At 37.1% G+C, this 66,763-nt stretch overlaps 1 protein-coding gene across 1 annotated transcript; it reads right to left on the reverse strand.

Moving 5' to 3' along the window:
* Positions 1-1,717: 1,717 nt before the first annotated feature.
* Positions 1,718-53,499, reverse strand: LOC119878704 (rap guanine nucleotide exchange factor 6-like; the record flags this gene model as incomplete). The annotated part of the gene is made up of 5 exons (XM_038589292.1): positions 53,343-53,499; positions 25,299-25,369; positions 24,049-24,105; positions 19,580-19,663; positions 1,718-1,820 (listed from the first exon to the last, which is right to left on the reverse strand). Coding segments are annotated over exons 1-5 (384 nt in total), but the record flags the coding sequence as incomplete, so codon positions are not given.
* Between the last annotated feature and the right edge of the window lie 13,264 nt (positions 53,500-66,763).

Consider the following 66,763-nt stretch of genomic DNA (forward strand, 5'->3'; position numbering starts at 1 on the left):
TATATAGTTAAGTTATAAGGATCATACATTTGTAACATCTCAACAAATTATATGTATTTAAAATATGTGTATTTGTGCATGCTAATCCTCTAGCTAGCAGCACTTTCTACAACGTTAAAGGCAAGGAATTCTTAAACTACTCTGTTCAACTAAATACTGAATATGGAAATCAAGTTTCTTACCCTTACAGAAAGAAGGTAACAAGCAAAGAATAAAGACCAGAATAAACTCTGGGTTTTAAACACAGATACAAAGAAATAAATACAGACACATGTATATACATGTGTCTGGGTACATATACACTCACAGTGTTTTTTCTAGCTCTGTTCACAGACAGACTCTTTAAGCAAAAAGGCACCGGGAGCAATGAAAAACACTGGCAGCCTTATCTTGGCTTTAAATTCTATACCCCACTGAACAAGCAGATCTTCTTAGAGACTGGTCTGGGCAGAAAAACAGCCCTCCCTTTAACTTACAGGGAAAATTAACTTAATAATTTATAAGTGATTAATCTCTCTGTAATTTAATAACACTGAATACTTAACAGTGAATACTTAAAATGGTTGATAGTAAATTTTATGTTGTGTATTTTAATGCGATAAAACTAAGCAAACAAAAAAAAAGTATATGAGAACACTGAGGTAAAAAGCACTATTCTTTCCTGATAAAGCAGAAGAAATACAAATTATGTGAACTGACAAATAAATGAGAAAATCGGTACTGCCTGAGGCAGTTTTCTTGATGTGTCTCTAATATTTATTTAAAAGATAAAGAGTTCTGAGGCCTTATATATGCTACTTATACCAACACTTGAAAAAAATAAACATAATGCACAGTCCAAGCCTTGAATAATCTTCAATTTAATTAACATTCACTGAATACTCACTAGTGCAGGCAGCACTCTGCAATACAATGGAAGACACAAAGCGGGTAAGATATAATTTTTGCCTTTTAGGAGCTAAAAATTCATTTGTTTATGAAATTTAGGACACTGAGTGCATGATAATGTAGATGATCCAGTTTGGGGAAGAGGTAACAAGAAACTAGGAAGATGTGAAGTTTGAACTCTGACATTAAAATGCTTCGTTAAGAACGCAACTTCACTTCTTAAAAATTTAAAATCAAATCATATGACATGATCATCTACAGGAAATGCTAGCAGTACAATGAGTCCATTCAATATAATTCTTTTCTAGTAAGGTCATCTCAGAACAAGGTAAATCAAAGTTGTGTTCTTGGTTCTTTTAATGCTAAAAAACAAAGTGAGATTTTCTAATGTTTTATCAACTACCTGGATTTCTTAGGAATAAGAATTATTCCTTAATTATACTCTTAAAGTAATAATATTAAGATCTAAACCATTTCTTACTTGGATATAACTGTGTTGTCTCTTTTTCTCTAGCTTTCTCCCTCATGTCCAGAGCACAGAATATGGATATTCAAAGATTATTAACTAAATTAAGCAGGAAAAGAGAAAACACTTGAAAGGTCAGGGTTCCTTTATAAGGCCTTCATTTAAAATTTCTAGTTAGAAGTAGTAAAAGAAACTATCAAATTTGGAACATGGTAAATATAATTGTATAATTTTTCAAATCCTCTCAAGAATCAGAAAAAATTTAAAGTAGATAAAACCATATCAAATTTGATATATAGGTCTGATGCTACCCAATATGTTAAGTCACAGTAATGGAACCTCCTTAAGTGTTTAAAATCTTACTACATTTAAAGTTGAAATTGAAGCATTTCTTACCACAATCATTTCTGAAGGCTCTAATACAAGACAATCACATCCTCTTTTTCCTCCAAACTGCTTACCAAAACTATAAAAACAAAAGAACAATTTCTTTAGCAAAGATTATAGATAAAATATATCAATATAGGAAAAATAAAAAAGAACCCCCTCCCCAAACCCTAAATGTTAAACCAAGAAATAATTCTATCATTTATGTTAATTAAGATTTTCTTAAAAACAACCCAAAATACCTTTCCTCTTATTTGCCCTAACAGAAATGATCAACACAATTCTTTGCGAAAAATCTTTTAAAAATACATGCTTTTAGTCTCTAAAATTATAAAAGATATTGCCTAGTCTCAAATTTTGAATTTGGTATATAATGTTGAACTAGTGTAAAAACATCTAATAAAAAATGAAGCTACAACTATAGAATATTTTATGAAAATAAACTATTATATTTTGGAAGCGGTAATCAACAAAAGATAAAAGAACTTAAAGGAAAAACATAAGGTCTTCATTTTAAAAGAGAAACAAAATGTTTTAAAAGGGATTGGGGTAGAATACTCGCTAATTATATATTAGACAAAATTTTAACATACTTTATTTGCAAACCACACTTAAAAGAAAATTATAAAAGCAATCTAAAATATTACATCAATGAAAATGAAGTACCATGGCCAATATCTAAAATATTACTATAAACTAATCAAATTGAAGAAACTTCACTAATCAAGCAAAATATAAAGTACCAAAAAGTAAACATAAGGAAATACAAGTCATTTAAAAAACACTATGCAATTTTATAGACTGGAAAAAGTGAATGAATAAAGTAAGTGACCTATTATCTACTTTTATGAGAAAGTTTCGTATTTTAAAAATGTCAATTCTTCACAAAGTATAATGTTACATACAAATATTAGTTCATAACAAGATCCTAAGGTGCCTCCTTAGTGCAGAAGGCAGTATGTTAGTCTTTTAACAAAATTTTAATGTCTACATATAATAAATTACTTCTGAAGATGAAAAAAAAATCACTTTTCTTTTTTCTTAAGCAGTACAACTATTTTCCCCCAAAACTCTTGACAGCATCTAATGCATAAAAAATTAAAGTAAATTTGTTTAAATTTCTTTCACTGAAGATAGAGTAACAGATACTAGATTTATTCTCTTAGCTAAAAAAGCAAGAAAATCAAAATACATAAACAGCACAGTTACAAGACACTGGAAAACAGGAAGGACAGGGCTGTGATCACTAAGAGAGAAAATAAAAAAACTAGGATGACCCCCCCTCCCCACACAGTATTCCATTTTACCACCTACAGGAAATCTCTAGGCCATTTAGGTACATACCCTAGATCAGAATTACCAGATTTCCTTCTCTATGTCTAGTATGTTCAAAAGTTTTATCATGAACAGGTTTTGGATTTTTTCAAATGTTTTGTTTTCTTTTTTTACTGCAATATGGTTTTTGTCCATTATTTTACTTATACACTATACTGTATTAGTTGATTTACAAATGTTTAAACCTTCTTGCATTCTCAAGATAACCCCAACTTATTCAGTTTCTAATACTTTATTAATATATACCTGGATTGAGTTTGCTGTAATCTTGTTAACAACTGCTGCATGTATGTTCATGAGAGATAAAAACGTGTGATTTGCTTTTCTTGTGATGTTTTTGTCTGTATTAGTGTTCGGTTAATATTGGATTCAGAATAGGTTGTAAGTGCTCCTCCTTTCTCCATTTTCCCAAAGAGTTTGCTCAGGATAAGTAGCAATGCTTTCAAATACTTGAAAACACTTAATAGTAATGCCATCTGGGCCTAGCTTTTCTTTGTGGTAATAAATATCATTATCAATTTAATTTCTTTACTTTTTATAAATACATTCAAAGTTTTTCAGTCTACTTATGGTAATGTATGTTTTTGTAAGATCTGCCCAATTTGTTATAAAGTGGCTCATAAAATTTTCAAATGCTTTTAATTTTTGTATTAATATCTCTTCTTTCATAACTGATTTTGGTAATATGTGTTTTCTCTTTTTTTAATATTTATTTATTTATTTATTATTTATTTATTTATTTATTTATTTATTTATTTATTTATTTCTGAGAGACACAGAAAGAGGCAGAGACATAGGCAGAGGGAAAGAATCAGGCTCCTTGCAGGGAGCCTGATGTGGGACTTGATCCCCGGACTAAAGGATCATGCCGAGCCAAAGGCAGACACTCAACCTCTGAGGCACCCAGTGTCCATGTTTTCTTTTTTTAAATGGTCAGTCTATCCCAAACATTATTAGTGTTGCTGACCTTTTCCAAGAACAAATTTTTCATTTCTCCGATTATTTTCTATTGTTTTTCTGGTTTTTCTTTCATTGATTTCCACTCAAACTTCACTTCTATTTCAAATTTACTGTGCTATTCTTATTAATATGAAAACTCAAGGTGACTGAATTGAGACCATTCTTCTTTTCTCATGAAGGTGCTATAAATACTTAGCGTTGTAAATTTCCCTCTAAATTCCCCTTTTAGGGGAACCTCCGTATTTGTTACATATTCATTTTCATTCATTTCAAAACATTTTCTAATTTCTGCTGTCAACTCTTCCTTGACCTACGGTCATTTACAAAAGTGTTGTTTAAATTCTCACATTTATTCCTGGAACTGATTTATAATTTAATTCCAATATAATTCAGAGAATAAACCCTGAGTAATTTCAACCTTTTTAAATTTACTGAAACTTGTTTCACAGCCTAGAATATGCTCTATCCTGGAGAATCATCTATAAGCCAGAAAAAAAAATGTATAAGATCAAAGTGGTAGTAGTACTTCTTAAGCTATTTATCTTTACTAATTTTTCAATCTAGTGGTTCTACCAATTATAGACAGTTTTGAAATCTCCAGCCATAAGAGTTCAATTTCTATTCATCTTTCCAATTCTGTCAGTTTTTACTTCTAGTATTTTAGGGTTCTATCATAGTTAAAACTGTTTTAGGTTCCTAATAGATTCATCCTTTTAGAACTATGAAAATTTACTCTTAGTCTCCAGTAACATTTTGGGTTTTATAGGAGATTTTGATTGATCAGGCTTCCCAATACACAGATATTTAAACACCAATTCTAAAGTTTATATGGACAGGCAAAAAGATCTAGAATAGCTAACACATCAAAGGACAAGAACTAAGTAAGAAGACTGACACTAACTGACTTTAAAATGTACCACACAGGTTCAGGAAACAGGACACTGTGATGCTGACTAAAAAAATAAACATAGGTATCAATAAAACAGAACACAGAGCCCAGAATTAGAGTCCCATGAATATGTTCAACTGATTTTGACAAAGAAGCAAAAATAACACAATGCAGCAAAGACAGTTCTCTTCAACAAGTAGTGCTGGACAACTACATGTCAAAAAATGAATCTAGGACACCTGCGTGACTCAGCGGTTGAGCGCCTCCCTTTGGCCCAGAGCATGATCTGGAGTACCGGGATTGAGTCCCACATCGGGCTCCCTGCATAGAACCTGCTTCTCTCTCTGCCTGTGTCTTTGCCTCTCTCTGTGTCTCTCATGAATAAATACATAAAATCTTAAAAAAAAAAAAAAAAAGAATCTAGATACAGATCTTATATCACATCTTCACTAAAATGAACTATATACCTAAATGTAAAACATAAAACCATTCGACTCCTAAAAAATACAGGGAAAATCTAAATGATTCTAGGAATGGCAGTGACCTTTTAGCTAAAACATCAAAGGCATGATACATGAAAGTGGTACGTTGAACTTCACTGCAATTGAAAACTCCTCTACAAAAGACAAAGTCAAGAGAATGAGAAGATAAGCCGCAGACCAAGAAAATATTTGCAAACAGTCCTTCTGAGAAAGGTTTGTTATCTAAGACAGAAAGACACAAAGAATTCTTAAAACTCAACAAGAAAACAATTAGAAAATGGGCCCAAGACCTTAACAGCCCACAAAAGAAGATACAAAGATGACAAGCACATGAAAAGCTCAACATCAGAAGTCATCAGGGAAATGCAAATTAAAGTAACGAGACATCACTACACCCTATAGGAATGGCTAACATCCAGTACTGACAAGACCAAACGCTTAATATGGTTGTGGAATAAAAGAAACTCTCATTCATTGCTGTAGGGAAATGAAATGGAACACTTTGGTAGAGTTTGGCAATTTCTTACAAAACTAAAAATACTCTTATATGGCCTAGTAATCATGTTACTTGGTATTTAACCAAAGGAGCTGAAAACGTTATGTCTACACTAACACATGCACATGGATGTTCATATCAGCTATTCAAGAGTCAACGGTAAATTTTTACAACTAATAATAAGACAAACATAAAATCGAAAATAGACAAAAGCACTGAGCAGATAATTCAACAAAGTATAGGAATGCCTAATAAGCACACGGAGAGATACACAAAGGGACCAGTCACTACTAATAAGCCTAATAAGCACACGGAGAGATACACAAAGGGACCAGTCACTACTGAAATGCACATTAAAATCACACTAAGATGCTATTAAGCACACACTGAAACTGTAATAATCAAATACCGTCAACAGCAAGTGATAGACTACGGAGAAACTAGATCCATTATACAATGCTTGTCAGAATGTAAAACAGTATATCCTCTTTTAAACAATTTTGTCCTTTTCAAAAGCTAAGCTAATTTTGTATGCTTGTTATACAACAGAACAATTCCACTATATTTGGATATCTACAAATGTAAACACATGGTCCATATAAAGACTTGTGAGCGAATCTTGTTAACGTCATTACTTATAAAAACTCCAAAACTGGAACAATAAATAATTTCTAATTTTTCAAAATTTTCATCTTTTGGTAAATGGCTAGACAAAATGTGGTATCTTTCTAGAATCCAGTACAATTTAATACTTAAAAAAAAAAAAATGAGTGTGTTACAACTGGCATGTGCCCAAACATGGATACATCTTAAAAACGTTACTCTGACAAAAGCCAAAAACCAAAAGCCATTACTTCTAAATAATGCAAAAAGTAGATAGTGACAGAAAGCAGATCATGTTAACTGCAAAAGAGCATGAGGGAACTTTTTCAGGCAATGAAAGTCATCTGTAACCGTGATGCACCAATGTATACATTTACTATAAATTATTCAACTGTGAAGTTAAGATGGGTGAATTTTATGGTATGCAAATTATACTCCAATAAAGCTATTTTAAGAAAACTGTCTAAGAAACAGAAGAAAATCTTTACAAACTTGGAGTAGGGAAAGATTTGTTGGAACATATAAGTACTACAAATAAATCCTTAGAACTTTTTAACAATTAAAGAAGTCACTACTGAAAACTGGAAAGGCAAGAAACAGTTCAGGAAACGTATTTGGAACAACAGATACAAAAGTATCTATCTTATAGTGAATTTTATGCATGATTGATAAATAACTCATTTAACTCAAAAGAGAAAACCTCTAAAGGATTGAACCAACTTTTCACAAAGGAAGATTCATGAAAGGTTAATAACTACATGCAAAAAAGCTGACAGCATTATCACAAAATGTAAAGTAACACCACAGTGAGGTCCATTTTATACAGATCCATTTTATACAGACCAGAATAGCTAAAATCAAAGACTAACCACATCAAGCACTGAAGAGGATACTGAGCAATGTGAATTCTACAAACTGGTGGTGGCATTATAAATGGCACAAAATTCGACAAAATATTTGGCAGTTCTTTTTAGAAGTTAAGCATGACTACCGTGCAGCTCAGCCACTGAACTCTAGGTATTTACTGGGAAAAAAAAAAAACCACAAGTCCATATAAAGACTTATACAGAAAAGATTGTAAGTACTTTATTTGTTAGAGAAAAAAATTAGAACCAATCTTAATTTCTTTCAAAAGTAGAATGTATAAACACACTGTGCTATATACATACAATGGGATACTAATGAGCAATTTTACAAAATGAATCATCAGTATACACAGCAACATGAAGGCATCTCTAAAACATTATGCTAAGTGAAATATTTTAAAAAACAAAAACTGTACAACATATTGTTCCATTTATGTAAAATAGTAGTAAATGATATCTATATACCAGAAAGTACAACAGTGGTTGGCTGATGATGAGGATGCAATAAAGTGTAGATAAAAACTGACAACTAGGTAAATGTCATCTATAAAAAATTTAGATCTATGAATATACTTGGTGAAAAAGTGAATGCTTCTACCTTCCCATCCCAAAATCCCCTTCTAGACAGAACAATAAAGGATGTCTGCTCTCAGTACTTCTCTTCAACACTGTCCTTTCTTCCAGGGGAGTAAGCAGAAAAGGGGGGGAGGGTATGTTTTAATTAGAAAAAAGAAAAACCATCAAATCAGTAGACAACAGATAGAAAATCCTACAGAATCTGTAAGACAGCTATTGGAATTAACATGTGAAGTTAGTAGGTTACAAGATATAAAATCAACACATACAACACCTTAATACTGAAGACTACAGAAGACTGCTGAGAGAATATTACACAAAAATTGTTGACCTAAATAAACTGAGTGATGTACCTTGTTCATGGTCTATAAGAATCAACCGTTAAGATATCAATACTACTCAAAATGGTGTAACAGATTTCAGTGCATTTCCAATCAAATCCCAGGCTTTTCTCTTTTTGTAATTAATAAACTGATTCTAAAATTTGTCTGAAATTGTAAAGAACTATAATAACCCAAACAATTTGACAAAGCCAGGAGGACTCAGACATTTTGTGATTTATCATAAAGCTAAAGTCATCAGGATAATGTAAGCAGTGGTACTTACACAGAAAAATACATCAATAGAAAAAAAAAATCAATGAAATAAATTAACTAGTTGGGAAATATACCCAAAATGGTCAATACAACTTCAACAAAGATGCAAAGGTAATTCAAGAGAAAGGATAGTTTTGTCAACAAATGGTGCTAGAGCATTGAATATCCACAGGTAAAAAGATAAATTAGATCCACATACCATGCTGTGTAAGAACAACCAGCTAGCTACAAATAGATCACAGACCTAAATATATCATAGCAAAATCTGAAAACTATACAGGTTCTGGAAGAAATTATAGAAAAAATTATTTGTGACATTGGGTTAAACCAAAGATTTCCTACATACAACAAAAGTACAGTCCTTAAAGAAAAAAAACCTGATAAACGGAACTTCATCAAAATCAAGTTCTTCTGTTCTCTGAAAAGCAAATTAATAGATGGAAAACAATCCACAGACTGGAAAATATTTGTCAGGTATACATCTGTTGAAGGAACTGTGTAGGGCATGAAGAACTTCTGGAATTAAAAATAAGAAATCATACAACTTTACCATCCTGCCCAAATAGGCAAATGATTCAGAGACACTTCATAAAAGCCATGTTACTGACAGGTAACTATAATGAAAAGATGCTCACCCTCACATAATTATTAGTGAAATGGCAAATTTAAACTATAATCAGCTACTATCACATACCCATGAGAGTATGGAACTTAAAAAGATTGACCTTGAGGATGCCAGGTGGATCAGTCAGTTCGGTTAAGAATCAGATTCTTGATTTCAGTTTAGGTCATCATCTCACAGTCAGGGGATCAAACTCGGGAGACTGCCCTCCTCACTCAGCAGGGAGTCTGCCTCAGATTCTCTCTTCTCCTCTACCCTCTGCCCTTCCCTACCCCCACCTCCCCCTCATATGCTCTTTCTCTCTCTCTCAAAAAAAAAAAAAAAAAAAAGACTGACCTTACCAAGTGTTTGTGGAGGATGTGAGGAAAACGTAGTGGAACAACTAGCATCTCATATACTGCTGGTGGGAATGTAAAATGACAACTTTGGAAACAGCATGGCACTTAAAAGGTTAAATATTCCTCTGCCACATAACCAAGCTATTCCCAAAATAAATATACATATATACTTACATATCCAAAATAAAGTATGTGTCCACATGAAGACTTAAATCCATTATCTTCCCATTATTTTACTCAGAAGGTATGAAACCATATGTCCATCTAAAGACTTGTACACAAATGCTGATAGCATCACAAGTCAAAAAATAATCAAAAACAGGAAATAACCCAAACCTCCATCAGTAGGTAAATTGCAAACAAAGAATGGGGATAGCCATACAAAGAATACCGCAATAAAAAGCAAGTGAAACATATGAAATATAAATGGATCAGGATAATGTGATGCAAAAAGAAATCCTGCCATTTCATGGATGAAGATGGATGAACTTGAGGGCATTATGTTGAATGAAATAAACCATACACAGAAAGACAAATACTATATGGTATCACATGCAGAGTCCCAAAACCTTTTTTTAAAAACCCGATTTCATAGAAACATTGACTAAAATGGCGGTTGCCAGGTACTCAGGGGTAAAGGAATTACAGTGATTAAGGTCAAGGGGAACCAATTTTCAGATGCAACAAGAGTAAGTTCTGGTGATCTAATGTACAGGATAGTGTCTAAACAAAAAAAAAAGAAATGAAATATTGATACATTCTACAACAGGGATAAACCTTAGTAATTTTAACAAGATTTAACAAGTGTGAGAAGCGAGCCAAGAAAAGACTATATATATTTTGTGCTTCACCTTAAATAAAACTTTAGAAAATGTCATCTACGGTGATGCTCCCCCCGCAAAAAAAATTAATCCCTGGGGACCAATGGAGGGAGCAAGGATGGATGAAGGAGAATGTTTACAAAAGGGCATGAGCAATTTTGGGGGGGTGATGGATATGTTCATTACCTTTATTAGAGCAATGGTTTTACAGGTGTACACTCACACCAAAATTTATCAAACTGTGTATTTTAGAGTAAGTGCAGTGTGCTCTACATCAATTATACCTTAATAAAGTTACTTTTAAAATAATTAAGAATGTGAAAACGCAAGCCAAAATGAGACACAGTATGTGCAAAAAACCTGTCACTTTCGTATCATGGAATGTATTAAAAGATTCCCACAAAAAAAAAAAAAAAAAAAATCAAGACAAACAGCTCAACTTTAAACAGGCCAAAAAAAATTTACAGATACTTCGTGAAAGAATATGGAAATAGCAACCAATAAACACAAGAAAAGCACTCAATTTCATTAAGCAGGAAAATTAAAATGAAACCACTTCACAGTGACAGAATAGCTAAACTAAAAGACGATAATCACATGTTGGTGACTGGGTAGGAAGAGAAACAGAACTTTTATATGTTGCTGTTGGGAGTTTAAAATGGTACAACGCTGTGGAATGCAGTTTAGTAGTTTCTTGTAAATAGTTTCTCTATTAAACTTTCAAGACACACTATAAGCTACTGTAATTACCACAGTGTGGTATTCAAGCAGGGACAAACAAAATCTAACTGAACAGATTAGGAGCCCAGAAATAAGCACAATATGTGGATATTTGTTTTTAAAAAAAATGTGGGCTGAATGAGAATGAGAAAAGGATATATAGGAAAACCATATGGAAAACTGAGTATGATAGTGTTGCAGTCAGCAATATAGGATACAGGCACATCCTGTGAACCAACAATTCTCTGCTACATAAATGCATGCCCATGCGCATCTGAATGTACAAGAATGTTCACAGATGCTTTACTTCTAAGAGCCCTCCACTACATAAACAATGTAATACTATATGTAAGAATTTATTAACTCTAACTACATGGATGAATTTCAATGAACAGCGGGCCAAAGAAGCTATACACAAAAGAACAGTGTATGATTACACTCATATCAAGTTAAAAAGTAAAAAACAAAAAAAAAACAAACTATAGTGTTAAGGTGTGGATACAGTCCCAGCTAAAAGTCTACAGATATTAAAGACTAATTAAATTTTTTTAAATGTTATTTTTGGTGGGAATGGGGGAAAGTAGAAAAGCTGATTTGAGAAAAAACCGTAGGCTGCCTCCATAGTACTGACAATGTCCAACTTCTTGATCTGGGTAGCAATCACAGAACTTTGCCATCTACAGTAACCTCAACTGATTTGCAAATTTAGGTCATCTGCACTGTTGCCATTTTGTTTTCAAAAATAAAAGAGTTCAAACCAAGGAACAATGTTCCTCTTTTGGTCAAAAATACAAGGAAAAAAATTTTCACATATGTATTAAAAAAAAAATCACACAAAGACCTTAATAAAAGTGGTTAGCTATCTATGCAGATGGGTTAAAGGGTGGGGATGACAATAAAAGTGGGAATGGTAATATTTAAAGCACCATTTGTAATACCATTTTGACTTTGGATGGTACAAATTTACTTGTCAAAAGATTATTTTAAAAGTACATCTTCAGGGTAGCCCGGGTAGCTCAGCGGTTTAGCTCTGCCTTCGGCCCAGGGCGTGATCCTGGAGACCGGGGATCGAGTTCCACGTTGGGCTCCCGGCATAGAGCGGCTTCTCCCTCTGCCTGTCGTTTTCTCTCTCTCTCTCATGAATAATAAATTTTTTTTTTTTTTAAAAAAGTACATCTTCAGAAAAAGAACAATGCTATTTACAGGGCTATTTAAAGATGATAACCTTACCAACCCAAGACTAGCAGAGTGCCCGACACATGCAGGCACTATATGTTTACTAGACCAATTAATACCTCAGTACTATGAGATATTCTAACTTCAATGTCTGTTTCCTTCTTCAATCTGTAGAATCCATTTTCACAAACTGACTCTCCAAGTTTTCTTTACTTGTCAAAACAACCGTGGGCCCTTTCCAAACAAAGCAGTCATCCCAAAGTAAATCAGTCTTTTTTTGTCTTGATGCTACTGTCTTGTAAAGATGATAATCAATACTTATTTGCGCCATAAATGAATATTTGTTTTGTTTTTTCATAAATGAATATTTGAATGAATAATGAAACACTTATATTTTATTTGAAAAATCACACCAATAAAGTCCTTGCTTGTTGAGCTATAATCAGATTTTACTGTGGCAACAAAAAAGTGAAGTCATACCAGAAAAAAACTAAATTCTTTCAGAAGACATTGAAATTTCAGATTTCATTAATTACTTATCTACCTATAGTAAAATGTAAAAAAACTTGTATTGATAAATTACATATAAGGAGCACTTAGTGGCTCAGTCAGTTAAGTGTTTGCCTTCAGCTCAGGTCATGATCCCAGCGTCCTGGAATCAAGCCCTGCAGCAGACTCCCTGGTCAGTGAAGAGCCTGCTTCTTCTCCTCTCCCTCTTCTGCTCCCCCTGCTTATGCTGTCAAATAAATAACAAAATCTTTAAAATAAATAAACAAACTCAAATGGCCTGCTCTCCGTGAAGTTTCCTGGAGTTTCATACTTTGAGGTTGTGACAAGATATCCCCTCCAAGAGGACATACAAGTTCCTGCACTTTGTGCCACCTACCACAAAGAGAGAGGCACAATGCTTGGTTAGTTTTTTTGTATTCTAGAGGTAAACATACATTAAGTGTGCTACTTTGACCCATATTCAAAATCACCCACAAGGGCTAGCAAATCCAAAATGGAGTATAAGCCACTGTGCCATCTGGGTCTTATGAACCAGCATATCCAATGGTACCCCCCTGTGTCTGCTACAAATACAGATGCTCTGTAGAGCATCTCCCAAGCACTAATATGAGAATGACAGTGATGTCTATAATTTCTCTTACATTTATGCCATCTTCTGCAAATATTTATCATACTTTTGAGAAACAAGTTATGCCTTGCGAGTGGGGCCTTCATAGATGCTGAATGCCAAACTACAGGACACCAGGCGACAATACCGCATGAACTCCCTATTATGAACTGCTGTAATTAGCCACAACTGTTGAGCAGGGGCAGTAGCAATCTATTATCAAATAATATGTATGTAAGAGACTGAGTTTACCCAGGAGCAAACAGGTAGATCAGACTCCTTCAACATCAACTCCTCTTGCAGCATTTCCTCTACTCAATCCATGCCTATGCCTACCTGGGGAGCTCCTTATGACCAGTTAACTCAGGAAGAACAACCTTGAGCCTGTTTCAATCAGTGAGTCTGCACACATTGGTACCACTCAAAAGTGGACAGCCCACAAGTCACTCAGGGGTGACAGTGAAAGAAGATGGTAGTAAAGGAAAATCCTCCTATGGAACAGAACTTCAAACAGTACATTCAGATGTCCACTGTGTCTGGATTGAGAGATGGCCAAAATTATTGACTGAAACAGATTCATGGGCAGTTACTAATGGTGTGGTTGAATGGCCAGGGATCTGGAAGGAACAGGATTGGAAGACTGGTAACAAGAAGTCTGGGAAGAGGTATGTGGAAGGACTTCTTTCAGAATGGGCACAGACTCTAAAGATGTCTGTGTCTCCTATGAATGTCTAAAGGGCATGCACTGTGAAGTAGATTTTTAATAAAATCAAGTGAACAAAATGGCATGCTCTATGGAAGTCAATCAAACTCCTTTCCAGCTACACCAGTGCTTGTTCAATGAGACAATGAATCAAGTAGCCATAGTGGCAGAGACGGAGAACATGCAGGGGTTCAACTGCTAATGTTATTGCTGGGAAGCTAATCTGTGAACCTTAGAGATCAACACTGAGTCTCTGATATGGCACCACTCCTTGGGGGGACCAGTCAGCCACCCTGGAGGCAGATTACTTGCAATGGATTTTTTCTGTCATGAAGGAGACAGATATTTGTCCTCACTGGAATAAATATGTATTCTGGAAATGATTTGCCTTCTATGTCCATGCTTCTGCCAGCACTACTATCCATGGGCTCACTATATGCCTAATCTACCATCTTGGCACTCTAGACAACATTATTTTTTATCAAGGCACTCATTTCACAGCAGACTAAATACAGAACTGGTTTCTGTCTTCCCCAACAGCCAGAATACATAGGCCTGACATTCAAGGGCATGGAAATAAGAGTGGCTTTTTTCACTGTTACACCTAGTAAGTTGTTCACAGATTTTTCACTTCCCAGCCAAAAAACTTCTCCTGGTTTGAGACTTAGTGCCCGACAGAATATTGCTTCTACCAGGAAACACAATGATTCCACTGAATTAAATACTTTCACCTGGCCGCTGAACCAAAACGCAGGGAAAGGGGTTACTGTAATGGCCTGAGTGACTAATTACAATCACAGGGGTAATTGAATTGCTGCACAAAATGGGGACCAGAATGACATCTGAAGCCCAGGAGAATTTCTTAGGCTTCTTGTTTTACTTCCATGTCCACTACTTAAAATCAACGGAGAGGGATCCCTAGGTGGCTCAGCAGTTTGGCACCTGCCTTTGGCCCAGGCGTGATCCTGGAGTCCCGGGATCGAGTCCCACGTCGGGCTTACTGCATGGAGCCTGCTTCTCCCTCTGCCTGTGTCTCTGCCTCTCTCTCTATCTCTTATGAATAAATAAAATCTTAAAAAAATAAAATCAATGGAAAACTGCCACCACCACAACCACCACCACTACAACAGGCCAGGACATTTAAGGACCTCTCAGAAATAAAATTTTTGTTCATATCATCATGAAAGGACTCAGAACAGATCAAAATCTGGCTTAGTGCAAAGTACCGAATGGGTAGTAGAAGAAGGAAGTCAGAGGTACCAACTACAACAGCCTTGTGGTCATTTACAGAAACAAGGAATATAAGAACTTTCATATTTTCCCTTTGCTTACTGTATATGTCTGTATTTGTGTGTAAATACTAGTCATTTTCTTCTTCTTCTCTCTTCCCTGTATTTATTTCATAGATCTTTTGTTTGAAGTAAACTTTAAAAGGTTGTCTTTAGTTAGCAAAATATTCAGAAGCACTGTGATCAAGTTGTAATTCATATAGCTAGTGACGACTATTAGAACTGTGCATCTTCTTATTCTGGGGAGAGGGTAAGAAATTCTTCACTTGTACAAAGGACAGCTATCTCTTGTAAGGCGGAAACAATTTTGTTGTGGGATGAAGTTCAAACATGTTTAGAAGCATTCATATGGAAGCTAAGTAGCCAAGGGAGTAGACTATGCCAATTACTGACTGCCTTTCAATTGCAAATATATTGTTTCTCTTAAAAAAAAAAAAAAAAAGATTTATTTAATTTAAAGAGCATGTGTCTGTGCACATGCAAGTGTGGGGAGGGGAGAGGGAGAGAGAGACTCCCAAGCAGACTCTCCTGTGATCTCAGAGTCCCATTCAGGCTCCATGTCATAACCCTGAGATCATGACCTGAGTTGAAAACAAGAGTCAGAAGCTTAATCAACTGAGCCACACAGGCATCACTATTCACTCTCAGTTTCAAAATCTACTTTGTAATTAAGGATCTAGATTCAATGTTCGCCTTCTGCCTGCTGAAAATGTTAAAGCTTTGTCAGTAGAGGGTGCTAGTAGAACAATGAAATTGAAAAATCATCTTGGGGGGGGTGAAGAAAGGAGGAAGCATGTGCATTTGTGGGGGAGGGGGGGCAAAGGTAGGTCGTGTCCTCAGCCTCAGGGCTCAGCCACACCCAGTAGGGGGAGGGGAGGTTCAGTCCTGGTCAGCAGTTCCCTTCCTGCTAGCCTTGACTCTGACTGTGTACCAGCTCTGGCCCAAGGCAACAAAGTTAATTTCTCCACTATCTACTGGGCTACAGCGGGCACATTTCCAACAAGATCTAAAAACCAGTTTTGGGGATAGGGCCCCTCTTTAGGTTTGTTCTTTCCCTGGATATTCTCCCTTAGCTCTTTTATCTTTCTCAATGCCTAATTTCTTAAAATAACAATTTTTTTTAAAATTAAACTGTCCCTGTTCAAATTACTGTGTGGTTTCTATCTTAAAGGGTGTAAGTATGTTTTTCTAAAGATTTTATTTACTTGTTATTTATGGAGACAGTGAGCACAAGAGGGGGTAGGGGCAGGAAGAACAGAAAAGCAGACTTCCCCAATGAGCAGAGAGCCCTCCATGGGGCTCAATTCCAGGATCCCAAGATCATGACCTGAGCCTAATGCAGATGCTTAACTGACTGAACCACCTAGGTGCCCCAGTAAGGGGAATAAATATTTTTAATTTAGAGAAACAGACTATATTTTTATGAACTACAATACTATATCACTCCTTCTATACTTAGTAGTGTTCATTTTCTGTTGGGATCATAATGATCATATCCCAATGCCATTATACTATAATAATTAATATTAACAGACACCCAAAATTATTTAATATATGCTAAGCATTATTCTAAGTTTATTTGAAGTGATTAAGTCTAACAATCATCTTACAATGACCTATTACAAATATATGCCGAATGTAAAATGTAAATGCTCTACTCAGAATTGCTCTTTAAGTTTTAAATTTTCACTTTTTAAGTAATCTCTACACCCAACATGGGGCTGGAGATCAAGAGTTGCATGCTCAACCAACGGAGCCAACCAGGTGTCCCAAAACTTTTCTTTAAATAATGAGGGGATCCCTGGGTGGCTCAGCAGTTTGGCGCCTGCCTTTGGCCCAGGGCGTGATCCTAGAGTCCTGGGATTGAGTCCCACTTCAGGCTACTGCATGGAGCCTGCTTCTCCCTCTGCCTGTGTCTCTGCCTCTATCTCTCTCTGTGTCTCTCATGTATAAATAAATAAAATCTTTAAAGATAAATACATAAAGATATAAAACTCATACATTTCTATTATTTAAAAATTAAGCTTCACTGTCTCGATCACTAAATAGTGATGAATTATTATGGCTGATTAATGGCTAGAGAAAGTCTTAAGTGTTGACCATCCATCACAGCAGACAAGAATGAGAAAATATTTAAAAGAATAATACTAATATTTCTAAAATTTTACTATACTCTTTCATTCCAACTTACTGTTTCAGTGGCTAACTTACTATGAATCCATTAATGTGGACTTTAGAAAAACAGAGAGAGGGATCCCTGGGTGGCGCAGCGGTTTGGCGCCTGCCTTTGGCCCAGGGCGCGATCCCGGAAACCCGGGATCGAGTCCCACATCGGGCTCCTGGTGCGTGGAGCCTGCTTCTCCCTCTGCCTGTGTCTCTGCCTCTCTCTCTGTGACTATCATAAATAAAAAAAAAAAAAAAAAAAAAAATTAAAAAAAAAAAGAAAAAAACAGAGAGAAAAAACAAGAGCCAAAAGGCTTACAACCAAGAACTACTATGTATTTTATTTGTAAAAATAGGAGACATGTTTTATTCTACTAGTCAAGAAGCACAGATTTTTTTTTAATATTCATTTATTTGAGAGAGTGAGAGAGAGAGAAAAAGAACAGGACCAAGGAGAAGGGCAAAGGCAGAGGGAGAGGCAGAGTCCCTGCTCAGTGGGAGCCTGACAACCTGGGGCTTGATCTCAGAACTCTAGGATCATGACCTGAGCCAAAGGCAGAAGCTTAACCACCTGAGCCACCCAGGTGCAAGAAGCACAGACTTCTTCTTTTTTAAAGATTGTATTTATTTATTCATGAGAGACAACAGAGAGAGAGAGACAGAAACATAGGCAAGAAGGAAAAGCTTGGGCAGCTTGGGTGGCTCAGCGGTTTAGTGCCGTCTTCAGCCCAGGGCGTGATCCTGGAGACCCGGGATCGAGTCCCACATCGGGCTCCCTGCATGGAGCCTGCTTCTCCCTCCGCCTGTGTCTCTGCCTCTCTCTCTCTCTGTCTGTATGTCTCTCATGAATAAATAAATAAAATATTAAAAAAAGATTGTCATTGTTTAAAAAAAAAAAAAAAAGAAGGAAAAGCTCTTCCTCATCAAGGAAGAGCCTGATGCGGGGTGATCATGACCTGAGCCAAAGGCAGACACTCAAAACACTGAGTCACCCAGGTGCCCTGAAGCACAGACTTCTTAATCAAAGGCCAACCATAGAGAGTTTCAGGACCCCAAATAGGATTTTAAAAATGTCATCAAAAATGAGATGCCCATACCATCTACCAAGACTATAACTGGATATTTAAATTTAGCAGTTTTGTTAACTAATAGCTGCAATTAAAAGCCCTACTTTAAAAGTCTAAAAATCTCAACATTATTGGAAAAAGTTGGTAAAAAATTACATTTTTATGTCACCAAATTTTAATATGAGGCCCCCAAAATCTTAAGAATTAGAGAACAACAACAACAAAAAAAAGAATTAGAGAACAAATTCTCAAAGAATGCTACATCTGACCATTTTTCCAACCACTCTTCTTGTTTTACAAAATAATTATGATGGTGATAATTAACAATTACTTATAACAGCCAGGCACTGGTCTAAGAGTTTTTTATATATATATTAACTCTTTTATTCCTCAAAACTAGTCTATGAAATAGATTCTATTAGTGTCCCCATTTCACAAATGGGGAATTTAAATAAGTTGCCCAAGAAAGAGTAGAATACAGACATGAACTCATGCAGTCTGGCTCTCAACTGTTAAGGTTTACAGACTTTTGTTGAGAGCTTTGAGTGGTAGATTGCTAAAACCTTACAGAGATATTTCAAGTAGGTACTATTATACTCATTTTACAATTAAATTTTGTACAAAATCATATAAATAGTTAAGTGAGAAATCAGGACTTTGATCTAGTTTACCTTACTCTAAAAACCATTTTCTTATATTAAAATACATCACCCTCTCTATAACCGCTATTAATAGCAACACACCCAGAAACCATCAGATAAAATCCCATATAAAACTAAAGATCAAATAAAAGATACTATGTCATGACGTAAACTTAAAGATTACACCCTCAGAAATATGAAATATCATCTCTATCCTATTTCCAGTAATACCAGCAAACAAACACATTTATAAAATATATCACCTACTGAGAGAAAATATACATCCTACAGAAAAAAGTTTAACATAAGAGAGAAGATAAATAGTTGTAATTTTAACTTTGCCTGCCACATACTCTAAGGCAGTAAATGTAAACGTACCTGCATGGAGGCAAGACCATGGAGTCTTTCATAAGCACAGATCCAGAAAGCAGAATATACCAACATCTGGCAACAGTTTCTGAACTGTTAAATAAATTAATGAGTAAATCAATGTAAGCATTCACATGTATAGGACTCAAAATAAAAAATATGTAACATGATTCAATATAAAATATGTAACATGAAATATATTCTAATATCATAAATCATTAAAGATCAATGTTATTTTAGGATATATTGACTGCTGCCAAAGGTTTTTACAGACCATGTTCCCATGAGAAAATTGTAATCACCACTTTAAGATACAGACTTCAAAAGTATATGGTTATTAGCTCAATTTCATTAATTATATCATTAGCTTCACATTCTTCATTTTTGTGTAGTGGATCGTAACATTTGATGAAGACGGCAACTTAAATATTGTACTACATCTACATATCATAAAATCCTATTTTGATAACTTTTATATGTATTACAGATATTATTCAGAAATCACAAGTTCATCTATGTTCTATCTTCACTGACAACTATAATGTTAATTATGATCTATTTATTTCTTTTAAATTTTATTCTGACATAAAATGCCTACCAAATATTTCCTTTTTATGTGTTTGAAAAATAAAAGGATACCAGATGACTTAATCTATTAGCATTTGCAGTGAGTTAAATCTCTACTGGAAACCCAGAATCTTGTTAGTTGTTAGTATATAAACTGATCTTTCTCACAAATATTTTTATTTACTGAACCCAAGGCTTTAATTAATTCCAGTATGTAAAGGGTTCTAGTAATATAAAACAAATCATTTCTGTGACCTGGAGAACTTTTTATCTATCTAGCTGTTTATCTGACATGTCAACTTGAATATCTAACAGAGAACTCAAACTCAACAAATTCACAGTCTACCTATCATTTCCTTCAAGTTTGTATCTTTTCCAGTATTCTCTGTTTTCATTGAATACCACCACCATTGATCCAGAAACCTAGGCTTCTAAAACATTCCACCATAGCACCCAGGGTAAGCTTTCTAGGTCAATCCTATTATTCACCATGAAAAGGAAAAATTGTCAACTTTCCAGTAGGTACTTTATTTATTCATTTTTTAAAAAAAGATTTTATTTATCTATTTGAAAGAGGGAGCGTGCATGAGCAGGGGGAAGGAAAGGGGGAGAAGTAGACTCCCCATCAAGCAGGGAGTCCAACATGAGTCTGGATCCCAGGACCCTGAGATCATGACCTGAGCCAAAGTCAAAAGTCAGCCAGTTACCCAACTGAGCCACCCAAGTGCCTCTCCAATAGGTACTTTGAAGTTTTTTAAATTTCTTCAAATCTTCATTGAAGGAATATGTAAATGGCTGCACATCTACTTAAGGTTCTTTGTTTAGAAATCCGACTTTCTTATTTTTGTGAAATATAACTTAAAAGGAGGAATAAAATCAAAGAAACAATTTGCAAAAAATTAAGACAGAAGAAAGTTGTAATTGGATGTCACCACAAGCCTCCAATTTTTATCCTACTCAGCTGAAGTGGTCACAAAGTTGTCAGTATTCTAAGTGTAGGAAAAATTCTGAAGTTCACTTTCACCACAAAAAGAACCATGCCAGTCCATGAATAAGAAACTGTTCAGACCTTGAAAAAAAAAAAAAAATCTCCCTCAGAGCATGGTTTGGCAACACATCTGGCTACGTAAACCCAAGGAAGGTAAAATGCTTTCGTGTGGGCCATTCTATCTTTCTCTGGGTAAACACCTCTAGCCCAGAGAAGAAAAGCAAACTTAATCTTGTGATATCTTATTCATTCAAAAGCTTCAGATGCTCCTAAGACCAAAAAAAAAAATCTTAAGATAGCCTCCACCTGCTTCTCCAGATTCCTCTCCTGCTGTTTCCTCTTCTTTCCTCATGGTGCTTGAACACATGGGTTTACTTTCCCTTTTTCTACCATGCTGCTTCACAGTTCAGATCAACTATACATACTCTTTTCTCTGCCTCCCCCAATCTCTTGAACCTAAATTCTCCAGTTAACTTCCACGTTCTTTTTAAAGAATGTAACTCTTAATATTTTTAAAATAGTTTATTGAGGTATAATTTAAATATCATAAATGCACCCATTGTAAGCACACAATTCAGTTTTCATGAAATTTAAAAGAACTGTGCAAAGATCACCACAGTCCAGTTTTAGAACACTTCTTTCTGTTCCTAACCAATAACATGCTCTGTCTCTATAAATGTGGCTTTCCTGGACAGCTCATATAAATGGGATCATATAATATATGGTGTTTTTTTCTTGCCTCTTCCTGTTAGCATGTTTTTGAGGTTTAGCCATGCTGCATATACATTAATAGTTTATTCCTTTTATTGCCATATAGTATTCCACTATACAGATATGTGACATTTTATCTATCCATTCATTGAATATTTTGACTGTTTCTGGTTTTAGGCTGGAAATACAAATAGCGCTACTAAGAACATCTATGTATAGTCTCTGTATGCACATGTTTTCATTTCTCTAATGATGTAAAAGTGGAATTACTGGGTCACGTGGCAAAACTGTTTAACTTTTTGATAAAGTACCACTGTTTCCTATAGTAACTCTGACATTTAACATCTGCACCACCAACACATGAGGATTCCAGGTGTTACCATATTGGTGCCAATACTTGCTACTGTCTACATTTTTACTGTGCCTATTCTAATGGCTATAAAGTAACATCTCATTAATTTTTATATGTATCAATTTTGTATAGAGTAAGGTAAAGATCTAAATTAACTTTCTGCAAGTATATAGTCAATTAACCCAGCATCATTTGCTGAAAAAACTATGCTGTCCTCCCTGAAATGCTTTAGCACCCTCAACATAAATCAATTGTTCACTGGTGGTTCCTTTTTAATCCTCAATTGTGTTATACCCATACTATAGCTGGAAGTCATTTGAAAAAAAAAAAAAAAAACTGTTCATAAATACAAGGGTTTACTTCTAGGCTCTCAATTCTGTTCCAATGATCTATTTATCTATTCTTTTCCTTGATAGCACTTAAATGTTTAGCTTTTAATTAATTTTCTCTAGTCCATTCAACAATAAGCTTGATGAAGGTACTACCAAGGTAAGCATAATGTATACCAAACATTTAATAATAAATTAATGGATCAACAAATGAATGAAGATAGCTACTAAAATCCTTATGAATCCAGTTTAATGCTTTAAAAAAACGATGAATGTATTGGGCTGGTAATGAAACATAAAAGTCAATACCATCCCAACTACCAGGCAATCTATATAATAAAAGAGGGCACCGCTGCCAAAATTTTTAGAAAAAACACAGGTTAAAGTATTTTCATCATCTTTAGAAAGGCAAAGACTTTGCTTTTTAAAGAGGACATGAAAAGCACTAATCACAAGAGAAAAATTGAGAGCTAGAAATTTCTCATCTCCAAAGGATGCCTTTAATAGAGTGTAAAGGCAAGCCACAAAGCAGAAGATACATGCAATGTAAGTATCCCAACAAAGGACATGGATACAGAATTCACAGTAACATTTCTACTAATTGACAGAAATACTATACAAAATTCAATTAAAAAATGGTTAAAAACAAATCTGATTTCATAAAAGTTATCCAAATAGCCTACAAAAACATGAAAATCATTCAGCATCATCAATAAGCAGGGAAATGCAAAATAAAATCACAGTGAGATAACAAAATGAAAATGTAAGACAGATTCTAATGTCAGACTCTCCTCAATCTGATCACATGCATTTCCAATAGGGCACAAAACAGGGCAGCCTGGGTGGCTCAGCGGTTTAATGCCACCTTCAGCTCAGGTCGTGGTCCTGGGGTCCCGGGACTGAGTCCCACATCGGGCTCCCTGCATGGAGCCTGCTTCTCCCTCTGCCTGTGTCTCTGCCTCTCTCTCTCTGTCTCTCATGAATAAATAGAAGTCTTTAAAAATAAATAAAGGGCACAAAACACATGAACAAAATGTTCACAGAAACTTTATTATTCACAATAGGAAAAAAATGAAAATAACCCTAGTCTCTATCAACAGTGGAAAGGATAAGTGAATTTTGCTATTTTCACACATACAGTAAAACAGTGAAAAAGAATTAATGCAAAACATGGAAGAACCTTAGACATTTATCAAGTAAAAAGAAAAAGCCTGACCAAATAAATTTTTATCTATGTGGAGTTCAAAAAGAGGTAAAACTAATCTATGGTGATGGAAGTAAGAACTGGATTACCTTCCCAAAAGAGATGACTAGAGCCTCAAGAGAGCTGTTATGTTCTATATGTTCAGCTGGGTAACAGTTACTAATACATACTATTTTATTCATTAAACTTTTTGTGTACTATTTCAGTTTATGAGTATATTTCAATCTGCTCTAAAGATATTCCTTCCAAATAAAATGAATTTCAATGCTAAATGTCAAAATTTAAACATTTAAGCTATTAGTTTAAGCTAATTAAGGAAATACTTACCAAAAAAGAATTTGATTACCACTGTATCTCTCATAGCGTGCTCTTGCAGACATTAATCTAACATAGTAAAAAAAAAAAAAAAAAAAAGTCAAAAATGTAAAGCTCTTATCTTCAATTTTGTTTTAAAAATACTGTTATAATTACTTCAACAGAAAATCTACCACTAGCTTCACTGAACTCTAAGAGTTTAGAAATACATGTATCAAATGCAGTTATTCTTAAAAAATCAACTAAATAATATTAAGAGGCAACAAACACAATACTTTTATGTATATTCTATAACCTGCCAATTCACACAGAGCAATGTTCCTTTCCTGTTATGGAAAAATATACATTTGTCTGATTCACTAGTGAATCCTTCTGCTAAGAAATTACTGGCAGAGGCATACACACACACACACACACACACACACACACACACACACCCCAAAGTCTGTTGAATATATATATGTTTGCATTTAAAAGATGCTTTTAGTATTACTAAATGCTCTAGCTTTCAGCTTTCTTCTTCTTCCAGACATTTGCTGATATCTGAATTATGTTACACAGAAAACAGAAAATAATTGACTCTAATAATCATATTTGAGCAACCTGGTCTGGTCCCTAACCAGAAACTTAAAGATCAGAAAAAGTAATGGATGAACTGGTCATGGAACGAGCACACACTTTTAATTAAAACATTATGCAAAGCTACAACAGTAAGTGCTTCATAACACTGAAAAGTGTTTTTATAAATGTAATTACAATGACATAAGGTAGCTCATTTTACAGAAAGAAAACTCATTTTACAGAATAGGAAAATGGGGTTTGGAAAGCTTTATGGGTCTTGTTCACAAGAAGCTCATATCAAATCAAGAGTCGTAAAACTAGCACTTTAACATTACATTATACCTTGCCCATCTTAAGCATCTGACATCATAAATATTGAAAAGAATTACAGAAAGTAAATAGTTTTTTTTCCACTGGCTAGACAATACTGAATACTGTGCTTTGCTTCCTATATTCTCATGTAACCCTCGAAACAGTGTAACAAAGATAATCACATTGTCTCTATTCTATGGAAGATAAAATTGCAACTTAGATGTTAAGTTTTGCTCAAGGCCCTACAACTAAGGAAAACTATGATGTGAAAATGGGAAGTCCTATGCTTATCCTACAATAAGCCCCCAAATGATTTGGCCCTGCAATTATCTATCCAAACTTATTTGCAAGTCCATCACACAAGCTCTTAAACAGAGCATCACACTTACCTAAGCTGATGCTCCCTGAGATTTGATAGTATTTCCATCCCATGAAGATAAGAATAAATAGTATTTAAATCCTAAAGAACAGAAAAAAATTAGATTATTATTCAAATGTATTTTTCAAAATAGCACCTCAAATTTTTACTTTAAGCCAACAATTGTTTTATGGCAGAGCTATTAACTATGGAAGACTAATAAAATATCTGAATTAAAAGAAATCTGAAAACGTAGAGAAGAGCTACCTCCACTCATATAGGAATTCCTCTTCAGGATGGCAGATGGCCTCTACTCAAGCAACGCCAGAAATAAAAAACTTATTATTTCATATGAAAATCTATTTCATTTCTGAACAGATATAACTCTTCTTCCTTAGTGACATTCAGCTATTCAATAAGGACTATCATATCATCTTAAGTTTTTTAATTATTATTTTCTCCAGATTATATAGTCTCAGTATTTGCACGTTGCAGACCTTTAATAGCATCCTGGCTGACCTATTTTGGACATAACCCAATTTGTCAATATTCCTCTAAAAATATGACTTTCTAAAAAAATCTCTTTCTAAAGAAACCCAGAGTGATATTAATCAACCACTAAACAAAAAAAGCCCAGTGGGACAATCCTATTATTCACTTTGGAAAGAGGTAGGGAACTTTTCTCTAGCTCTCATTCAGATAACTAGGTCTTAAAAATCCCAGTATGATATAGTATAACCTAAGCCTACAGGAGTGGCAGAGTAAAAGGGAGAATGCAGGAGTAGTCCAAATTCCTGACAGAATAGTCTACTTTACCACTTATGTAGAATGCTAGTACACAAGCTTACATTATCTATATAAAAGATACCTCCTTATTCTAAGAGAACAATGCTTTTATACCAGGACAAACAGCTCCCAAACACTGTCCTCCTGCTTTCATATCCAATTGGCCAAGATAATTATCAGAGGACAGAAAAAAAGACACCTAAGACAACTCGTTTTAACAGAAAAAATAGAAAATATGGAGCCACTAGAAAAAACAGCAAAAAAAAAAAAAAAAAAAAAAAAAGGAAAAACAGCAATAATCTGTGATTCCAAAAATTACAACTACCAATTAACCATGATAGATTCAATGACCACACCATCTTTGCTAAACCCATAGGAAAATGGGAATGAAAAAGATTTTTCTATATACATATACAAAGAATAAACTAAAAGAGGAAAACGTAACAAATGAGAATGGTCTATAAAATTTTTGAAGACAGCAGATGTAGTAGTGATGTGAAAAATTAGTATTTCCTAAGATGGCTACAATGGTATTTCTTACCCTATATGCTCTTTTTCAATAGAACCTTACCACTCTGCTATCAAAAACTGGAATATTATGTGCCTTCCCCAAGAACCTGGTTGGTTCTGTGATTTGTTCTGATCAAAAGAGTGTGGCAGAAGTAAGGATGTGTAACTTCTAAGATTCAAGTACCCTGAGACCACCAATGTCATGAGGAAGCCCACTAGGCTCATGGAGAGAGAAAGACCACGTGGGTCAGCACCAAGGCATCAGATACATAAGTGACCTCTTCTAAGACAAGCAGATGAATGGAACTCAAGAGACTGATCTTCGTTGAGGTTCTGTGGAGCAAAAGAATCAATCTCCCAAGCAAAACCTTCTGGATTAAAGTAATAAACAAAAGTTCCTGGGGATCCCTGGGTAGCTCGGCGGTTTGGCACCTGCCTTTGGCCCAGGGCGCAATCCTGGAGTCCCGGGATCAAGTCCCACGTCGGGCTCCCTCATGGAGCCTGCTTCTCCCTCTGCCTGTGTCTCTGCCTCTTCTCTCTCTCTCTCTCTCTCATGAATAAATAAATAAAAAATCTTAAAAAAAAAAAAAGTTCTTGCCAAACTCTGGCTCATAGTGAGCCTGCAAACCCATCCTATAGTCCCTCTCAAATTCCTGAATATATTATAATTAGAATGTATACACTTTTAGAATAACCCCCACAATGGGTCCATGACCTATGTGGTAAAAGCTGTAATAGTGGAAAAAGCCAAGTGGAAACCTCTGAAATTAACCATTCCCCAGGATAAGACAGTAAATAAAAGATAATATTGCTTCCAGAGAAGCAAAGGACAGCAAAGACTAGTGCCACCAGTAAAGACAATATTCAGGGCTGAGGGTCTCCATTTTATATTGTCCTCAGAAAGCAAATATATCCTAAAAAACAACTGCAGACTGCCACAGACTTAAATTCCAATCCAACAGTCTCAACATAACACGGTTGCTGGAACTGATTAAGCCTCAGGTATTGATTTGGTGAATATATTTTTTCTATTTCCATTACAAAAGGTCATTGGAAAAGTTTCCATTCACACAGGACAATATTAACTTACAGTTTCTCCATAGCGCTATTTTAACTCTCTACCATAAAACAACATGAAAACATCTAGACTTTCTGACCCATTATATAGATAATTTCTTGCTGAATGGACAGGATGAACAAGAGAATGTCCAAGAGAAGGCTGGGACCCCAGATGGCAATACAATCATACTTTGGAATGTGAGCAATAAAACTATATGAGGAATCAAAGACTCATCACTTTCATGTTTTTAGGGGTACAGTCATCAGGGGCATTTCAGGACTTCGCCTGTTGACAAATTACTGGGACTTCAACCTTAGGTCAAGACAGAGTAAGGAGGATTGGAGTTACCTTCCACCATAAGCAACTAAAAAATAAATGTATGAAATAAGGTTTTTCATGAGCTAGGACATCAGGAAACAAAAACAGTTTAACAACGCCTGAAAGAGGAGAAACAATGAAGTGATTTACATGATGATACTTTACTGCCTGACAGTACCTGTAGTTGAGGAGAAGGAGCTGGCAGTTTAGGGAATATAAAGTGGCTAGAGTTTGCAGAACACGAGAGGGCATGTTACACAGAGATAAAAAGTATGTTCTGGAGACCAACATACGGTGTCCCTCAAGTCTTAGGTTGAATATTGATCATCCTGTCATGCAAGGGGGAAAAATCAGACAAAGTCAGGGAAAAGAACAACTGTAAAGATTTAAAGTAGAAAGTCCTCAACCAGGGATGAGTTTTTGGCCCCTAGATAACAAAAGCAGCATCTGAAGACATTTTGGGTTGTCAAAATTTAGCATGCAAGTTGGGAGTGGTGCTACTAGCATTAGGTGACTAGAAGCCAGAGATGCTGGTAAAAATCCTCCAACACATGGGACAAGGACCCAGGATAAAGGATTACCAGAGCCAAAATGTCAAGAGTGCAGAGGTTTAAATACCCTGGGAAGGAGGGAACAATACATAAAACTCATAGAAGGACAGTAAGGCTTCCTATTTCCATCAGAAAGAGCAGAAAATCTTGTAATTCACAGTGCAGTTAGTGGAGTACTCAGAAGGCTCTGAACTCAGTACTGGGGCAAAATTAAACCTAGATTAAACTCTACTCTGGCACTATGTAATACAGCTCAAAAAAAGGCCCAAAAAGGATCATATAATTTCCACATCTCTTAACTATGTCCTAGAACAAAGCTGAGTAATATTTACAGGAAATATGAAAACACCCAGGACACATAAAGGTAAAAATCACATTCTCTGTTGTTCAATCAAACATTACCAGACATGCAAAGGAGGAGGAAAAAATGACACACAAAGAGGAGAAAAATCAATTAAAACCAACTCAGTAATTACACAGATAATAGAATTAGTAGAAGGAAACATTTAAAAACGTACTAGAATTATATTCCATATATTCAGGAAGATACAGAAGGGATTAAGCATGTAAGAAGGAACATTAAAAAAATTTCAGAGATGAAAACAATATTTGAGGGTGGAATACACTGGATGGGATGAATAGCAGTCCAGACTTTGCAGATGAGATTATAAACTTGAAGACAGAAGAATAGAAAGCAAAAACAAAAGGATGGAAAAACTTTGAACAGAGCACTAGTGAGTTGTGAAACAACTTCAAGCAGCCTAACAGAAGTGTCACTAGAGTCAACTCAAAGGAAAGGGAGAACAACGGGAAGAGAATGGAGTTACGGAAAATATTCCTTATTTGATAAAAACTATCAACCTGGGATCCCTGGGTGGCGCAGCGGTTTGGCGCCTGCCTTTGGCCCAGGGCGCAATCCTGGAGACCTGGGATCGAATCCCACATTGGGCTCCCGGTGCATGGAGCTGCTTCTCCCTCTGCCTATGTCTTTGCCTCTCTCTCTCTCTCTCTCTCTGTGACTAACATAAATAAATAAATAAATAAATAAATAAATAAATAAATAAATAAACCAAAAAAAAAAAAAAAAAAAACTATCACCCTACACATCTAGAGATGTTTAAACAAACCCCAAGGACAAGAAATCCCAATGCTGGGCTCTGCACTTAGCATGGATGCTACTTGGGGATTCTCTGTCTCCCTTCTCCCTTTACCACCTGCCCCTTCCCCTGCTCCTGAGCACTCATGGCTCTAAATAAATAAAAATCTTTTTAAAAAAATTTAAAAAATCAATGACCTCTACCTCTGAAACCAATAATACATTATATGTAATTTAATTTAAATAAAATTCTAAAAAATAAAGCCTTAACAACGATGACAAGAACATACTGTGGGTTTAAACTATACATACAAGTGTATCTCAATCACAGCACAAAGGACAGGACGTAAAAATGGAATAAACTGTTGTAAGGTTCTTACAATACACGTGAAATAGTATAATCTCACTTGAAGAGAGACTGAGATAAATGTAAGACATATATTTAAACCTTAATAAACCTCATAGCTGTAGATTTTCTTGTATTCTCTCTTTATATTTATATTTATATATTTTATATCTCAACAATATTAATTCTTTCCCAGTCTGGGTCTTTTTCTTTTTTTTAATAGGTGTGTCCATACACACATACCTGCTAGGGCCCCCGCCCTTTACCTTAAAGAGTCATCATAACCTGGCCAAACACCTACAAAATGTCTATCCCAAGGAATGTGCAATTTACTTCTGAAATGAAGCTAACTTTGTTTTAGTGGCAAAACAAGTTAGAACTCTCATAATTTGACCTGCCAAATGAAGATAGGCTAGTGTCAAAAAGCACCAGAATTTTCGGAGATTTTCAACTGAATTTATGTCATATAATTTGTTTTTTGTTTTTTAAAGATTATATTTACTTATTCATGAGAGACACAAAGAGAGGCAGAGGGAGAGGAAGAGACAGGAGAAATAGGCTCCATGCAAGGAGCCCGATATGGGACTCAATCCTGGGACTCCGGGATCATGCCCTGAGCCAAAAGCAGACGCTTAACTGGCTGAGCCAACCAGGCATCCCATAATTTCTGTTCTTAAATCAGAAGACCTTTTGGGAACAAGATCGATGAATGCCATTAATAGCTGACAAAGAAATTAGGAAGTCACTTCTCAATTTTAAACTATGCAGGAATTCACAAATTTTGAAATATATGTGCGGTTCTCAGTTCTCTGCTTAAAGACAGGCTGACAAAATTTAACAATTTTAGATTCTAAAAGCCCTTCTTCAAATAGCTTGGAAGTTTTCACTGTTAGTTGCCTTCAATCTTATTCAGAGGGGACAATTGGCCAAATGAACATGCAGTTCTCCAATAGCATCTATAAATGCTGGTTGCGTGGACTCAATAGAAATATTAGTAGTATTCCTATTGAGGGTGGCAAACTTTTTCTATAAAGGATGAGACAAATTCCAGGCTTTGTCATATGTTTTTTGTCACAACTATTTAAATTTTGCCTTTGTAGCATGAAAACAACCATATAAATGTAGGTAAATGAATGGGTGTGGACGAATTCATCAATAAAATCTTAGTTACAGAATAGTTGGTAGGCTAATTTGGTCCCCAGGCATACTTTGCCAACTACTAAAATGCATACGATCAAAAATACCTAACAAGGAAGTCAATCCATGAATGAACTCCTCTTTGGAAAATACTTCAGCTTATGAATTTTGGTAGAAGCTGAAAACACCAGATTCTCATTCTTCTAACCTCACATAAAACTAGAGCATTGGCAAATAATCTAAGTGCTACTAATCAGACATACATGTCCCAAATTTAGAATACAGTGATATCCACAAGCAGAACTGCACAGAATCCATGCTGGCGGTTAGTGGTAGCAGCCGGGTCAATCAACACATGCAGTATACAGCTTATTGAATCCAAGTAGTGGACTGCTTCTGGTAGCAGTATGACATGGTTGCCTAGCCCCAAGTCTACTTCTCCAATAGTCCCAGCAATTCTGTAGCTATCCAGTATCATTTTATTCCTTTTCTTTAAAGTAGACAGAACTGGGTTCTCTTGCATTTAAGTTTACAACCCTGATAGACGCTTAGACTGGCACCATCAGCCTCACTTGGGAACTTGGTAAAATGCAAATTCTCAGGCCCCCATTTTAGACTTAGTGAATCAGAATCTCTGGTATAGGCCCCAGCAATTTGTGGTTTAATCAGGACTACAAATGGTTCTGATGTAAACTAAAATTTGACAACCACTGGTTTGACAGGTAGGATGCATGCCATTCTGTGTTATTTGGCTGATAACCTATTAATGAGAAAGGGACTTAAGCACGGAGATGTCTAGTAAATCCTACTCCCTATGATGCACCTGGTTTGAGGGTCGTAAGATGCTAAGCACTCATAAAACAATAGAAAGATGCTCCCAAAACAAAGGATGGTTGTAGTACCAAGCTAGTTAATTTTCCCACATGATGTGTGGTTATGGTATTTTGTTTAAATGGGATAGCAAGCAGTTGCTGACTGTGTAAAGTTGGGCTTAGGGGTTTCTTGTAGGTTTTTTTTTTTAATAAAATAAATTTTATTGGTGTTCAATTTACCAACATACAGAATAACACCCAGTGCTCATCCCGTCAAGTGTCCCCCTCAGTGCCCGTCACCCACTCACCCCCCACCCCCCGCCCTCCTCCCCTTCCACCACCCCCAGTTCGTTTCCCAGATTAGGAGTCTTTATGTTCTGTCTCCCTTTCTGATATTTCCCACACATTTCTTCTCCCTTCCCTATATTCCCTTTCACTATTATTTATATTCCCCAAATGAATGAGAACATAAATGTTTGTCCTTCTCCGATGACTTACTTCACTCAGCATAATACCCTCCAGTTCCATCCACGTTGAAGCAAATGGTGGGTATTTGTCGTTTCTAATGGCTGAGGAATATTCCATTGTATACATAAACCACATCTTCTTTATCCATTCATCTTTCGATACACCGAGGCTCCTTCCACAGTTTGGCTATTGTGGACATTGCTGCTATAAACATCGGGGTGCAGGTGCCCCGGCGTTTCATTGCATCTGAATCTTTGGGGTAAATCCCCAACAGTGCAATTGCTGGGTCGTAGGGCAGGTCTATTTTAACTCTTTGAGGAACCTCCACAACAGTTTTCCAGAGTGGCTGCACCAGTTCACATTCCCACCAACAGTGCAAGAGGGTTCCCTTTTCTCCCGAATCCTCTCCAACATTTGTGGTTTCCTGCCTTGTTAATTTTCCCCATTCTTACTGGTGTGAGGTGGTATCTCATTGTGGTTTTGATTTGTATTTCCCTGATGGCAAGTGATGCAGAGAATTTTCTCATGTGCATATTGGCCATGTCTATGTCTTCCTCTGTGAGATTTCTCTTCATGTCTTTTGCCATTTCATGGTTGGATTGTTTGTTTCTTGGTGTTGAGTTTAAGAAGTTCTTCATAGATCTTGGAAACTAGCCCTTTTTCTGATACGTCATTTGCAAATATCTTCTCCCATTCTGTAGGTTGTCTTTTAGTTTTGTTGACTGTATCCTTTGCCTGTGCAAAAGCTTCTTATCTTGATGAAGTCCCAATAGTTCATTTTGCTTTTGTTTCCTTGCCTTCGTGGATGTATCTTGCGAGAGTTACTGTGGCCAGTTCAAAAAGGGTGTTGCCTGTGTTCTCCTCTAGGATTTTGATGGAATCTTGTCTCACATTTAGATCTTTCATCCATTTTGATTTATCTTTGTGTATGGTGAAAGAGAATGCTCTAGTTTCATTCTTCTGCATGTGGATGTCCAATTTTCCCAGCACCATTTATTGAAGAGACTGTCTTTCTTCCAATGGATAGTCTTTCCTCCTTTATCGAATATTAGTTGGTCATAAAGTTCAGGGTCCACTTCTGGGTTCTCTATTCGTTCCATTGATCTATGTGTCTGTTTTTTGTGCCAGTACCACACTGTCTTGATGACCACAGCTTTGTAGTACAACCTGAAATCTGGCATTGTGGATGCCCCAAGCTATGGTTTTCTTTTTAACATTCCCCTGGCTATTCGGGTCTTTTTCTGATTCCACACAAATCTTAAAATAATTTGTTCTAACTCTCTGAAGAAAGTCCATGGTATTTTGATAGGGATTGCATTAAATGTGTAAATTGCCCTGGGTAACATTGACATTTTTCACAATATTAATTCTGCCAATCCATGAGCATGGAATATTTTTCCATCTCTCTGTGTCTTCCTCAATTTCTTTCAGAAGTGTTTCTATAGTTTGAGGGTATAGATCCTTTACCTCTTTGGTTAGGTTTATTCCTAGGTATCTTATGCTTTGGGTGCAATTGTAAATGGGATTGACTCCTTAATTTCTCTTTCTTCAGTCTCATTGTTAGTGTATAGAAAGGCACTGATTTCTGGGCATTGATTTTGTATCCTGCCACGCTACCAATTGCTGTATGAGTTCTAGCAATCTTGGGGTGGAGGCTTTTGGGTTTTCTATGTAGAGTATCATGTCATCGGCGAAGAGGGAGAGTTTGACTTCTTCTTTGCCAATTTGAATGCCTTTAATGTCTTTTTGTTGTCTGATTGCTGAGGCTAGGACTTCCAGTACTATGTTGAACAGTGGTGAGAGTGGACATCCCTGTCTTGTTCCTGATCTTAGGGGAAAGGCTCCCAGTGCTTCCCCATTGAGAATGATATTTGCTGTGGGCTTTTCGTAGATGGCTTTTAAGATGTCGAGGAATGTTCCCTCTATCCCTACACTCTGAAGAGTTTTGATCAGGAATGGATGCTGTATTTTGTCAAATGCTTTCTCTGCATCTAATGAGAGGATCATATGGTTCTTGGTTTTTCTCTTGCTGATATGATGAATCACATTGATTGTTTTACGAGTGTTGAACCAGCCTTGTGTCCCGGGATAAATCCTACTTGGTCATGGTGAATAATTTTCTTAATGTACTGTTGGATCCTATTGGCTAGTATCTTGTTGAGAATTTTTGCATCCATGTTCATCAGGGATATTGGTCTGTAATTCTCCTTTTTGGTGGGGTCTTTGTCTGGTTTTGGAATTAAGGTGATGCTGGCCTCATAGAACGAATTTGGAAGTACTCCATCTCTTTCTATCTTTCCAAACAGCTTTAGGAGAATAGGTATGGTTTCTTCTTTAAACGTTTGATAGAATTCCCCTGGGAAGCCATCTGGCCCTGGACTCTTGTGTCTTGGGAGGTTTTTGATGACTGCTTCAATTTCCTCCCTGGTTATTGGCCTGTTCAGGTTTTCTATTTCTTCCTGTTCCAGTTTTGGTAGTTTGTGGCTTTCCAGGAATGCGTCCATTTCTTCTAGATTGCCTAATTTATTGGCGTATAGCTGTTCATAATATGTTTTTAAAATCGTTTGTATTTCCTTGGTGTTGGTAGTGATCTCTCCTTTCTCATTCATGATTTTATTAGAGTCTTCTCTCTCTTCTTTTTAATAAGGCTGGCTAATGGTTTATCTATCTTATTAATTCTTTCAAAGAACCAACTCCTGGTTCTGTTGATCTGTTCCACAGTTCTTCTGGTCTCGATTTCGTTGAGTTCTGCTCGAATCTTTATTAACTCCTTCTTCTGCTGGGTGGGTCATCTGCTGTTTTTTCTCTAGCTCCTTTATGTGTAAGGTTAGCTTTTGTATTTGAGTTCTTTCCAGTTTTTGAATGGATGCTTGTATTGCGATGTATTTCCCCCTTAGGACTGCTTTTGCTGCATCCCAAAGATTTTGAACGGTTGTATCTTCATTCTCATTAGTTTCCATGAATCTTTTTAATTCTTCCTTAATTTCCTGGTTGACCCTTTCATCTTTTAGCAGGATGGTCCTTAACCTCCACGTGTTTGAGGTCCTTCCAAACTTCTTGTTGTGATTTAGTTCTAATTTCAAGGCATTATGGTCTGAGAATATGCAGGGGACATCCCAATCTTTTGGTATCGGTTCAGACCCGATTTGTGACCCAGTATGTGGTCTATTCTGGAGAAAGTTCCATGTGCACTTGAGAAGAATGTGTATTCAGTTGAGTTTGGATGTAAAGTTCTGTAGATATCTGTGAAATCCATCTGGTCCAGTGTATCATTTAAAGCTCTCGTTTCTTTGGAGATGTTGTGCTTAGAAGACCTATCGAGTAGAAAGAGCTAGATTGAAGTCACCAAGTGTATTATTATCTAAGTATTTCTTCACTTTGGTTATTAATTGATTTATATTTGGCAGCTCCCACATTCGGGGCATATATATTGAGGATTGTTAAGTCCTCTTGTTGGATAGATCCTTTAAGTATGAGATAGTGTCCCTCTTCATCTCTCACTACAGTCTTCGGGGTAAATTTTAGTTTATCTGATATAAGGATGGCTACCCCTGCTTTCTTTTGAGGACCATTTGAATGGTAAATGGTTCTCCAACCTTTTATTTTCAGGCTGTAGGTGTCCTTCTGTCTAAAATGAGTCACAGCAAATAGATGGGTCCTGCTTTTTTATCCAGTCTGAAACCCTGCGCCTTTTGATGGGGTCATTAAGCCCGTTCACGTTCAGAGTTACTATTGAAGATATGAGTTTAGTGTCATCATGATATCTATTCAGTCCTTGTTTTTGTGGATTGTTCCACTGAACTTCTTCTTAAAGGGGAATTTTAAGAGTCCCCCTTAAAATTTCTTGCAGAGCTGGTTTGGAGGTCACATATTCTTTCAGTTCCAGCCTGTCTTGGAAGCTCTTTATCTCTCCTTCCATTTTGAATGAGAACCTTGCTGGATAAAGTATTCTTGGTTGCATGTTCTTCTCATTTAGGACCCTGAATATATCCTGCCAGCCCTTTCTGGCCTGCCAGGTCTCTGTGGAGAGGTCTGCTGTTACCCTAATACTCCTCCCCATAAAAGTCAGGGATTTCTTGTCTCTTGCTGCTTTAAGGATCTTCTCTTTATCTTTTGAATTTGCAAGCTTCACTATTAAATGTCGAGGTGTTGAACGGTTTTTATTGATTTTAGGGGGGATCTCTGTATTTCCTGGATGTGAATGCCTGTTTCCCTTCCCAGATTAGGAAAGTTTTCAGCTAGATTTTTCAAATACATATTCTGGCCCTCTGTCCCTTTCGGCGCCCTCGGGAACCCCAATTAAACGTAGGTTTTTCTTCTCTCAGGCTGTCGTTTATTTCCCTTAATCTGTCTTCATGGTCTTTTAATTGTCTCTTTTTTCCTCAGTTTCCCTCTTTGCCCAACTTGTCTTCTATGTCACTCACTCGTTCTTCCACCTCGTTAACCCTCGTCGTTAGGACTTCTAGTTTGGATTGCATCTCATTCAATTGATTTTTAATTTCTGCCTGATTGGATCTAAATTCTGCAGTCATGAAGTCTCTTGAGTCCTTTATGCTTTTTTCTAGAGCCACCAGTAGCTGTATAATAGTGCTTCTGAATTGGCTTTCTGACATTGAATTGTAATCCAGATTTTGTAACTCTGTGGGAGAGAGGACTGTTTCTGATTCTTTCTTTTGAGGTGAGGTTTTCCTTCTAGTCATTTTGCTCAGTGCAGAGTGGCCAAAAAAGTTGTATTGGGAAAAGGAGAAAAAGAGAGAGAAGGAAAGAAAGAGAAAAAAAAAAAAGGAAAAAAAGAAAGAGAAGAAAAGAAAAAAGGTGAAAAAAAGGGTGGGGGAAGCAATCAGAAATCAAAAAAAAAAAAAAAAACACGGGGGTATCTTCTGATTCTGTATACTTTAAGTCCCTTGACTTCCCCTGGAACTTGTCCGTCTAGCTGGTCTTCTGGGGGAGGGGCCTGTTGTGCTGATTTTCAGGTGTTAGCACTTGGGGGAGCTGCTCTGCCCCTGCTTGGTGCAGGGCTCAGTGGGGGTTGTTTACCCCGTGAGGCCCCAGGAGGAACAACCCAGCCCAGTGGGCGCAGCTCTGGAACCTGGATTCAGCTCCCGCAGGAACTCCCTCTGCAGGGCCTGGAGGCTCCGGGCGGGGCCGCTGATCTGCTCAGCTCGGGCAGGAGCGTCCTTGCTGTCCTGGGCCCTCCCGGCCTCTGCCTGTCCCGGGGGAGGCCGGATCCTGGGCTGTGTCCCGGCGCCCTGTGCTCCGGCCTGCGCTGTGGATTCGCGCTCCCGGCGCGCAGCCCCCTCCGCGGCCTCCCCGCCCGAGCCCCTCCGAGCTGCTCCCGCCGCCAGCCCCCTCCGCGGAGCCGCCGCCCGAGCCCCTCCGAGCTGCTCCGGGTCCCGCCGTGCGGCTGCAGCCCTTAGGGAGCTCGGCACACTCTCCCGGGGCTGTCTGTTACTGTCCCGGGAGCCCGAGGGCATCCCCGCCCTCCTGGGTCCTGCTCCAACTCCCTGCGAGCCCCTTTCCGCCCGGGAAGGTTGGTGCAGCTCCTGCTCTCCGGGACGGGGCTCTCCTGTCCTGGGGCACTCGCCCCGGCCTCAGCCCGGCTCCTCGCGGGGCCCCTCCCCCTTGGAGGCCTTTGTTTTTTCTTTTTTTTCCCCGTCTTCCTACCTTGATAGAAGCGAACTCTTCTCACTGTAGCATTCCAGCTGTTCTCTCTTTAAATCTCAGGCCGAATTCATAGATTTTCAGGATAATTTGAATTTATCTAGGCAATCTGGTGGGGACAGTGATTTGGGGCCCCTACTCTTCCCCGCCATCTTGCCCCTCCTCCTCTTGTAGGTTTTTTTAAGTAGGCACCATGCCCAATGTGGGGCTCAAACTCACAACTCTGAGACCAAGAGTTGAATCCTCTACTCACTAGCTAGGCACCCTGGTTTCTTGTAGTTTTGTACCAACTATCTTTGAGATAGGCTTGAGGTATTATTATTATTAGGCTTAGTGCACCCAAGATCAATAATAGCTATTATAGAAAGCCAAAAGAAACAAACAACAACAACAACAAAAACTTGACAGAGACAGGCCAGAAGTCTTCTAGATAATTCTTGGTAGTAAAAAATTTAAATACTAGATTCAAGGAGGTATAATCAATTACAGTGTGCACTTGAAAGCTGCTCTATTAAGCCTCAATGAGGGAAGTCATGATGAAGATGGTAAAACTAGAAGTCATGACATTCCAGATCAGCAACACCAGAATGAGCCACCTGTTCTGTAACTACAACATACTGCAGAAATTAACCAGAACTATTTAAAAAAAATACTCTGGATTAAGGAATAAAATAATTTTTTTTGCTTTAGATAAGCAAAAAAATGGTGAGGAATGGTGATGACTCAGCTTCCTAAAACAGATCAACAATACCATCTCAGCCAGTCATGTCAGTAAAGATGGGCAAGCTGAGGTGTTAACACTGTCATCCTACAACAAAGCAGTTTTTTTATATCTTTCAAACACTCCAAACCTAATACATCCACTGTAGATACATCCTGTTGGTTTTCAATTTCATTTTTAAATTAAAATATTAAATTTTTATTTGCAGCTCTGTATGAGGAATTAACAACCCTTTTAAGTATACATTCTCATTAAGTATGCCTTCTTCAATGTTGTGCCAAGCAGTGTGCTACTCCTGGAGTATCCCATCTTTCCGTTCTACTGATGGCCATTCTACACAGGCTTACAAATCCAACCAAACTTGGAAAACACGACTGGAATACTTAAAGGATATTTTTCAGTTTCTTCAACTCTAAAACTAGTGAATTTCTTATCCTATGATTCACTCATTATATGCAACTTTCAATATAGCATTAATTACCTAAAACACCCATTAACGAAGATATTTTACGCAGTATCTTTTTTTCCCCCGGAAAGCAAGTACATTCCTAGATTTTTAACAATGAAAATCTCCCAGGTGGATCCTAAAAGCACTATAGATTCAATTCCAAATTATAGATAGATCGATCGATCCTGCAGCTACAGGTCTATACATAAAAACTTATAGTGAAGAATCCTCTACAAATCAACGTTAGGCTGAAGATAGAATAAAAGTGTAGTTAAAAAGCTGGGAATCTAGAGACAGCCTCAGGTTCAAATTATGCCTCTATCAGTTACTAACCATGTAATCTTGGATTATTTGCTTAATGTTTATTATCAGAGGAACAAATAAACTACCTCCCTTTAAACATAAAATGTTAAGTGTGTAGTACAGAGACTATCACATGGTAAATAAGTAACATGTTAGTACTGCATGTTTAATATATACACATGCATTATAAAATTACAAAACAAGGATTAAATTACACTCACACTACTAATGCTATTTTGAATGTTTCTGACAATGGCTACAAGTTAACAATACCATACATTAAACACAGAATTTTATTCCACTGGTTTTCTCATGCATGAGGGGTAAATATATTCTGCAAAATGGCAGTAAAGAGCCTCACAATATTTACCACACCTGGAGCCCAACCCCCAGTTTCTAAATACTATTTCCTACTAATAGAACAAGGGTTCCTTGGATAAGTATCTGATTTTAACTAGGGCAAGGAAAGTATAAGCCTAAAACATCTTTTTGTACCAGAAAATAAGAAATTAAAGACCAATGGGAAAAAATAAATAAATAAATAAAGACCAATGGGGTCATGTCAAAAGGACATAGGAGATGACTTTGAAAGGACTCCAATGGCTAAATTTGGAGTCATCTGATAATCAAAAGGAATAATGAAAATATTAAAAATACAAAAATAATCCTTGAAAGAACAGTCATTTTTTTAAAAAAGAGGAGGAGGAGGAGGAGGAGGAGGACAGGGAAGATGGGAAAGTTATTCCCAGAGTCCTGGGATCAAGCTCTGCATGGAGTCCTGTATTGGGCTCCCTGCTCAGCCGGGAGTTGGCTGCTTCTCCCTCCGCTTGTACTTGCTCTCTCAAATAATAAAATCTTTAAAAAAAAAAAAAAGCTATGTTTATGAAAGTAAGAAAAAGGCAAAAGAACTGTTCCCTATTAAAGACGACTAGGGGCACCTGGGTGGGTTAGTCAGAAAAGCATGTGACCCTCAATCTCAGGATCATGGGGCTTGAAATAAACCTAAAAATATATAATTAAGAAATGAAGACTAAAGAGTCTTAACAACCAAATGTAATGTACCCTGACTGGATCCTATATTGTGAAATATAACAAATATAGGAGACATTTAAAAAATACGGTGAGTGGTAAATTGTTATCAGGTCTGCAGTTTACTTTCAAATGGTTTAGCAAAATAAAGTATATGCTAGAGAGACGGACATAAGATAAAAATGGCAAAATATCGCATCGAGGTAAGAGTATGTAATAAAGGACCAAAAAAAAAAAAAAAGGATATTATTCTTCCCATGTTTCTGTAGTTTTGAATTTCTCAAAACAGAAAGATGGGAATGCATGACTGTTTTCTGTTTACTCCACAGGGTGACAGAAATTTCTAGCTTTCCTGAAATTTCAAGTCTCATTCAATGATCTCCATTCTTTTTTTCATTATCTTTTCCTATATATCCCCAATCATCACCATATGTTAACCTGTGTCCATGACACACTGCTCACAGGAATGTTCTCTGGAAAAGCTCATCTCATTCTATCAGTGAATTAGAATTTAGTCTTATCTCACTATACATTTGGGTATACCTTTTTTTTTTTTTAAGATTTTATTTATTTATTCATGAGGGACACACACTGAGAGGCAGAGACATGGGCAGAGGGAGAAACAGGCTCCCTGTGGGGAGCCTAATACATGCCTCATCCCAGGACCCTGGGATCACAACCCAAGCCTACAAGCAGAGGCTCAATCACTGAACCACCCAGGTGCCCCTGGGTATATGTTTCTATAGTAAACTAGAACTTTTTAATTGTAGATTAAAAATAATTACTTGAACATTAAATTTTATCAATAAAAACTCTAACATTAAAAAGTTATAACCTGAGATTTTTAGAGATGAAACTCCCAAATGTTATGCTGAAACACTGGAACTCCAAAAATTAGTCTGTGAAATAATGCATCAAAAGATCAAGCATCTAATTACTTCTAAGTTCAAAGTTTAGGCTGAACTTCACCTTTCTGATCCTACAAGGTATTACACAGTCATCCAAGATACGCTAATTTCAAGTTTCACATGCACTTTTAATCAATCTTTCTCTCTGTAATTTTTTATAATACTTGCTGATACATTCATCACTCATTCACTCCTCTGTCCTAGAACTCCCTTCCCCTCTCCCTTCTGTAATATGGTTCTCATTCCGATAGAAAACATTTAGTAACAACTACATGCACAGAATGTGAAATTAGAATACCTAGCTTTGAATCTTGACTCCACGGTTTTCTAGTTGTGTGAACTTAGACAAGTTAGTCTGTGATTCTGTTTCCCTATGTGTAAAATGGGCATGACACCTTCTTTCAGTGTTTTTGGAAATGTGTATAAAGGTTTGTTTTTTTTAAACAGTGACAGGCGTCCAATAAGCATCATAGTATATAAATCTTAGCCATTCTTATGGCCATTATTACTTTTCTGCTCGAGATGCTCCTGAGTCTCCTTTACAGGCTTTGCCTTTCTCCCTTAAACATTTATAAATGTCGTCCTGTGACATCCACCCTTTCTTCACTAGAGACACTCTACCATTTGTAAAATCCTCTACATCCATAGTTTCAACTACCATATACATGCTAATGACACTCATGTTTGTATTTCTAGTCTAGAGCTCTCTAGTAAAACTTACAACAACCGGGATCCCTGGGTGGCACAGCGGTTTGGTGCCTGCCTTTGGCCCAGGGCGATCCTGGGGACCCGGGATTGAATCCCATGTCGGGCTCCCGGTGCATGGAGCCTGCTTCTCCCTCTGCCTGTGTCTCTGCCTCTCTCTCTCACTGTGTGCCTATCATAAAAAACAAAAACAAAAAAAACAAAACAAAACTTACAACAACCTACATGTTCTAGAGCATAATGAACACTTTCACCTGGGAGATCCATCAGCATCTCCAGTGCAATAAATTGCAAAGCTAAACTCATTATTTATACTCCTGGCTGTGTCTTCCTCCTAGGTTCCCTGATTTACGTGATACACTCTTCTTCAATGGTTCTGGCCAGAAAATTATCAATTCTATTTCATAAATATCTCTGTTCAACATCCCACCTGTAGCAATTTAGGGATTTATTATTTCTCACTGGTAACAGAAAACAGCCTTCCTGCATCTAAGTCTGACCTGTAATCCATTCTTCATAGTCCTGCCAGAGTTATCTTTCCAAAAATCAAACATAAACTCAACAAAGAGAAAACAGTCCTTCACGATCCAGATCCTGGCCATGTCTCCAGCGTCATCTCTTGTACTACTCATCTGCCCAGGCAACATGCATGTTCATGCTAAGCTCATCTTGTGGCTTTGACAAATACTGTTTCCTTTTCAGGAAACACCCACTATCCTTTCTTTACCTAATATTTACATATTGTAATCTATACTCAAGTCAGGATTCCCTTTTCTAAAACAGCATGAATGACACCTGCCTACTCTTTACTCATCTCTCCCAAGAGAGGGGGCCTCATTTTACAGCTATTACAGTACTTTAGCAGGCTGTATTTTAACTGTGTATTTGCCAATCTCCTTCCATAAAGAACAAACTTTAATCTTTTATCCCTGGCACTTAGAAATGGTACATAAAAAATTTTACCACACAAATATACAATAGGCACTCTTTCTCAAAAAAATATATGTATTCAAATCTGTCTCATTAAGGAGCTTATTATAAATACTCCAAACTCCAGCTGGCAGTTGTGACACAACTCTTTGTAAAATACAAAAACAAAAACAAAAAACCTTCTGTGATGAAGCCTTTTCATATTAGCTGAATGCTTTTAAAAGGCAAAAATGGAATATACTACCAACCTTTGAAAACAATAAGTTATAAAATAGAATGCTGTAAGAAATCACTGACACAGATATCAAGCAACACCTGTTTTCATCCTACATAAACTTGACAATTCTAAATTTCCATTACACTGATATTTTCCATTAAATCTACACAGCACCTTAAAGTACTACAGATAGCACAGGCAAGATAAAACAAGGGGAATTTACTCAGGAAAATAATAGATATCGATACAGATGACAAAAGTTCAAAACTTAAAATATGGCCTAAACTTCACTGTTCTGATGCAGACAAAGCAGTAGGGTGCTACTGGACTGAGGAAGTTACCAATGAATCATGTGACCTCGAACATGCCATCGTATCTCTCAGGAGTGCAGTTCCTTTATCTATACACAACTCTTGTCACTAGCTCTTGACCTCACCAGATAAAGTATTTCTAGAAGTGCTAAATATACATTCACAAATACATGCTGGCAGTGCTAAGTGTCTTGTCCGATGAACCCCACTATCTCTGCCACATGACAAAGCCTAAAGCCCCCGTCTGCCAAAGTTTTAGTTTATGACAAAGTAGTGCAGAGTGTCTTATAGTGGAGAGCATCAAATAGGGGCTGCTTATGCCTCCATAATTCCATGTTCTCAATAAAGTGGCTTGTTCACTTCTTATTTACAGTAAGATCTCAGTTTACACAGGCTGGTCCAAGGTCAAACCAAATAATAACCACAATGTCACAGAGCTCACAATCACTCCATCCTTTTCAAAGAACAGGGACTTTGTCACATAGTCAAGCTCATCATGCCTGGCTGCTCCTCAATTCTGTCAAATTCTCTTGGGGAAGCCTCTTAGTCTCTCCAAAGCAAAATCTTATGGTGTCCAAGTTCCGGAATGGCTACAGTTTTTTCTCAAGATGGGACTCTCCAATACATGTAAAATGAGGTGCCTGGAAGGAATGTTGTCTAATAAAGACCCCATCCAGATCTATGTTCTCTTTCTACCCAGTTAAGTTTACAAATGAAGGCTATAGGGCCCCAAAGCATAAATAAGTTCTTGTACTTTCCAAAAACCCTCTGAATGTGCATCTGCCATAGAAAAGCACAAGAGAATCTTTGTTCTGCCACCCTCAGGGATGTGCACAGTGACTCACTCAAAAATGACTCCAAGTACAATGGTATGCTTTCGTCAATTCAGAAAATACCTCTACAAGTCTATATTTAAGGATTACTCTAAATTCTGAAATGGATTAATAACTACAAGAATATTAAATTTTACATTCTTACAGTCCTAGCTCCCTCTTCAACCTTTTATAACAAATATAAGCTCGTTTTTTAACCTTTTTCTGTGGGAAGGTAATTATATTAGCACCTTGCTGAGCATGTTATTTTTGCCCAGGAAAAAGTTTTAAGTCATCTGGTTAAAATCGTATGCGAAATTAAAACCGATATTTATCTAAATTTCCCCGTGAAGTTTCCTGCACATATGTTTTTGTGTGTTTTAATACCATACAAAAAAGGAGTTCCTGTTTCAAGGTATGACTATGTTTCTCCACTCAGTACTATTTATGAAGAATTGCCAGGTAAAACACAGTGTCTTTATGGCAACTGCACTTTTTTCACATTTTAATTAGAGAGTACTAACAGGAAATTTTGCCATTTTTGCCAAGCTTCATCAGTCTTAATCCTAGGACTTCAAATATTAGACCAATAGAAATCACCACAATAAGAGGGGAACAGTATTTTTCACATTCTTTACTTCTTAAAGTCAATTACAAACATCTGGATACCTATTTTTACCAAGTATTACATACTCTGCACTGGGACATAAGGATACTTTGTCTTCAAGGAGATCATATTCCAGCCACAGAGACAAACATGCAAGTAATCCTAACACAGTAATTACTGTGGTGGAGCAAAGTGTGAAGTATCCTGGGAACACTGAGAAGGAGTGGAAAAGTAAGGAAATTTGCAATTTTGCAGATGAGTACTGGAGCTGACACTTCAGTGCGGAGACTGAACTTGCCAAGTCAGAGGATAGCTTTCCAGTTAGAAGAAAGGCAAGCTAATATATATGCTGTCATTTATTGTTTATTATGACAAGTACTTGCTAAATACTTGACATTTATTATCTCATTTGGTCTACACAACAATCCCAAAATGATATTCAGTCTTAGAGAAGTTAGGCAACTTGCCCAGGATCACTCAAAATCTCAGTGCTGGAGCCTACATTTAAAGTAGACTTGCCCAAATGCAAAATTCCAGGGCTGTAAACACTGCTATAAGCATACTTTCCATCCTGCATAAAGCACACAGAGGAGAATATGACACAATGGACAATGCTTCTCACCTGTGTATCAGAACCACTTAAGAAGCTTTTTGTAAATACTAAGGCTTAACACTCCATTCCAGGGATGCCTGGGTAGCTCAGTGGTTCAGTGTCTGCCTGCAGTTCAGGGCCTGATCCTGGGTCTGGGGACTGAGTCCCACATCAGGCTCCCTGCCTATGGAGCCTGCTTCTCCCTCCGCCTATGTCTCTGCTCCTCTCTCTGTGTCTCTCATGAATAGATAAAATCTTAAGAAAAAAACCCCACTCCATTCCAAATGTTCTAACTCAAGAAATAAAGGGTGAGCACAGGTAATAATAATAAAAAAGTTCCCTACAGTGAGAAATAGACATAGCCTAGATAGAGAAGTAAGGTGTTTTGAAATTTTAAGTTGTTAAAATGTGTTTGGGACGATAAGGCTAGAATGCCATGCAGAAGATCATGGAGGACTCTACCTCTCTAAACAAGTTCACTTCACTTTCTTGGATCTTATTCTGCCTTCACTTTCTCTGGTCTTATTCTCTCTTCAACCCATTGCAATCAGGATAAAGATCCTGATAAAGATTCATTAGTCCAGTGAAATCATTCTAATAGACACAATCCAAAGAACTTATCAATTCTCCTTTTCTTGAACTCTCAAAAGTATCTGACATTAGTGCTTAGGGATTTCTGTCTGAAATGCCCTCTTGTAGCAGCACTCTTCTATTCTCATCCTACTTCTTTAACTATTTTCAGTCTCTTTTGCAGTTCTCTTTCCCTCGTCCCATCCCTTTAATAGAAGAGCACCCAAAGAGAAGACTCTACCAAAGAGAAGAGTCCTACTCTCATTTTGCTTTTCACCCTGGTCATTCCTACCAACCTCATGACTTCACCTATAACCCATATGCTGTAGACTCTCACATCGAATCAGACCCAGAGCCTGGTTTAACCTGAAGCTGCAAATTCTGACTGAACATCCACCTACCTGTATCCCCTGGATGGAGTCTGAAAACAGCTTCCAAGACTTAATCTCTTTCCATCCTAATTCTGCTTACTAGTGCACTCTTAAACAGTTACCCAAATCATTTAAACTTGCTCTTGCACCCAGTCCAAATCTGTTTCCAACAAGCAAAAGACAGATAGCCAGGCCTAATCTTGTGTATTAGAGAATTTTGAGAGGAACAAAAGGGCAGAGCATATCTTGGTCTCAAATGCAGCTTCTGGAGCTGAGAAGCAATTACCGGAAAAGTAGGTTTGTACTTTTCACTTCAGAGTGAAGTAGACAATTCAAAAGGGTAGCTAAAAGGGTGGGTTGGGATAAAAAGGATAGGCAAATGAAGATCAAGGAAATCACCAAGAGAGAAGGTTCCAAGTCCAATCCAAGGGTTAAACACAAAAAAACCAAGCCTTCTTGGTTGCTGCAAAGAATACACATTTTATGATTGTACTCAAATGAAGTTCAAAAGTAGGCAGAACAAATTTACAGTAAAAGATGTCCAAAAAAAGTGCTTTCCTCTTGGAAAGGGTACTGACTGGGAGAGGCAAAAGGGGGAGCTTCTAGAGTGGTGGTAATATTCCATACCTCAATTTGGATGGTAACTAGATGTATCTGTAAAAGTTAAGCTGGCCATCCACTTAGGGGGTGTGGACTTTATTGTATGTATACTATCAATTTCAAACTTTTAAGAAAAAACCTGGTGGGAGGCAGAATACTCCCAATTCCAGTGAGTACCACTAGGGCCAGTTCCAGCTCCTCAATAACTCAGTTTCCCATATGCCACTACCTTGTCTCACACCTGAGCTACTCATTTGTGTCCTATAACCAGGACCCTATCTCCTGGTTTGTCATCCTGATATAACCATTAATAGTCTTCTCTTTCATTCAGAAATGTGCCCTGGTTTGGACAAAATGTTCACCCTACCTATAAGCCTTCTTGCCTTTATTACAGCACCATCCTTCCTCCCCAATACATCTTCAACAATGCCCAGAGTGATCTTTGTAAAAGCTGATGTTATTTTCAGGCTTCAAACCCTCCAATGTTTCTCCTTTATTCATAAAATCAAGTACAAATCCTTGAAATGATTTAACCCTGCTAGTATATCCAGCTTTAACATTTAACCCCCAACACCCCGTACACAATGTTTTGCAACCTTTATTCATTATCACATCCCTCTCAAACAGCCTTTTTAGACATTTTTTCCCTAAATGCTGCCTCATCCCCAATTAAATACTAAGGAATAAGATTCTGCTAGGTAGAATTGACTTTTGTAAGGCTACAAACCATAGTAAGGTCTAAGATTTTCCTCCACTACTCCCCTAAAATACAATTTTTGTTAGGTACCTGGGTGGCTCAGCCAGTTGATCAGTTAACTCTTAATTTTGGCTCAGGTCATGATCTCATGGTCATGGGATCCAACCCAGTGCTGGGCACCCCAGTCAGCACAGAATCTGCTTATCCCTCTCCCACCCACCCCCACTCTTCCCCCTGTGTGAGCACATGCACACACATGCTCTCTCTCAAATAAATAAACCTTTAAAAAATAATTTTTGTCCCTTTGGGGATGATATCACCCCAACTGGGAATGCACGCTTACAAAGTGGCTTCTTGTTCTACACATCTATTTTTCCTTTGCTCTTTTTGCTCTCTGCTTGGAATGACTTCCCTTTAGAGGTCATCCAGACAGCTATTCACAACGTTTAAGATTCAATTAATTGCTCCTCAAAGCTTTTCCTTTTCCCACTTGCAGTCCAAAGTATCCTATCCATACATTTGTCAATGATAACCTTAACATTTTACTGTTTCCATGACTGTCCCCTGACTCATAAATAGGGACCATATCCAAGTTCTTTCTACAACATTCAATTTTAGTATTGTGTCTTACATATTTATTAAATGAAAGGACATACTAATGTTATTATGCAGTTGCGATAACCCTACAACTCAGTTTACCTCAGATAGTCCCTCTTTAACCTGTTATCCTGACATAAATATTAATAGCGCCTCTTTTAACTTGCAAAAAACTATGTAGATTATGACTTATATAGCTAACTTATCTAGACAGTGGACAATTCTGATCAAGAGTGAAACATGTTCCCCAGCATCAATAAAGTGTCACAAACAGAAGAAAAAAAAATAAAGAGAAACATGATGAGATATGGGTATTAAAAAACACTGTAGCAGTAAAATAACAAAAAATAAGATGACTCAAGCAAAATAATCAAAGGTAAAAATGATATAAGGGCCTGAAGTAGGGTAGCAAGCATGGGAGGAAAAAAGGTAGAAAGATTCAGGACATAAAATCAAGAAGGCTTAGCAGCCAGTTGGATAGAGAGAAGACTAACAGGGAGAATCATGAGTCTAAACATGAATTTCTAAAGTGAGCAAACTGGGGCAGTCACCAACAGAATACTAAGAGGGAATGATGAGACTTCAACTTAGGAAAGGTGATTAAAGAACCTGGAGGACAATTTAATAGATATATGGATCTAAAGCACATGAAAGGGGGGGCGGTAAGAAAGGCCAGCTGTCAGCCTCTAAATATAAACTGAAGGCAAAGGGGCTGAATGAGGCTTCCCAGGAGGTACAAAATCAAGTTATACCAATAGAAACTATTAGCTTTTTAACATGAGGATCACAAAATGAGTTCTCAATTTTGTTTTAGTACATTTATTCATTATTAAGTACATAAAAATCATGATATTAATCACGGAAATAAACCCTAAGAGAGAGAAGGAGGTCTGAGGTAAAAAAGAAAGGTTATTGACAAAGAATGGTGTTTCATGGGCATTAAGTTGAGGAAGAGACAAAATCGAGACTATAATTTTGACTGTAATATATTAAATTTTCATAGAACTAAAAATGAGTACCTTAACAGCTTCCATGGATTTAGAGCGCTAAGCTTCTCAGAGTACTTAAGTCTAAAATTTTCCACTTAAAAAAAAAAATCTTTGCAAAGTGGAAAAGGAAATCAAAGAACTACCTCAGGAAAGGACAATGGGCTGTGAAGCTGGGTCTACAAAGGGACAAATAAGCCAGAAAGAAAAAACTGTGTTAGAACAGTTTTAAGTGGTATACTGTACAACATATTTTCACATTCCATGTCTGGCTAACTAAGATTAAGTCTGAGATGATAATTTCACATAAGGGCAACAGATGGTTCAAAATAAACAGACTATTAGTTTTGTCCCAGAAACAAACAGAAGACTTCTTTACTCATTACACAATGCAAACTCTGATTACAAGATTATAAGACAGTGATTCTTACCTATTTGTCTATTTTTTTCATAATACTTTGTACACACTAAGCATTAAAAAAATAGGTTGAATGAATTTTATCCCCTTCTATTACACATTTCATTTGTTTTGGCTGCTGTTCTCCTGCACTGTTTGCTCCCACTCATTCTCTTTTGCTGGTCTCTGCTCTTTACCCCTGATATAGTAGTAATCAACCATGTCACGGGGCTGTGGTCCTCTTCTATTCTCTATGTACACTCGCTGCTGTTGTAATTTCATCCAGTCTCGTGACTTTAAATAGTACCTACTAGCTAATGAGTATAAAGTTTTTATCTCCAGCCCAGCCCTCTCCATAGAAATAGAAATTTGTATATGCAACTCCTTACTCAACATTTCTAATAATTTCACATGTGACACATTCAAAATTGAATTCTTGGGCACCTGGGTAGTTCAGTGGTTAAGAGTCTGCCTTTGGCTCAGGTCGTGATCCCAGGGTTCTGGGACCGAGTCCCGCATCAGGCTCCCCATAGGGAGCCTGCATCTCCCTTGCCTATGTCTCTGCCTCTTTCTCTCTTTCTCTGTCTCCCATGAATAAATAAATAAACTCTTTAAAAAACAAAACAAAACAAAACTGAACTCCTCCCAAAACCTGCTCCTCCTGCAGCTTTCTCCCATCTCTTTGATGCCACCTGAAACTCTATGATGGTAACTCCAACACCAGTTTTCAGGCCAAAACACTTGAAACCTTGCTCAATTCTTTTTCCCCCCTCAAAGCATACAGCTAATTCATTAACGAATCTTCTGTTGGCTAAACCTTCAAAATATTTCCGTACTTGATTACTTCCTACCACCTGCATTACTATCACTTTAGTCTGAGTTACAATCAGTTCTTCCCAACTGCAACATGATAGCCTCTAACTGATGAATCTGCTTCTTCCTACTGTTACTACCATATTCTATAATCTCAACCCAGCAAGCAACCAGGGGGGCTCTTTAAAAAGTTAAGGAGGATAATATCACTCCTCTACTTCAAAATCCTCTGGCGGCTCTCTCACACAAAAGAAAGTTAAGGAATTTCTTAGGACTTACAAAGACCCTAATGAAATACTCCCTTCCATACTATTACTGTCTCTCTGACTTCATCTCTTACAATTCTCACCTTTGTTTACTCTCCTCCAGTCACTAGGAGCTCCTTGCTATTCCTTTGAAGGCACCAGACATACTCTCATCTTGGAAGTGCAATGACTATTCCCTCTACTTTGAAAGATCTTTCCCCATATATCTCCAGAGCTAATTCCATCACATGTATCAAGCCTTCACTCAAAAGTCATCTCAAAAATCACAACACTGACCATCTTATTTAAACTGTAACCCAGCCCTTGCCCCTTGCTTCCAATCCCTTTATTCCTTCTCAAATTAGTCATTATCACATATTATTTAACTTGGTTGTATTTATCCATTTCCTCCCTTCCTCCTTTCATAAGAATTCCAAGAACCAGTAGGGCAGGCCTGTTTCGCTCACTGATACATCCTCCCAGTGCACAGAACAGTGCGTGCTGAACTACAAGATTTCAATCAATAATTGATAAATGAATATACTTTATAAAAAATTTTAAGACTCCACTAAAGAATAAAGATCTCCTGCAAAGAGAAACATACTTGTGAGGATTTCATCAAATCCTCACAAATAAATCATCACTTGGGTTCAGGTTACCACTTCTTTACTCATACTTTTGTACTGCAAACAAATTCTATACTCACTCCAAAGCACCGCCATGAATCAAGCAGTTAACCATGTTATGCTGATAGATGTCAGGACTCTAGACTGTATAGTTGGTCAGCATTCCCTCAAACAATGCTGCTATTCCAGTAAAACAAGATAAAGTATTTAAAGCGGCACACACTGGCCAACATAATTTTGTGAGTAGTTTAGAAAATCTAAAACAAACAAACAAGGAAGGAAGGAAGGAAGGAAAAATCTCCTAAGGCTCAAAAATAGGCCATTTCAAGATAAGCTAATTATGCTATTAAAGAGGAGATTTTCCCATTAAAGTTTGAATTTATGGGGTGCCTAGGTGGCTCAGTCGGTTAAGCATCTGCCTTCAGCTTAGGTCATGGTCCTTGGGGTCCTGGAATCAAGCTCAGAGTCCGCCTCCCTGCTCCGAGGGAAGCCTGCTTCTCCCTCTCCTCCCTGCTCATGCTCCCTCTTGCAGTCTTTCTCTCAAATCAATAAAAATCTTTTTAAAAAATATAATGTGAATTTATCATAAATATTATTTAAAAGTAAAAGCTACATTATAGATTGCAAGAGTTGCGTAATAGTTTGGTTATATAAAAACTATAGCAGATTCACCTGTGTGAAGGTGAACGCTTTCAATTAGCTCACGACTTTAAGAATCATCACAAGGAAATTAAAACACAAGGGATTATAAATGTAGGTCTCAAAACGAGGACACTGGAAAGAGGCAGAATTTGCCTTGTTTCCATTAAAAGATCAGGATCCCCAAAAACAAAGTTTTGATTTATCACAGCTACAGCTATGGCTTTACTAGTGTCATATCACAAAATATCAGCCCCAAGTTACTGAGACTATGTAAAGTACTATAAATCTGAAAACAAACAAACAAAAAAACAAAACACCACCAAGAGTGACTTGGTAGGAATGAACATTTAATTTCATTTATTGCAAACTATATACATGACAGTCTAACAATCCTTCACACTCTTGTCAGTTTTGCTTTAAGAAAATATACCATTTTACAGAAACTTCTCCAAATCAAGGAAAACCTTCTCCAAGATCTAAACACTCTATGGGGCTACGCAGAGTTAGAAGGTTTCACTTACTTGACTGAAAATTAGCCTTGAAGTCCCATTAAAATCATTTTAGCAAAAAATAAATAAATAAACAAACAAATAAAAAATCATTTTAGCTAATGCCACTGATGCTAACCCACTACAGCAATTTTGGATCCAAGTACAAAATACTAAAAAATTTCCCGCTGACACTCTGAGAAAGTACCACCAAAACCGATCTTTAAGTATGCATCATCCACCAGCAGGATTCGTCACCTGACTGGATGCAAAGTTTTAAACTGATTTTGAAAACTTTCTTTCCGAGGCAACTTCAAGAGGCCTTTAAAGAAAAGTTACTTTTTCATAACATGACTATTACAGATGACTTTACAGTTTCTACCTCGTTTTCCTGTCCATCTACCCAGGGAAAATCTCACTCCGAGACCTACAGTTTGCCCTGAGAAAATACGATTTTGTTACGGTACCTTTTTACCGAAAACACTAGGAAGTCACCGGCAAAGACGGGTGTGCGGGAAGTCTGCACCCCAAGCAGGAAAGGCGGTCATCACCCCTGCGAGAAGGGCCTGGGTGAGGGCGGAGGAGAGACAGAGAACAGATATACTGGCAGCAGGTGCGAGGCTCTGGCAAGGGGACAGTCGCCGCAGGTTTCGGACCGACAGAAGGATGCTGTCCGTTGGACAGCGGGACGCGGGCTATGGTCGGCCAGCCTTACCTCGGGGGTCCGCTCGGGAGGCTTCTTCTTCAGCGCCTGCCTAGCGCCGGGGTCCACGGGTGAGTTCATGGCCGCGGCCCCGGCCCCCGTGCTCCCCAGCCTGCCCTTAGCAGTCCACGAGACGGCACATTCACCTTAAGTAGGGGGACTGTACTCTCCACGCCGAGGTAGAGAACTCCGGACTGTCCCGGGGTCAGTGTTCGAGGAAACAAGCCTTCGCAACGCCCGCCCAGGGCCTCAGCCCACGCGCGACTGGCCAGAGGGAAGCCCGCACGGGGCGGAAGGAGGAGCAGTGCGCGTGCGCAGCAGGGAGAGCACGCAAACGAGCGCCCAAGGGCGTGCCTCCGCGGTGACGTAAAAACTGGGGCGGTGCAGTTAGGCCTCTTTCGACTCCTCTTCGTGAGATTTGAAGACACGTCGCGAGATCTTACCTAAACCCGTCACGACATCCGCCTCGGATTTGCGGTTACGGCCATTCCGACTTCCGGTGCAAGGGCCGGAAACTAGCTGTGAGGGACTGAGCAAAAGTAGGCTGTTGGGGCAGAACCGTCAGGGTAAACGCTCTGGGGGGAGGGTTTTGTTTGTGCCTCAATCCGGAAGCTCAGGGCGTGGCCACGCCCCGGGCCAAACTCCAGTTCTGCAACGCCGACGCCCCTCCCTTGGAGTAAGTGCAGAAGTCTCCACTGCAGTTCGGCGAACAAGGAAGTTCGTTCACTCTCTTCCGTGCGTTTCTTTCAATAAAACGAATCTTGTGGGAGGAGGCCGTCAGGAAGTACTTTAACGGACCATTATGGACGTCCGGAGATCAGGGCAGAGAAATTCGAAGTCTCGTGGCCTTGAGCAGGGTTGGCGGGCGCTGGTCCTGCGGCCCCTCCCAGTGAGTGCTGGCCCGCGAAGTCACGTGTGTACTGCGTGCGCGGAACCCGTACCCAGGGCAGCCCTTACCTAGGGTCGGAGGGGGTCGTGGGGCGAGGGGGCGGGTGTCGGGAGGATATAGGGCCCCCTAGACTCAGGAGTGATCAATTCCGCACTGCATTTACATACTAGCCTGTTTTCCCAACAGTTTCCATTTATTTACTGGTCCCTTGGTAAGAAAAAGAAAGACCACCCTTGAGGCTAGCCAGCACCTGCAAATGAGGTTTTCACTGTGAGACGACTGACGGAATTCCAGAATCCGTCGTTCATCAATAGTGTTTTTCACTGTTCTTTTGGCTGCACTGGTCTCAAAATTCTTCTAGCCATCATCGACATATTTTCACTGGATTTTAAGCGTCCTGAGGTCTGTATACCACATGTAGGTATATCTTAGTATTTCTCACAGCAATTACCATAGTTCACTAAAGAACTCAGTGTTTTATGATTATCAGTTTTTTAATGACGTGATAAGAATTGTATTTGAGAGTAACAAAAGGGAAAGGAGAATTCAGGCTGCAACATTGGTATTTCTGGGACTTGGTAACGATGGCTGATATTAAATAATAGCTTTGTTTTCTGTTGGTCGTTGGGCTTGCTCAAACTTGTAGTTTACAACATACCATTAGCACATCTCTTTTTTGAGTATAGGCCAAAAACCAAACCAGGGAAGTTGTGGCTCAGCCATCCTGGAAATTAATTGTAGAGAGATCCCAAGGAATTGCAATGACCCATTTTCGTCATGTTGTGTCTATATAAACATGCTGCCAAAGGTCTGCCTAGACTCACAAAGGTTAGCCCTTCCATTCTTCAAGGATCAGTTTCTAGGGCCACATATTTGAAAGAAGGTAAAGGAATTAAAGTATGATAACCATGAGCTTAGACGTTAGGATAAACATCTGAATTTGTCTTTAATAGGCTATTTCTATTTAAACCACTTGAAGTGGGGCACCTGGTTGGCTCAGTGGTTGAGATCTGCCTTTGGCTCAGAGTGTGATCCCCAGGTCCTGGGATCAAGTCCTGCATCAGGCTCCCCACATGCAGCCTGCTTCTCCCTCTGCCTGTGTCTCTGCCTCTCTCTCATGAATAAATAAAATCTTAAAAAAAAAAAAAAAAAGGAAACCACTTTAAGTTAATCTCTCTTAAATTCAGTTTATCAGTAAAATGGGAATAGTAAAGGACCCATTGCTTATATGAGATAATTTATGTGAAGTACTTTGGCTGTTGTCTGCACAACGCAGGCACACTTTACCTCTGAAAAGTAATTTCTCTAAAGCTGAAATAAACGTTTGAAGAACTAGAAAGTATTTTTTTAACCCCTAATTTTTTTCATTAGTAACTTGTAGAAACACATTTAGGCATTCTTGAAAATGTGGAGCAAGAACTGTCAAACTGCAGGTTATGTGTAAACTAGGAAACTGCTTTGCCAGAAAAATCTTCTAGTAACACTGAAACATACCCTTTCACAGTAAGTCCAGTGCTTGATAATATGTGCTGAAGAATACCCATGTACACCAGAAAAGATGAACAAAAATGTTCATTGTTCATATTAGCCAAAAACTAAAAATAACACCAATGCCCATCAATAATAGAATAAGTGTATTATGGTATCATTAGATTCAGTGGATAGAATCTCCACCATAATGTTGAGAGAAAAAAAAAAAACAAAATATGAAGTATAATTAAAACCTAGAGCTCAAATACAGGCAAAATTAAATTATGTCACACAAGGATGCATAGACAGATAAAATTATAAAGAAAAAGGGAGATGTTCACAAAAATCATGTTGGTAGTTACAAAAAATGATGAGACTATTATGATCAGGACAGGGCACATGGAGTAAGGGACTTCTAGGTTACTAAAAATAATCTTCTTGACCTAAGTTATGGTTGCATTACTGTATATTGATTTTTGTGTATATTTCATGGCAAAAATTACACAAAAATAACCTATTAGGCTTTTATCCTAAGACAGCAATAGTAAAAACAATAAATGTCCATGATAACTATACAAAGATGAACGTAAGCGCATTTTCAAAATCTTTCTTGTCCTTACTACTCTGTATTGTGCTCTAGTATGCTGAAAAAAGTGAATAGACAATGAAAACTCTAGTAACTTTTCAGAGAAAAGGCAACCTCTAAGGATTCACCAGGACTAGCTGGTATCTGAAAGGAAAAAAATGGTTCTGAATGCAAGTAGTCTATTAAATTCTAGGAAAACAAAACATGATTAAATCTTTAAAAATATATAAATATATATATGGCTTAACTCCCTACTCTCTTATTTTCTTCATTATACTTACCACAACCTGACTCCATATTTTTTATTAAAGATTATTTATTTATTTATTCATGAGAGACAGAGGCAGAGACACAGGCAGAGGGAGAAGCAGGCTCCATGCAGGGAGCCTGACATGGGACTTGGTCCCAGGACTCCAGGATCACACCCTGGGCCGAAGGCGGCGCCAAACCAATGAGCCACCCAGGCGTCCCTGACTCCATATTTTCATCTCTCTACCCAACTAGTGGGAAATAGTAAACTCCCTAAGGACACAGAAGAAGGTTTGTATTATTTACTGGCATGTCGCTGGCACTCAGACTTGTGTCCAGCATATAACAGGTTTTCAATGAGTCTGTTGAATGAACAAATGGAACTATCTAAGGATTAAGTAATGAAGAGGGGATTTTGATGTATAAAAAAAAAAAGATAAGCACTTGACTTGTCTAATGGCAAAGAAAGAGGTAAATGTTTTATGCAAAACCAAAACCTTATTAGGCAGACACTCATAATGGCTATCTTAACAAAACAAAAAAAGCAAACCAACAAAAATACGGGAGTAAAGAGCACTGGTTTTAATAGCACCTGGAATGAAGTAAAGACTTAAGATTTGGAGTATGCTGGGAAATTGAGTCACTACCAGAGGGGGGGTGGGTGGGAAACAACCCATGTTCTGGCCTAAATTCATAAAGGCAATTATAGTTGTTAAATCAGAATCTGAGGGGGAGGTGTCTAGGAATTAGTATTTCTCAAAAGCTACGTAGGTTAAAAAAAAAAAAAAAAGCTACGTAGGTGTTTCTAATATGCAATCAGGTTTAAAAACTACTTTTAGTTTTTAGTAGTTTAAAAACTACTAACTCAGGTTCTGGACTAGTCTTACCAGACTTAATTCCAGTCCCTTCACACAGTGAAGGATACGGACTTGTGAGTGCTGGGCTGTGATACAAAAGCAGCATCCCAAATTTCTTGAGAAAATAGCATCTCCCTTATACCTACACATTTCAAAAATGTGAGTCCCCTTGAGACCATTTAGGTAATGTTGCCTTTACCAAGAATCTGAATATGAGCACTGAGGTGAATAGAGAGACCTATTTTGGACTGTTATTTAAAAAGTCAGTTGGAAATAAGGAAGCTCAAGCCTCTTCAACGTAGTCTGCTCCTTAGAGTAAATGCAGATTTATCGGAGATCTGATCAGTGTTAACCCAGAGACCTGTCTGTAATCTAATGAAGGGACTGATCTAGTCTCACACTGATCAGTCCCTTTTAAAAGAATTACAAGGGACCAAGATTCAGGAGGCAGTGGAAGTTGGGGAAGCTCAGCCTATGCTTGAAGACAATCACCAAAGTTCTCCTGACAAATAATGGGTGGGAATTTCACATATTCTTTAAAAATATCTTTTGGGCTGCTTATATTTTTTTCTTTTGGTTGGTGGATGCATTTGAAAGGTTAAACCTAGAACAAACATAACCAAGTCCATGGTTTACACTCCAAAGCAAGGATAAGAAGCACTACATTCTCCAACCTTTGCCTTTTTTAGCTAAGTCCTTCCTACTCAAAGCTACAATTCTTCAGCTCCCACTGCACCTTCACCTCAGGTTTTGTCCCACGTGTCATTCCACTCTACATTCTACAGTGGCAAAAACAAATGAATACAGATAATCTTTTACAATACATTTGTCACCACATACTGGGTGGAAACCACTCTGGTCTGAGAAACAAAATGAACCCTCATAAGAAAGACTGTATGATCTCAGATTAGATTCCATGTTTCAGATTCTTACTGCCAAAATCATTCCTCTATGGTTCTCAGAAAGATTTCTCTAAATTTATTAAATTTTCTCTAAATTTATATGCGGGAATAGCACAAAGTGACACAGATACCAATTATAAACCTCTAAAATATCTGATGGATGCTTCCCAAATACTGGATACTTCCTCTCTGCTTTAAAATAGTGCACTTATTTTCTTTTGTCTAATGTAAGAGTGATAAATATAAAATAAGACCATCGTCACTACAAAAATCCACTGGTCTAATTCTGCCCCCCGACATTAACTCTGCCCAAATCAACTGGCCTGAGTAAGATAAGGCAGCATCCCAACAGCCTACTCAGGGCTGAATCACAGCTGCAGAGCAGGCTCTCTAGGCTGATGAAAGAGCTTACTTACCCTATAATGAAGATGAAGAGGACAGACATGCTCAAAGGCACATGCAAATCAGTGAACAAACCAGGATTAGAATACAAACCAATTGGCCAATTTTTTGGGGGGGCGGGGGGATGTTTAATTATAAACTCAGTGGTAATCTGTATTGGATACAATGTTTTTAATAGGTTTACATGGCTTCTAGGTTTTAAATGATTTTGTTTTCAAAAAGCAGTTAAAGAAATTTTCTGTTTGTCATCATGAAGAACAGGTCAAAAATAACATACCAGTATATTTTTTATGACTATACTTTTATTTATAAGAACATAATGTTAGGGACGCCTGGGTGGCTCAATTGTTTAGCACCTTTCAGCTCAGGGTGTGATCCTGAGGTCCTGGGATCAAGTTTCACATTGGGCTCCCCACAGGGAGCCTGCTTCTCCCTCTGCATACTATGTTTTTGCCTGTCTGTGTCTTTCACGAATAAATAAAACCTTAAAAAAAGAAAAAGAAAAAGAAAACATAATGTTAAATTCTCCCCACAACCACTGGGAGAATAGTGGGGAGGCTGGACAGTTTACTCAATAATAGCAGCAGCCAAGAATGCATTGAGATAAATTGATAAAATTTGATTATTTCACTTGATTCGCACAACCGCTTCAGAAAGCAGATTCTACTAAATACCAGTAAAGAAATTTGGGATTAAAGAATGACATTATGAGCAAAGTCACATATCTAGAAGTGCCACACTTGTGAAAAGAATACAAGTCAACAGACACCAGAGTCTACAATATTATACCTGATCAAATATGAAATAAAAGACCAATATCGTCCATCAAATTGACGTGTATTTATTGCACAAATTTCCCCTAGAACTGGGAGGTTATTATAATACAGGTGTACATTTGAGAAATGTATACAGAACAAGGAACAAGTATGTACATTTTACATATCCCACCATCTAAATAACTTAGAGAAAGCAGAACAATCTCATAAGACATCCACCAGAAGTAGGCATTGTGTATGCCTACTTTTTTTTAAAAGTGATCATCCCCAGTGTATGCCAATTGCAACAAAATGAAATCTGTGCTAGAATGTTTATTGCACTTAACATTTTCAAACTCAAAATTAAGACATATTAATAAAAGCCAGGAATATTTCAAATCAAACCAATTAGTTTATATACAAGGAAAAATTAGTTTTAAATCTATAATGTAAAATATCCCTTTTTCATGTCCTGTTGCAACAGGTTTTTTTCCTATTGCAATAAACAGGTTTTTAAAATATGTAACACATCTATCTGTACCATAAGAAGTTGAAAAATTATTTTGAACAGGCCAAAACTCTTCACATTCATCATAATGATCACACTTTAAAGAAGTAGCAGCTCATTCCTTGGGCTTTGTGTAAGAAAAACAAGACTATGATGAAGGTAGAAATTACAGTGGGTTAGGAATTATAAAACTCAGGAATCCTATAAGGATTAATGATTCTATGAGAAACTATAGGCCTCTTCCTTCTGAGCAAAGCTTAGCTTTAAAAAGAACAGTAGCATGGGCCATCCATTTATTGAAGGCTAGATTTCCTAAATAACTAAGAGATTTCAAACAGGACTGTGAATAGTTTGATGATTAAGGAAACAAGCAAAAACAGACATTATCTACCTGCTACATATCATTCTGAACTACAATAAAAAAATAATGTACAATGGCCCACATATGAATCTGCCTATATTCCGAATTCTGCCAAAGAGATTGATTCATAGAACTCCAAGCAATAAGAGGGAAGAATTTCAATAATTAATGGAATACGGAAATTAAGCCAAAGAAAACAGAATCATAAACACTCTTTGGCAGCAAGTCATCCATAGGAGACTCAAGTACTAACTGGGATCAGCTGATAGGACACAGGGGCAAGTGATTGCAGGCACAACAATTTCAGGTTTACACTCCATCAAAACAACCATTTCTTGCCTAGTTGGAGATTTCTTGAATACATAAAGAACAAGGCAAAATGTGACCCAACACTATAAATTCAAGGCCAAAGACTAAACGAACCACAGGAATTTTCCTTAATTACTGAAAATTCAAACAGCAAGAATGAATATATCATACAGTAATTGTACTTAGTAAGAGAATAAGCAAGTGGGTTTTTTAAGCTAATCAATTATGATGAAAATAGTCCATGAAAGCAGAAACCAATTTCACTTCTAGCATTAAACATATCTTAGATCAGATAAGAATAAACTATAATGTAGTATTCAAGTAAACTGAGGTAGTAGAGTATATTGAAAACTTTATCTACCTATCTTTCTATTTACATTACTTACAAGAGTTTGGTTCCATATTAGCCTTTCTCATAAGCAACACTCGGCAATATATACAAAAACATTAACAATTGAAAAGTGAAAATATTTGAAAAATTAGATTTTGGAAGGGACAGACTATTAAAAGAGAAGAGTTTTAAGAGTTAACGAGCTCTATTAGTGTAAACTGAATATTATGAAGGACTGAGAAAAATATTCAGTTCCTGTGGGTTTAAGAAGGGCTGATACTGAAAGCAAAGGCCTTGGCTACCTGAGCACTTTTAAAGAAAATAGTATTATTTTTCCCAATGCTTTGGTGTAATTTTTAATCCTAATTTTCATTTATTAAATTAGATGCAAATATGTAAATATTAACATTTATAAGAATTAGCTTATACTTATAAACAAAACAAATAGTATAAAGTTGTATTCTTATTTGGGGAATCTACATTCCTCAGCCTTAAAAAAAGATCGGCTTTAGTTTATTTTAGGGTGTATGAACAGAAAATTCACCACAGAGTAACATTTAAACACTATTTACAATTGATACTAGTTGAAAAATTATTTTTAAAAAAGGCATGTTTACCAATCAATCTTGTATTTCTTACCTCTGCTTTTTTAAAAAATAGATACATATGTACACTTGGATGGATAACATACACACATTTACACTCATTATTCTGGATTTATTATAATTAACAGGCTGTTTAAAATACTTTAAGAAATACCCCCAAAATTAGCTATTTTGAATTGAAAAACAAAAGAACAAATAAGCTTTTATAGATCTATCTATACCTTAGAAATAAGGAATTAAAACTAATGAAATGACTATTTCTGAGCCATTTAATTGGAGACATCCATTGCTATTTATGAGTGTGGCAACACGGGAGTGATCATATGAAATTCCTTGATGTTATTCATTTAGAAATTTCTACACTTTGGCTTTTTCAAATGCTTTCCCTCAAAATTATTTATGCTGTTTTCGTTTAACTTGGTTTAAAATACACCACCACCCAAAGTCCAGCCAAAAGGAAGAATAATCCAATGATCACACAATATGTACTGCAACACAGGATACCCAGGCATTTGACTCATTCAGATGGAAGTCTAACAGGGAAAAAAAAAAAAAAAAAAAAAAAACTGCCATAAACAAATGTTGTATCTGCTTCCTTGGTTTCTATTTAACTTTATACTGAAGTTAATTCCTAACAACCTTTATGTTAAAGGAGTATCTGAGCAACATATGGAGAATGAGTGCTTGCTACAGCAGCCAGAAGAAAGATCACTGGATTCAATCCTGAAATAAAGAAAAAAAAATCTCAGTTTAGGCTCTCTGTACCAGGACATGTGTCTTACAGGCAATGACTGCTATCTATGTACCATGTTTCAGCATTCAAGAACCTAGGCCACTTTGGCGAAAAGGAAAAGAAAGGGTAAGAAGAGAGTTGAAGATTACACAAACTGGAAATGTTTCAGTAAGTAAAAACTAGAACAAAAGATTTTTTTAAACAGAAACTACTGAAACCCAAGAGTAAGTAACAAGTCATGGATGTAGGAAGGCATCTCACTGATCTAATAGACTAGGCATTAGGGCAAGGGATAGTATCTAACAAATACAACAAAGTATAATATAGAGTGACTGTGTCCACCTATACTGTTTTGGATATAAATGTTTTTATAGGGCAGCCCCAGTGGCTCAGTGGTTTAGAGCCACCTCCAGCCCAGCGTGTGATCCTAGAGACCTGGGATCAAGTCCCACGTCGGGCTCCCTGCATGGAGCCCGTTTCTCCCTCTGCCTGTGTGTCTCTGCCTCTCTCTCTCTCTCTGCCTCTCTCTCTCTCTCTCTCTGTCTCTCATGAATAAACAAAATCTTAAAAAAAAAAAAAAAAAAAGATCCCCAACGTACTTTAAAAAAAAAAGTTTTTATAGAAGTACCTAGGGGTGCCTGGGTGGCTCAGTCAGTGAAGTGTCCAACTCTTGGTTTCAGCTCTGGTTATAATTTCAGGGTCATGAGATCAAGCCCCACATTGGGCTTTGCACTCAGAACAAGTGGATACTGCTTGAGATTCTCTCCTTCTCCCTATGCCCCTTCCTCTGCTCACATGTGCTCACTTTCTTGCTCTTTCTCAAATAAATAAAATCTTAAAAAAAAAAAAAAAAAGTACTAGGAAGAAGTAAGGGAAGCTTTTTTTGGGGGGTGGGGAGCTTCTTAAAAAATACATCCTTTCCCTTTTTATAGGGAAAAAAGTGGCCAAAAACATAGAAAAGGTTATGTTAAAAAAAAAAAAAAAGTTATGTAGACTCATTCACAGAGAATTAATCTGAATAAAATCATATTATATATTTTTTTCAGCTAGTAGCTTGACAAAGATGGAAAACTCTGGCAATAGCCAGCAGTAGGAAGAATATGCTTCCTATTGTCTGTGAGAATTTATTCTGATACTTTTCTGATGACCTTTATTTAGTTTTACCTATCACAATAACAATATCCATCAAAAATTTAATACATCTATCCTTTAAAAAATTTTAAGAATTTATCCTACAAACTGCAAAGATTTATATTCATTCTAGCATTGATTTGTAACAGTACAAAACCTGAAAATAATCTAAATTCTACCACATAATGAAATGCTATACAACCATTAAAAGTATGGAGATAAATCAGTTTTTACTTATATGAACAAACATTCACAATTATTAAAAGGCAAGTTGCATGATGATATACAGAAAGTAAACCAAATTATACTTTTTATCCTATATATTTAAAAATTCTGTAAGAAGACACAATCCATTAATTGTGTTTGGGTGAGAGTCAGAAGTTGGGGAAAAGTCACTGACAATTTTCATTTTATGCCAAAATGTACTGTAAAATTTGGTTATATGCAAACTACATTAAAAACTAGTTTAAATTTTTTAAAAATAAAGGCATAAAAAATAAAAAAATAAAGGCATGACACAGAATCATCTATTCCAATCAAGATAAGAAATAATATTAAATAGTAATATTTAATTTGGTTTCTGACACACAGTTGCTACTTGATGTTGGCTCTCCCTTCTAAAAAGCTTAATTTCAAAGATTTTTAGTTTGTTTTAATTTGTGCAATTAGGATTTCAGGAAATAATTCACACACATACATACACACATGCACAGGAAGTAGCCATAGAATACAGGCAAAGTGACTACAGAATATGATGAAAAAGGCTAGACAATGTCTCCCACTAATTTCCTGTTCCTCCTTCAGTTAGCATTTTAGAAAAGTATATTCTTCCCAGGGATAACTGCAAAATAGACAGACATGGTATAAAGATAATGGGGTATAAAGGTAATGGGGTAGGAGTAATAATATGTAGGTAATGTACTACCACCCACAGAATAGTGTTACTTCAATCAGCTCATCTGGATGGCAGGGCAGATGCTGGAAATGATGAGTTTACAATATTTGTAAATTACAAGTTTCTCAACTTATTGTAATAGTACAAGAGATGATGCTTTTCAGATCAGTGGAAGCTAGGAATCTGCTTTTATATGGTATAGAGCAACCCAACTGACAACAGTATCCAATTTCTAATAGGAAAAGGACTTTAAAGGAAAAAAGGCAATTCTGGGGAATATTCTTTGCCTAAAGAAAGTGCAATGAGAAAACAAAGCCAAAAAGAAACCATAAACATACCCTAGAACCACTCCTAGTTCCTTGACGTGAACACGCATCTGTCCCCTCAGGTACTCAGATAGCATTTTGCTCTTGAAGTATAACTCCTGTAATCGGTCTTCTAGATGCATTACACACTGCAGTTAAGGGGGAAACAAAGATCAGGTCAGAAAACATTTTCTAATTCAAAGTGATGGCAAATTCCAAAGCAACATGTTTATGACAATTCAGTTTAGTTACTCCTATATAAATTAAAACTTGGAGCACATTTTTAAAGCACATAATTTTAGCTAAAAGGAGTGTAAATTTTTCTCTAATTCATCCTATAGAGTTTAGATCCTATAGATTTAGATCCTATAGAGTTTTTGTTTAAATGCAGTAAATTAAACATAACATAAAATTTACCATTCTACCATTTTTAAGTGTGAAAGTGAGAAGCATTAAGTACATTTAAAAAGATATGAAATTATCACCACTACACATTTTTTTTTTTTTTAATGATAGTCACAGAGAGAGAGAGAGAGTGAGAGAGGCAGAGACACAGGCAGAGGGAGAAGCAGGCTCCATGTGCCGGAAGCCCGATGTGGGACTTGATCCCAGGTCTCCAGGATTGCGCCCTGGGCCAAAAGCAGGCGCCAAACCGCTGCGCCACACAGGGATCCCACCACTACACATTTCCAGGACTTAGAAGATGTTTTTATTCCAAATTTGATAAATGTAACACTCATAAATTGATGCATTTCAAATGTATGTCTATAGGAAATACATTATCCCATGGAGAGTTATTATCCCATGGAGAGTTAAAGAAAAAAGTTGGCAGTAGCCCACAGAGAATGCTCAGTAGTCCTTACTAGAAAAAAGACATTTTTAGGCTAGAACATCAAAAACTAAAATATATACACTTCATTTATTATCAACTAAGTTGCTCAATTTAATAAAACAGGTGGTTTTGCATGTGAATTGAAACTATACATTTGAGGAAAAAATATGAATTTCAGGTGTTAAAGCACTAAATTCTTGCAGGGTGTTCCTTTCCAATGAAATTCAACTATTAAAACTACTAATAGGGGTAACCTGGATGGCACAGTTGGTACTGTGTGGGACTCTAGTACTCAGGGCTGTGAGTCTAAGCCTCAATTAGACATGGAGCTTACTTAAAAAAAAAAAAAAAAAAAAAAACCAAACTGCTAATAAAAACCCACTTTCTTCTTGGCAAAACAAAATAGAAACTATGTATGTATATAATACACACACACAAACACACAAACTTTGTATGTAATTTACATATATTTGTGAATTTACCATATTATCCACCACACGGCATGCACTCACGACCCTGAGATCAAGACCTGAGATGTGATCAAGAGTCGGACACCTAACTGAGCCACATAGGGGATGTCCCATATTACCCATTTTTAAGTATACAATTCAGTGGCATTAAGTACAGTCACAGTGTTGTATAACCATCATCGCTTTCCATGTCCAGAACTTTTTTCATTTTCTTGAACATTAACTCTGTACCCATTATATAATAAATCCTCATACCCTCCTCCCCCAAGCCCTTGGTAATCTCTACTTCCTCTCTCTCTGAATTTGCCTATTCTAGATACCTCATTTAAGTAGAATCCTGTAATTAATCTGTCCTTTCTACTTATTCTACTTAGCATAATGTATTCAAGGTTCATCCATATTGTATCAGAATGTCATTCCTTTTCATGGCTGAAATATTCCATTCTATGTATTAATACACATTCTGCTTATCCATTCATTTGTTAATGGACCCAAGTTGTTTCAACTTTTGGCTATTGTAAATAATGCTGCCGTAAACATGATGGTACAATTATTTGAGTCCCTGCTTTCAAATGTTTTGAGTAAAACCTCAAAGGCAGAACTTCTGGATTACAGGACAAATACAATGTTAACCTTCTTGAGGAACTGCCAAGGTGTTTTCCACAGCAGCTGGGGCATTTTACATTCCCACCAGTGACGTACAAGGGTTCCAATTCTCCACATTTAGGATACTTGATGCTTTTATGTTTTTGATCATAGCCACACTATGAGTGTGAAGGAGTATCTTACTTGGTTTTAATTTGTACTTTCCTAAAGATCATTTCATATGCTCAATGACCATTT

The sequence above is a fragment of the Canis lupus genome, unplaced genomic scaffold (assembly GCF_011100685.1).
Source record: "Canis lupus familiaris isolate Mischka breed German Shepherd unplaced genomic scaffold, alternate assembly UU_Cfam_GSD_1.0 chrUn_S1848H2045, whole genome shotgun sequence".
Taxonomy (NCBI): Eukaryota; Metazoa; Chordata; class Mammalia; order Carnivora; family Canidae; genus Canis; species Canis lupus.